Source organism: Nomascus leucogenys, chromosome 5 (genome assembly GCF_006542625.1).
Source record: "Nomascus leucogenys isolate Asia chromosome 5, Asia_NLE_v1, whole genome shotgun sequence".
Taxonomy (NCBI): domain Eukaryota; kingdom Metazoa; phylum Chordata; class Mammalia; order Primates; family Hylobatidae; genus Nomascus; species Nomascus leucogenys.
This window is the reverse complement of record NC_044385.1, coordinates 132,290,608-132,362,696: the sequence shown is the minus strand read 5'-3', so window position 1 is coordinate 132,362,696 and position 72,089 is coordinate 132,290,608.

The following is a 72,089-nucleotide window of genomic DNA, read 5'->3' as shown; positions in this document are numbered from 1 at the left end:
AATGGTCTGTACAGGGAACAGTCTTGAAAAATAGAGATGGTGTCTCCCTCGGAGCAAAAAACAGGCATGCTTACTGTTCTGTGTAATAAAGATAATGCTCCCCTCCGGTGCACCTCCAATTCTGAAGGTTTTATAAAAGATTTGGGTTCCCTCAGCTCAGAATTTCTGTGCTGTTAACAGAGCTCACTGGCCGGGCAGGCATCACCTGGCCATATTTACACTCCCTTTGGAGTATTGAGGCATATACATACAAATGCTGATCCTCTGGATACAGCCGTTAGTGTGAATACTAGACTGTCCTTCCTGGCCCCACAAATCTTGTCTGTTTTGCCAGCATTCCTGAGACTGTCGCAGACTACTGTGCTAGTTTAAATGTAGAGAAAATGAGCAGAGGCTTCCTGATTCCTGATACTGTTTCCAATGAGCATTGTGCTGGGTTGTTGAAATGGCCCTGAAGGAGATGTGGGGGCAGGAGGGAGAGAAGGAAGAAAAAGGTCTTTTATCTCCAGCATGTGTCCTTCCCACTGCAGCCCTTCCTCTAAAGCAACATTAAGTAATGTGAGAAATGGGACAAGGATGGAGGGGCAAGAGCGAGGGCCCAACAGAGCGTGATGTGGAGGTAGCTAGAAAAGACAAATGTCAGAGCAAAGGAGGTCCAAAGTGGCTTTGGAGGGGATGGAAGGACAGTCAGCCAACCTGACCCTGATAGGACCTCATGGCTGGACCAGTCTTTCTTTTTTCACATGGTTTCTAATTTGTAAGGGATGCTCACAGGCTGTTTATCAATTGTCTTCAGCTATATATAATGTGTAGAGCTTGAATAGTGAAAACTTTCGGATGTGGAGGAACATAGGGTAGGAGAGTATTTGCGAAATGGCTTACCTGGAGCATTTTTTCCAAAAGTATTCATTGGCCTTGGGCTTCGTGGCATCATGATTATAACAAAAGCAGAATTTTAAATACATTTTTTTTTCTTAAAACTGGTAATGATTTACGTACCCCCTATGAGAACAAGCCTTTGCCCAAGGCATATGTTCAGACAACAACGAATTCCTGGGAGTCTAGTCTTGCAGATTTTCTCAAGTTCAGAAGCGTTACTTACATTTTTCCAAATATTACAATATATTCAGTGTCCCCCTTGGCTCTGGAAGCGAAGGAGAAGGATTTTCTTTTTGTTTATATCCAAGAAGGAAACTCTAGACTTTTCCTTTCTTCTTCCCTGTGTATAAATATATTTCTTAATTCTAATATTTGTGTAAAGAAAGTGAAGGAAGCTGATTCGGAAATAGACATAATCCAGGCATTTAAAATATTCAGAATGTTTTCCCCCTCATTTTAAACAGGAAAATGTCACAGTTTTTATTAGATGCCTAAATTAAGAGTAAAATACTTGGAAAAGTAGTAGCAAGACCACTTACGGATAGCTAAAATGTGCATAGTTTTGGGGCAAATTGTCTGCTTTTTATTCTCTATTAAATTCATGTTAAGTGATTGGTTTCACTTATACTTATTTTCTGCTTTGTTCTTGAATTCTCTCAAGTTGTAAGTTTTTGCCTCCATGCTTGTCTTCGAGTGTGATGATAAATAGAAGTTCTATGGTTTTGCATTAGAGTGGCAGTTCCTGAAGAATGCTGTCACCTCTGTCAGCATGGAATTTTTGTTTCCAATTATAATGATTCTCTAAATAATTTGAAAGAACAATAATTAGATCTAGGTTTATTTTTTACTTGCTGTGTGTGGTCTTCTTATCCCGTAGCCTTCTAATTTAATCAAGTTAAGTTATTTCTAAGCTCCTAATTTGTACTTTTTCTGCGCTGAAATGCTGACACTTTATTGACCTGATTCTGTAACTTTTGCCATCACAGGCTTATCTACCTTGGACTTTGTGTCTTTTTGTCCTGTCGTTTTCTCTGCACAGCTGGTCTTGTCTCCAGACCACCCATCTGGATTTAAAGTTTTAGTTTCTTTTCATAACACAGACTAGGGAACTTGAATGGACATTTAATTGATAAGTCACATGATATTGTTTGCCTCATTAATTGATCAGTTCAAATATACTTAAATGAACTCTAGAATGACCTCCCATTCACTCCAAGGATCATTCAATATTTGATTATTTTACACCTGTCAGCAGGAGTTGGTCTGGCAAAAATTTCTCAGTCCATCAGCTGGTCAGTTCCTATTTGTGAAAAAGCTTATCTCACGGCCGTGTGCATGGGAGCCGTGGTGGAACCACAGATGAAACTGCACATATATGTAAGTGTGGGTGGGGTTATTGGTGATCCTGCACAGGTGGAAGTGTATCAGTTCAGGTTTTCAAATGGTTCTACTCTTGACTCATTTGCTGTTAGATATGGAAAGAAGTAATGCATTATTTCTTTGTGTCTGTCAAATAGAGACTCTAATATCCATTTTCCACAATGAGTGGCTATTAAAAAATACAAATAAATAATATACACAGAAGTTTCCAAATAGAATGTGAATTTCTGTATTTATGAAACAGCATTTTTAACAACCTTATTCAGATTACAATCCACACAATACACCATTTGCCATTTAAAGTGTATGATTCAATGGTTTTTAGTTCGTTTGTAGATATATGCAATCATCACCACAACCCAATTGTAGGCCATTTTTATCACTCTAAAAATAAACTTCAAACTTATTTGCAGTTATGCCAATCCCCTTTGAGCACGTGGCCATCACTGATCTAATTTCTGTCTCTATGGATTTACCTATTCTGGACATTGCATATGAATTGAATCATACAATATGTGGCCATTGTGACTGGCTTCTTTTCACTTAGGATTATGTTTTCAAGGTTCATCCATGTTGTAGCAGGTAACAGTACTTTATTTATTTATTTATTTATTTATTTATTTTTTGAGACAGAGTTTTGCTCTGTGGCCCGGGCTGGAGTGCAGTGGCATGATCTTGGCCCACTGCAACCTCTGCCTCCCAGGTTCAAGCGATTCTTATGCCTCAGCCTCCTGAGTAGCCGGAACTACAGGCACGTGCCGCCACACCCAGCTAAGTTTTGTATTTTTAATAGACACGGGGTTTTGCCATGTTGGCCAGGCTGGTCTCAAACTCCTGACCTCAGGTAATTTACCCACCACGGCCTCCCAAAGTGCTGGGATTACAGGCATGGGCCACTGCACCCGGCATCTTTTTATTTTTGAATGATCACTCATTTTACTTATCTAATCATCAGTTGATAGATATTTGAGTTGTAGCAATATTTTGATTACACTGTTTTGAAATAGCATATTTACATGGTAAAAATTAAAATGAAACAAGAAATCACACACTGAAAATTCTCACTCCCATTTCTCTCCCCACTCACTCTGCATCAATAATTGTTTCATTACTTTTTGCTTGCCCTTTATGCAAAATCAAGAAATACAAATAAACATTCTTATTTTCCTTTCTTTTTTATGCGAAATATAGCACCCTATATACACTCCTGTATGAAACTTTTCGTTTAACATGTCTTAGCATGCCCTCCAAATCAGTACCACGTATTCTTTACTTTGTGTTTTCAAACAGCATTATTTAGGTGTACTTGATACAAAATAAACTGTATGTATTTGCTATATATACAGATTGATGTTTAGGCATATGTGTACCACCATGAAGCCTTCACCACAATCAAGATAATGAATATATCCACCACCCGCAAAACTTTCTTCCTGACCTTTGATAATTCCTATTTCTCCTTCCTGTCCTCAGGCAACCACTGATCTCCTTTCTGTCACTATACGTTGGTTTGCATTCTCTATAATTTTATATAAATGCAATCATGCAACATGTACTTTGTTTTGATCTGGCTTCTTTCACTAAGTGTAATTATTTTTGAAAACATTCGTGTTGTAGCATGTGTCAATATATATATTTTTATTGTTATGCGGTATAGCGTTGTGTGGGTATACCAAATTTGTTTATTCATTCACCTGTGATGGCCATTTGGACAGTTTTCCGTTTCTGGCGATTACAAATAAAGCTGCTGTGAACATTAGCGTACACTTTGCATGTGGACAAATTCATTTCTTTTTAGTAAATACTTAGGAGTTAAAAGGCTAGATTGTATGGTTGGTGCACATTTACCTATCTAAGAAATCACTAAACTGTTTTCCACAGTAGTTGTATCATTTTACACTTCTACTGCAGTGCACAAGAGTTGTGGGTCCTCCACAATTTTATTCACACGTTTATTGTCAGTCACTCATTTTAGGCATTCTAATACACATGTAAGGCCTTTTCATTATGGTGTTAATTTGCATTTCCATAATGACTTACGATGTTAAGCATCTTTTCTTTTTTTTTTTTTTTTGAGACGGAGCCTCACTCTGTCGCCCGGGCTGGAGTGCAGTGGCGCGATCTCGGTTCAGTGCAAGCTCCGCCTCCGAGGTTCACGCCATTCTCCTGCCTCAGCCTCCGGAGTAGCTGGGACTACAGGCACCCGCCACCACGCCCGGCTAATTTTTTTGTATTTTGAGTAGAGACGGGGTTTCACCGTGTTAGCCAGGATGGTCTCGATCTCTTGACCTCGTGATCTGCCCTCCTCGGCATCCCAAAGTGCTGGGATTCCAGGCGTGAGCCACGCACCCGGCCAAGCATCTTTTCATGCACTTAACTGATACGCATGTGTCTTTTTCAATGTAGTGTCTTTTAAAATCAGTCTATTCATATTTATTTACTCAGTGATTTTATTATTAAATTTTGAAAATTTTTTTATGTTCTTTTTTCAGAGGCATCATTTACAAATTTTTTTTCAGCCTGTAGCTTGTCTTTTCATGCTCTGAACAGTGTCTTTTGAAGACCATAAGTAATTTAAATGCTACCCAATTTATCAATTTATTCTAACTAATTGAGAGTTTTGTGTCATATTGGAGAAATCTTCTCCTAGTCCAAGATCACAGAGATTCTCACTGTTATTTTTTCTGTGTTTTATAGCTTTAGGTTGTATATGTTGGTCTCTGATCCATTGAGTTAAGCGAGGACTTACTGTGTATATATAAACAAGCTCATCAGAAAAAAAAAAAAAAGATGAGCTGTAAAGTTGATAAGGCTTGAGAAAGAATTTTTCTCCAAATATACTACTTACATAATCGAATTCAAATCTCTATTTATCGTATCACCCATACCCCCATATTTGAAATGCCTTTCTCTTTCCTCATAGTTCTACCCAGTGAACTCAAACCCTATTAAGGGCAGTGGCTGCCCATAGGAGATAATAAGAGGTGGCTATTGGAGCTGCAGGTTCAGATGTTCATAAAAACAGTGGAGTGGGTTACAGTCACTTCTTCCTCGGGGTCCAAGTGGCTGCTCTTTACATAGATTGTTTAGGTTTTTTATGGTTTTGTTGATCATGACCCATCTCATCTGTATCCCAGGATATCTACTGGAAGATTCCCTCTACCTCAGTGATAAAAATGACATCGTTGTGAATGGAAAGTAAGAGAGTTGATTAGGAGCAGATTTAAAATTATTCCTTATCCATATCTATGCAGGCTGGAATGAAAACATCCAGAAACAGAGATAGTTAAGATTTCAGATCAATATAGCTAACTTTTACACTTCACAGGGAAAGGAATTACATTTTTCTTTATTTCAACTGCTTTTTCAAATTATAATTTCAACATGAAGTAAGGATTTAAATTAAATTTAAATAATGTGCACAATAATTACTTTTCTGCATAACACAACCTTGGGAAATATCTTAAAGACAAATTACTAGGAAATCAGCACAGCTTTCTTTTTTATGACAATAAAGATTAGAATTCTCCAAGTACTTCAGCAAGAATAAGAATCTGGCTCAATGATGACATAAAAATAACAGCAACATTATAGGAAATTGCTTGGAGGTGATTATAAAATGCCTGTAGCTCATAGGAACATCTCATGATTTATTTGTCACTGCTCGGAGGCTAAAAGAACTAACCTAAGCCATTTAAAATTGTATTTATAAAACTGAGATGGATGAGTGTTTAGGAGAGTCATTGTGTGTAAACATATAGGAATAATCGATCTAATTACCCATGATCCAATCACTATATTGGAAAAATACTTTTCTTGATAAGATCAAGTTTATTTTTCATGTCACCCCTAATGATTCTAACAGAAATTATATCTCTCAATTTCTCATCATTATTATCTTAGCCTCAAAATATATTTGTATTTTTAGTCTGACTTTAACAGTCTTCTCATTTAGAAGATGCCAGTCAAATACCATCATCGATAGCAACCACTGAAAATGATAATGATTTAGATTCTAATTCTATGCACAGTGACCACAATGGAGAGACTGAGGATTATCATCCAGCACCACATACCACATACCAACAGAATAACGTGTGTCACAGACATGTGTGTCACAGACATGTGAGTAGAACTGAAACGAAGCAGCCAGTTTGTTGGTCACTGAGAGGTAAGTCATAATATCGGGCAGAGTTGTGAAGACAAAGAAATAGAAGACAAGTCCATGATCTCCTAGAGCTTCTCTTTTGGTTTAAGAGGCAAGAAAAAGTTACTTGAACACATATGATGAATGCAAATCATGTAAACGAATCCTAAAACATGGTGGGAGCAGTCCCACCAGGAAGTGCAGGAGTGGAGAGGCCCTGACGTCACAGGGGAGCCATGGTGGGGGCTTCATGAAGGAGCAATCCCAGAGGCATGAAGGCCAGAGAGAGGCCTGAGAAGAGCATCACAGCTGTTGGAAGAGAAAGGGCTGGCTGGACAGAGCTCAGCTCGTGCTTGAGGAGGGAGCAAGGAGTCAAGTGTGCTGATGTCCTGATTTGGAAAATACTGAGATGGTGAGAAACAAAGCTGGCCGGCTGGTGGGGCCACAGCATGGAGGTCCTCAAATACTCGGATGCAGGGTTTGAACTGACGTTCTTATCTGTGCTGAATTATGACAGGTCAAAGTGTACATTACCAAATTCTTAATGCTTCAGCAATCTTTACCAGCCACTTTTTTCTTCTACTTATAAAGCCAAAGAGGGACAAGAAAGGGCTAGAGGAATGTCTCTAGAATCAAAGTCAAGATCTCCAGATTCTGGTACTACCTGTGTTGCTACTTAATTATATGAACTTGTGCAAATCTTGTTATTCGTCGGTAGTTTAACTTTACATTTGTAACATGAGATGGTAAAACCGATACATAACTCACTATTTCTTTAAAAAAAATGGAAACAATAAATTCACAAAACCCAAAAGTTAGCATTTAGGGATATGAAGACTACTATTTTCATCACTGTGGTTCTGTAAGTTCTCCAGAAAAATTCACGTTAGGACTTGTAGATGCAGGGCTACCTTCAGCCATCCACCCATTCAACTCTGCCCCAGGTGCCCAAACTGCACGCTTCGTGGAGCTTATATTCTAATGGGGAAGTATAATTGGTTGCTAGGGCTGCCATAGCACAGCAGACTGGGTGGTTTAAATAACAGAATTTTATTTTTTACAATTCTGGAGGCCAGGAGTTTGAGGTCAAGGTGTCCGCAGGGTTGCTTCATGTGAGGCCTCTCTCTTGGACTTGTAGATGGCTGTCTTCCCCTTGTGTCTTCACATGGTCCTCCCTCTATGAGTGTGTGTCCGCGTGCCTATGTGTGTGCTAATCTCTTCACAGAAGGACACCAGTCATATTGGAAGGGGGCCTACACATATGACCTTAATTTTACCTTACCTTATTTTACCTTAATTCTCTCTCTAAAGGGCCTATCTCCAAAAACAGTCACAGTCTGAGGTACTGGGTGTGAGAGCATATGAATTTTTCAGGGACACAAATTTGGCCCATAACAGAGAGATAAATAATAAACAAGTAAATAAATAAAGAATAAATGGAATAACATGATGCAGACTCGTGTGAGTGGAATTGCTATAGAGCGAAGAATGCAGACACCACCAGGCTTTGAAAGACAGAGTGGACTGTCCCTGCAGGAGAGCAGCAGTGGAGGAGTCTGGAGATGAGACAAGCTCTGTGTGTTTGAGACTGAGCATGCACCAGTTGGAAGGCTTGGTTTGGGTCCCTGCAGGTTAGGGGCACAGTGCAAAGGTGTCTGAACCACTTCTATCAAAAGGGCTCCTGGCTAGAGCTGCTGAGGGTGCCCGTGCCGCCAGGAGAGTGTGCCTCTTGGAAGTGGCTGTCCTCAGACAGCCTGGGGGTGCCTCCCAACCCTCACCAAGAGGAGCTCAGCACGGCCTGGCTGAAAGAAGGAAGGGCATGGCTGCAGGCAAGTGAAAACATAGTGGTGCGAGTTAAGGGGACTTCAGGACAGAGATTCCTGGAAATAGGGGTTAGCCTCGGACAAACCCCTCAAAAACACCAGAGAGTGACTTATCATTTGTTGCTGCCTCTGGAAACTGCTTGATTTCACCAGGGACTGCTAAATAACGACTTTTCCCTTTTTTCCTTTTCTTCCCCAACCCCACCTCCACCTTGGAGGGCAGGGAGGCACAGGGTGGGCGGGCAGAGAGGCAGGGAGCACAGCCTGAGGCAGGCAGGGGTTCTGGGAGTTCTGACTATTGCGGGGGACTGAGGTTTTTACTGACGGGAATGAGAGAGTTACTGTGTGGGGGAGAGTAGAGCAATTATCGGAGTGTCAGGACGCAGATGAGACCTACCTGCCAGCCTGCTTTAGACTCGAGGAGGGAGGAAGCGGGGGCAGAGTGGGTTTTTTTTGGGGGGGGGCAGACAGGGGCATAAGCATCGTTTTCCACATGTATTTTGGGGAGGCCTGGTCTTTTGAAATACTTGTTTTACCTTCCAAGAAAATACTGGTTATCTAAATCACAGCTCCGCAAACTCTGTCAAGGGCTAGAGAGGAAATAGTTTAGGCTTTATTGGCCAAGGGCAGCATCAGGGATGTTATGCAGGTGCTTACAGAACAAGCAAGGAAACATATCTGCATACAGTTTTCATTGATGAAATTCAGAATATAATAATAGAGCACACATTTTTGTAATGCAGGTCTTATGGAAGAATGGGATTCTTTTCTTAAGGGGAATATCCTTTTCTTCACTGGAGTTAAAGTTAGTGTTCCCATCACAAATCAACTATAAATGTTCATCTGTATCAGCCATTCTTAGCTTGAGGGCAGAACAGAAAGATGGGCCACTGGTTCCTTTGGGCCCACAGGCTATAGTTTGCCTAGTTTGATGAGCTTGGCCTAAAAAAATATGTTTTATTTAGCTTTATTAATCCATTTGCAAAAATGAAATGAACAGAAAGAGATGGAACTGCTGGTAGAAAGTGAATTATATTTGCTGAAGCCCTCTGGGGTAATGGATAATCCCTATGCTCTCAGAGAAAGAGCAAAGGAGACTTGGTTTTCTCTCTTCAGTATGATTCCATGAGAAGCAATGAACAATTAGACGTATCTCATGATTCCAAAGTAAGTTTCTATTTTGTCTTCATCAATCATTTAATAATTGATCTGCATTTTTCTATGTATCCTTTCATAATTACTAATGCCCAAGAAAGTGCAAATATTAGTCAACCTCTTCCCAGTTTGTGGCAGGACGTGGAGTTGTCTAAATTCCACAGTTCTGAACGTGACAAATATTATCGACTTCTAGGTTACAAATCGTGTGCGTGTGTGTGTGTGTGTGTGTGTGTGTGTGTGTGTGTTGGGGTGGAATGAAGGGCACAGAAAAAAGAAGAAAGAAGAGGGGCAGAATGACAGATTATGTATAGTAAAATGGGATGGGGCGTGCTGGGACAGGGGATGGCTGGAGAAGTTTAGACACAGGATTCGCCGCTTTTGTAAATTATGGCTAAAATATTTCACAGATCCAATAGGATTCCTTGACATTTCTGTACCTCACATACAGCAGCTTTATAAATATATACAAAAGTGAGGATCTTAATGTGGGAGGAATGTAAGTGCATTTCTCATGAGCAACTGCACCTTGAATTGGCAAGAGTTGTGGATTGTTAATAATTCAAATCACCCAGCTCTTTAATACAGTCACCATTGCACCTCTTCATTATTGATACTATTGACTGCAGGTACCTTGCAATTTTTGTTGTATTCACATCACCCATTATTCTTTCTTCTCTAAGTTTTTAGAAAATCAGTTGTGTCAGTGTACAGTTCTCTTTGTTAAGAATAAAAGCTACAAATGAATGAGCCTTCAAAAAAGGCAGTAGAAATGAACTCTCTCTAGGTTAGAAAACACTTGCTATTTTATTGAAATTTCCTGCACTATATTGTCAGGAACAGAAAAAAAAAATTATTGTTATGTCTACTCATTTTATTCCTGTTAGTGGTTAACACTGGTATATCTGAAGTCACCCTGTTATAATTCTTAAATCTTCAGCAAATATTTACTGGGCACTTACTGAGTTTGTAATCACACTATGAATTCTGAGTTTTCCATAGCTTTTGGAGAAGTAATTCTCCTTTCTACAATATTTCAGTCTTGATAGCAATTGTTATTATTTATTTTTAGATGATACATGAATAGGATATAAATTGTATTTTCGTAAACATACCAAGTATTGAAGTAATTGCATTTATTATTTTTCTTCAAAGGTGAGAACTTTTGCTATTTTTACCTATATTTCATTCAACTCAATGAATTAATCTTTTCCAACTGTACTGTTTATTTTAGTGTTGCGTAACACATTTAAACTTATTTATTTATTTTTTACCAATGCATGGTATTTTATTTTCTGGTTTGTCAGTTTTGATTTTTTACTTTAAACTTTAGGTATCATTAAGAAAAAAATCTATCATAGAATTTGAGCATTTTTAGAAATGCAAAAAGTCAAGTTCAACTTTCCAACTGATGGAGAAATTTTCTGCACTGGAATCTTAGCTAAACACATTGACAGGAAACCTATAAGAAAGCATATTCAATTTATGTGAATTTCCTTTTGTTACGAAGGCAGATAGGACAGAAAGGGAAATTGGTCGACGTAGAGATGCATCAGTTAACTCTTCAAGGTCTGGAATAAACTTAGAATTTGAAGGTGCACACTCTTCAGCTACACATTTGAATATTGCCTGCAATTGCACATCCTATGTCAATACTCACCTGTGTTTTTTAAACTGTGAAACCAGTAAAGCATGATGATGATTGGCATCCCTCTGCAGTTAAAAAGAAGCCTAATAGTGTTAAAAATTCAATTCATCCAACACAAAGTTCTGAAATTTTTATGCCTTAATGAATTACTTGAGCACTCTCCAAAATCCCATATCCATGTCACAACCAATATTAAGTCCAAATATAACCAGTCCTTTTCTTTTTAATAGTCTTCAATTTTTTTAAGAGCAGTTTTAAATTCACAACAAAGCTGAGCAGAAAGTACACAGAATTTCTGTATCTGACCCCGCTCTCAAACATGTACAGCCTCTCTCACTATCAACATCTTACACCAGAGCGGTATATTTGTTACAATCAATGAACGTACATTGGCACATCATTATCATCTAAAGTTCCCAGATGATTCTAATGTGCAGCAAAATTTAAAACCACTAATCCAGGAATTGGATATAAACACAGCTGATCGTGCACTGATTTGCATCTTGTAGCTGTAGTTGGTGTTTACAGCTCAAGTTTATGCTGGTGGATTGTGAGTCTGTGAGTGGTCAGTAGCCATGTCACACTTACTGTTAAGTATTGTGAATACCACACAGGATATGACTATGAAATCCGCCTTGCAAAGTACTCCCGGAACCATAGTCATATTACATGAACACCCTCACGTAACACGGGCCTTTGCCTGTTTTCGATGTGAATGGTCTCTGTGAGTGGGTTCAGACGTTCTACTTTGACCAGCAGTGTTTATATGCAGAATCGAAAGTCCAGGACAGATTTTGCAACCAAAGTCTAGATTTATAAATTACTTCTGAAATTTATTCCTCTTCTCCAAAGTTATTTTTTGGTTCAAAGTGGAGGTAGGAAAGGCAGGGTAATGAGGCAGCAGTGAGAACTCCATGACTGGAGCCACTCCCAATATGATGCAAGAACTGACAACTGGTAGACACTGCAGGAGGCAAAATTCAGCCATATGCAGGAGGATGCCTCCCGCAGCCCTCAGTGTGCCTTCTGTGGCCAGGTCTGCTCAGGGAGAGCCTGATGTGGTTTCACCACACTAGAGAAATTGAACCAGTGGAACTGTATTTTACTTTTTCCATAATTTCAGCCTCCCCAGGATGAGTCAAGATGTCCTAAACTTCTTGAAATGAAGTCCTAAACTTCCTGAAATGAATAATCTGGAAATATCAATAAAATATCTTAAGATAGTTTTACAGGGAAACGGACAAAGAAAAAAAAACACAATAGCACAGAACTGGCTGAATCATTTCTGAACTGATAACACAAAGAAAACTTTTCATTTCTTTTTAATTATATTCTTTACACATGTTGAAAGACAAGCTTACAAAACAGTATAATACTATTCACTCAGGAAAATTAGAGGCTTGCCATTAGGCCAGAATTAAACCTGATTTTTCTAATAATAAGAATATTTTAGCTCATTTGCCCTTGGATCTATCTATGTATCCATCTGAGTACTTAATTGATCCTGTTTTTCTGAACAGGGAAACAGACAAGATAATTTCTTATTTTATTTTATCTGACCACAATATATACTCTGTATGCTTTCTATGTACTCAATTATGTTTCTGCTAATGTTATTTCTTATATATGATATTTCTGGTAATTAATAGCATTAAAATATGAGTTAATAGTTTGCATTAAACTATATTTTTGTTTTTGTTGTTAAAGACAGCGTCTCGCTTTGTCATTCAGGCCAGAGTGCAGTGCACAATCATACCTCACTGCAGCCTTGAATTCCTGGGCTCAAACAATCCTCATGCTTTAGCCTCCAGAGTAGTTGGGACTACAGGCATTCATCACGTAATTTTTTTGTACTTTTTATAAAGACAGGGTCTTGAACTCCTGGGCTCAAGAGATCCTCCCTCCTCAGCCTCCTCAAATGCTGGAATTATAGGCACTCACCATGATGCCTGGCCACATTAAACTGTATTATGACTCCACCATCCTCCATGACCCCCTCTATCCATTTCTACCTCCATTCCTCCAGCCAGCCAGCATGTGAATCTTCTTTTCTTCCATTCATTCAAGAATTTACAGAACACCTCTGTACACAAGACACTGTTCAGTCATTGAGACCTTAGAGATGAAAGAGATGCAACCACTCTCTTCAAGATGCAAATGATCTAATGCTGAGGCCAACAAGGAAGACAACAATGGTGACCGTGTGTGATTAGTCACATGTGGTTACAGGTCACCCTGGCTTTATAAAGGATGGGGCTCTAACTGCAGGCAGCTGGGAGATGTGGACACATTTTAGTCAAACGAGGGATCTGATGGGTGTTTTATTTTGAGTGTTATTTGCTCTTAAGAGGGATTCTCTGCTGGCAATGTGAGGGAAAGATTGCAAGCAGATGGGGTGGACATAGATAGATCAGAACAGAAGCCACCGTTTCAAGTTTCAATTAAAGAAGAAAACGTAAGTCCTGAAATATCTCTATGGCAAAAGAAAGGAGGGGAAGATGCATACAGAAAAATTAGGGAGATGAGCTCAAAGAAATTATTGAATGAATAAAGAAAGTAAAAAAAAAGGAACGGATAGGCAATGGCTTTTGTAAATTGTGGTAGCATTAGTCTAAGGAGGTGATAACTACTGTCGTGAGAATATCTTGGGCCTTTCACTTTCTTACTTTTAACAATGGCTCTGATCTATTTCCACCACATCTGTTTACAGTTGATTGTTTGCTCCACGCCAGTGCTGTTCCACCTGAATCAGTTCTTTTGATCATCAGCATAACCCTAGTAGTAGGTCTTATTATTTCCATTTCAAAGGGGAGGAAACTGAGGCACGAAGAGTTTAAGTCAGTTCCCCTTTGTCTGGCTCTGTTCAAACCCAGCAGAACAAGGCAGAGTCCCCATGCTTCAGATTGTCTCAGCGCAGCCAGCACCAGAGGTGCCATCCACAGAGATGGTGACGTGAACATTGTCTCTGGAGCTGAGGAGTGAGGCAACTCTGTCCGGAGCCTGAACTCACCAACGCTGCCCCACACGGCCTCGGGGGAGGGAGCAAATTGCAGGGAGACACGTTTAGTTTTGAATGTTTTCAACCCGACCTATCTGCAATACATGTTGGTAGAAGCATTCTCATAAAGACCCTACAATATGGGGAAGATTTATAGACCAGGGAATCATTATTGTATGAATAAGAATGGAGATAAAGTATAGATGAAATTTCACAGGGAAATAATAGTAAGGAGAGACAGACCAGTTAGGTAGCAAATCCTGATGATGTTGTACAGCAGTAGTTTTTAAATATGGATGCACAGAAGAATCACCTGGGGACTTCAAAAATTCCTTATGTTCAGGCTCCACTCTTGGCTAATTAAATCAGAATGTCTGGGCATGAGACCCAGGTATGGGCATTTTAAAATCTCCCCAAGGTGATTCTAAGATGCAGTTAAATTTATGTGTCATTGATTTGGAACTGTTATTCTTATATTCTCATGTGCATCAGAATCACCTGGAGGGCTTATTAAAACACAGATTGCTGGGCCTACCTCTAAGTCAGATTCTTCAGATGTGTCAAAATGCCTAAGGACTGAAAAGCACGATTGTAATTCCAATATTATATGACTCTTCCTTATAGAGATGACTCAATTAAAAATTGAAAAGTGAATTTTAACAACTTTTCCTTAATTCTAAGAAATCTTCCATCATGATCTTTTGGGAATAAGTATTCTCCCCCCACACCACAGGGATGAGAAATACCAATATATTAATTCTTCTACTAGAATATAAATTCCATATGATCGAGGACTGCCTGTTTTAGTCACTGTTCTACCTTAGGTTTAGAACTGCTTCTGGTATATGGTATATGCTTAATCAGTATTTGTTAGGTAAATAAATATTGCAAAACTCTATATTCAGTTTTTAATTGATCCATTCTATACATCCGATGCTGTGTGGCAAGAACTGTGCTCCTGCTGTGAAAACAGGTAAATAAAACTGCTGTGCTTTCTGTTTTCATGAATGGAACTTACAAACTAGAGTTAAGAATGCAATGCAAACATATTAATAAATATGTGATAATTTTTATTTGGCATATTTTTGCTTCTGTTGGTAAACAATTATTTTATTTTCTTTTTAATCTTTAGTCACTGGTTTGATAAAATTGTTCCATAAAATGCTTTCTTTGTATGTAGTAGTTACTATGTGTTTTAGTAAATACAATTAAATTATATACATAGAGATGACTAATGTGAAGTGGCTGTTATAATGGGGCAGATAATCTATATAAAGATAGAAAACTTGGTGGTCTCACAGTACTCCTGAAAACATTAAGAATGTTATTAAAGTCAATAGATTGTTTAAAAGATGTATAAATTATTGTCAAAGTCTCAAGTTTATGTACTGATTTCACCAATATCTCTGGGACAATGCATTGATCAAGGTCTTATGTAGGTTTTATATTCCTAAAGGCTAGTTTTGAAAGCCTTGTAAGTCTGAATGACTATTTAAAAGTTAGAAAGACTGTAATCTGTTGACCCAGGAATTTAACAAATTCTGTTTCAGGAGTATAATCTCAGATCATAATAATGCATGATTGATGAGGACCTTAAAATTGTCCTTAATTATCTTTATAACACATCCACCAACTGATAATCTGGCTTTGGAGCAAACTCCTCTAATTTTACGAAACTCTCCTCCAGGAAACTTATTCCCCTTTTTTACACCAATGACTTCTTTATACTGGATTGTCATCTCACTCTCTGTTTTTCATCACTGTTCTCAATAATCATGGAGAAAAGATAAGAAATGCAATCTCTTGTTCATATTTATTATTTTCTGTTGTCTCTTCAATGCCTTTTTTTTTTTTTTTAGAAAAAGAACTTCCACAATCTTCTCTCCAACAATATAGTTTTCAGTTTCTTTTCATATTCATACTTCCTCATATAACAAATATTTGGGATTTCCTCCAATTCTGCTCCCTTTGAATCAGATACATACGTGTGTATTGATAGGTAGAATATAAATGCAGATATAGATCATTGTTTGTACATGCACATATTCACGTGCATTTCTGTTAATTTTGCTCACTCAGAATTAATGTCTAGTTTCAGATGTCTTAACAACTTTTCTCCTTTGTTTCCCAATTGCTAATGAATGCCCTCCTTTCCCATGCTTGCTTAGGGTAGCAGAGTTCCAGAACGGTTACTGTATTTCCACAATTACAAGATATGCCATTAGTGACATTTCTGTTTATCACTTTCTCTGTTCTTTCTTGATAAGACTCCAAAAGAGTTTATAGCCAAGAGTGATCACGGACTCTTAGGATGAGCATGGTATCTGTTAGACTTTTGAGTATTTATGAAAGGTTATGATATGTTCATTTTTCTAAAGATAAGATTCATAATTCCACCAGAATCTCCAAGTGTTCATGACCCAAAAAATATTAAGAATCATTGATATAGTTCTGGATGGTGACATCTTAAAATATTGCAAATCGTTTCCTCCTCTTCAACTATTTGTGATTGTCATTTTTATCAGCCACCCCAAGTCCATTTGGGAGTAACATGGGATATAAATGGACAAGTACCTTGGTGAATATTTCAATTAGTAGGCTGGGAGTTGTTTTTCTGGGCATTCGTCAAGTATTATTTAACAAGGGCTGCAGACAACGTGCTCTCTGCTACAGACAACTGTGGGCCAGTTAAAGGGCTTATGCCTGGCAATTCGTTTAGCCTCTTGAGCCTCAGATTTTTGTTGTTGTTGTTGTTGTTGTTTTTGTTTTTTGTTTTTTAGATGGAGTTTCGCTCTTGTCGCCTAAGCAGGAGTGTAATGGCACGATCTCGGCTCACTGCAACCTCCGCCTCAGCCTCCTGAGTAGCTGGGATTACAGGAGCCCGCCAACACGCCTGGCTAATTTTTGTATTTTTAGTAAAGACAGGGTTTCACCACATTGGCCAGGCTGGTCTCGAACTCTTGGCCTCAGGTGATCTGCCTGCCTCAGCCTTCCAAAGTGCTGGGATTACATGCGTGAGCCACCGCGCAGATTCCTAACATGTAAAATGGGAGTCATAATGTCATATTCATGTATTTGTCAGAAAATTAAGTTACGGAACATGCCTGAAAGACTCAATGAAGACTCCTCTTTGTTTCTTATTTGGCCTTAATAAAGCCTCGGTGCCACATACTTTTCCAAGTCCCTTACACATTGTAATGCCTAAATGCCCATAACAGCACTATGGGGAGTGCGAATGTCACCATCATGCCTAATTTATAAGAGGGAAAAGTGGGCCGGGCGCGGTGGCTCACGCCTGTAATCCCAGCACTTTCGGAGGCCGAGGCGGGTGGATCATGAGGTCAGGAGATCAAGACCTGGATAACACTGCGAAACCCCGTCTCTACTAAAAATACAAAAAATTAGCCGGGCATGGTGGCGGGCGCCTGTAGTCCCAGCTACTCGGAGAGGCTGAGGCAGGAGAATGGCGTGAACCCGGGAGGCGGAGCTTGCAGTGAGCCGAGATCGCGCCACTGCACTCCAGCCTGGGCGACAGAGCGAGACTCCGTCTCAAAAACAAAAACAAAAACAAACAAACAAAGTGAAGAACCAGCAAGCTAAGTGACTTGCTCAAGGTCCCCCCGCCGGTGTGGAGAGCTGGGATCTGAATCCCTTCGTTGAGCTCTTCGATTTTATTTGTCGTCTGTTTCTTTTCCTCACGATGCTCTAATATGTTACCTCCCAACAGCTTGAAAAAGGTGTTTGAAAGAGAACCCCGCCCTGCTCCTAGAATCTCTGCTCTCCAGGACTCTCTCCGGAATTGATAGGAGATTCATTATTCTAGAGCCAGTGGCCTCACAGCTGTTGGCAATTCAGCTTTCCTGTACCCTCCTGGAAGCGTCAGAAAGCAGCTGTGGGAAAGGCTGAGCTGCTGAGTGAGCAGAGAACACCTCACTGCATGCGACCTGGTGACCTGCTGTCCGCAGGACCAGGAAGGCTGGTGCACAGGGAGCAGGCAGGGCGGCGGGCCCCTGGGGATTTCTCTCCAGGGGAGAGTTTTGAAAGGAATAACTGATTCCAAAACATGGGAGGGAGTTAAGGCATCTTGGTGTTTATAAAAATCACTACCAGAAACACATGTGCTCTCTCCAAATGGGTATTCAGTTCAAAGCTGGTGATTAATGAATTTCTTAAAATCTGTGTATGTGTCACAGTCATGTAAACTCTATATGGAGTGAACAAAACAGTCATTAACTTGAAGATAAATTTTCTTTCTTAGTCAAACTTTCCAATGTTCCTTAAACATGTGTTTATGTAAAATTTATTTATAGTGAATTTGTACCCTCCCTTAGTAATCACTGAAGATGTGTGTGTATGTGTGTGTGTGTGTGTGTGTATAAATAGGAAATGTCTCCTGTTAATTCCAGCTAACACCTTTGTTATTTATACCAGGGTACATAAGTCTCTCTTTATGACAGAACATCTGTTGCTGGAAGAATGGTTTTGTTGGCAGAAAAGAGTGATATATTTTTGAAACAAGCAAAAGAAGAGATCAATCACAGAAGAGAAAAATAATCTTGTTCCATACGTTAAATATGCTGCAGGACGAAGTTAAACACTTGCCCACAAATGGACACAGTGATTGAAAGCTCTTCCTAGCTCATTCCTAGACGGCAGCTAAAGCTGAGAATTTAGTCTGTATGTTCACTCTTCTAGATGACCTTATAAGCTTTTAGAGGCCCTATGATTTATCCCATTTTTCATGAAGTCATCCCTATTCGTGAGCAGTTTGTGTTTATGACATTTTAGTATTTGCCCTTAACTATTATATTTCTTAAAACTTTCAGCATTTGCTGTGAAATTAAAATTTAATCAATCCTTATTAACTAAACATCTTAAAGTAATATCTTCCAAGTTACTTTAGCATATAAATTCAGTTTATTAATAGAATTTATTTTATTTTTATTATTATTTAATTTTTATTTTTAATTATGAAAACAAGTTTGTTATTAATGAATATTTTTTCTTAGCTGTATTTTTGTTAAAATGAAGCAAATTGATATAAAGATGGCTCAAGATGAAAATCTCATCTGATAAAAAATGTTAATTTCTTTTTTGGAATTAGGTATAATTAAGAAATTATAAATCTAAATGTGCACTGTAGAAAACTTGGAAAATATTAAAACACGCAGTGAGAGAAATAAAATTTGCTTTTAATCCACTTCTTGGGTCTCCCTCTGACATCAACAATTCAGAATGAGGGTGTTAGATTTCAGAGAAATAAGAAGGGCAGGAATTACTTGAGAGTGAATTTAATTATAAAAATATTTAATATGTGATATTTTAAAATAAATGATGATACTTAGATAATAGTTATTACCTTTTATTGGCCTAAGATTGACTGCTTCAGGTGATAAAGAAATTACACATTTCTAGGGAAAGGGAAAGCTGAACATGCCTTCTAAGTCCCCATCTGAAAGACTATTCGTGTTTCACATCTGTCACTCATGTCAGATTTTTCTTAAGACTTACAAATCCTATGAAGATTGTAAGAGTGCCTATAATTCTAAAAGGTGAGGCCAACTTACTTGGTCAGCGTGGCAGTGGAGAGTAGTTTCAGTAGTTCCAGCACAGCGTATTGGGAAGAACTACTTGTGTTAATTACCTATTCTTTTCCTCCAACAGTCCTGTTTTGAAAAGAAAACAGCAAGTTTATTAGTAATGCTAAACGAACTAGGGATATGCCAAGGAAGATAAAGGAAAAACAAACATGTTTGATTTGTTTTCAGATTCCTAATATTAGAGAAAAATTAGAATAGATTCTAAAATTTATGAAAGATAATTATACTTGATGATGTGTTGATATATTATAAACAAATGTGTCCTCCAGGCTAAAATTATAATAATGCTTTAAATCCCCATTTTATTTGAAGATGCTTTTTCATTCAGGAAAACAAAGTTCTGCATTGGGATGCAGCATGAACTAAGACACAGAGTGGCTCCCAGGGCAAAGGGAAACCCAGTTTCTGGCATCCAGTGCCTTCCTGCGCTCTGCTGTTGCTTTTTGGGCACCAGCGGCTTTTTATTGGTTCTCCCTGAAGCATGGATCTTTTTTCCTTACTCCTTTTTTAAAGGCTCCGCATGTGCTGTTGTCTCTCCGCAGGTGCTGTTGTCTCTACTTAAAAGTTGGTGTCCCACAAGATTCAGTTCTTAGGTTTTTGATCTTCCCTTTCTACATACTATCCATTTTAAGTCTTGTCCAGTCTGAGAACTGCATAGATATCAACAAATTGATGATTTCCCAATTTGCTCTGTGGCTTTTATCTCTTCCCTAAGCTTCACTGCTTTATCACTACCTGTAAGATGGATATCTTCTCACTGTTGTGCTGAGACCGCTGCAAATGTTTCATGTATTAGCAGGATTCATTTCTTTTTCTTCCCCCCAAACCTGTAGATGACACTATTTGAATTATCTGCCAATGACACTATTTGAATTGTCAAAAGCTCAAAGTCTTGGAGGATGAGGAGAACTATTCTCCATTTTGTGCTGGTAAATGTTTAACCACCATTTTTTTTTTCAACAAAAACAACAATCCTTGATATGTACCAGGTGCGGATGTCCATGGGGTAAATACTTCCAGCAGACTGATTTGACCTGCCAGTCAGAGTCACTGCCAGGAGCATAGGGAGGAGATGTGCACAGTTGGCCCTGGCGAGCTGGTACAAGATGGCTACGGCACACTACAGGTGATTCTGAAATTCATTCTGGTAGACCAAAAAGAACTGATGTGTGCATGTGATAAATGTTGGTTGAATTAAAGGATAAATAAATGGCTCTATAAGACAACTTAGAAATATTCAGTGTAACTTTTGCTTGTGTCCAGAGAACATGGCCATGTGCAGAACATAATCTCCGATATTTATTGGGTGGGAGTGAGGTGTGAGTTTTGACTTCGTCACTGTAGTTCAGCCAAAACCTCACGAACTTATATAGAAGGTAGAGAAATACAGACTGGGTAACCAAAGAGTTATGTAAATGAATAGCTCATCAAGTCAACACTTAAGCATGTTGATTGAGGAACACTATTCGGTCTGGCTGAAAAGCTCTGACGGTGTGCCATTGCCCCCATCTTTTGATCCTCTCAAAAATGCGTGGTATAATGACGAATTTTGTCATTACTCAACGCGTGGAGGAGTAGCTGCTACAGAGGATGACAAAGTCAGGATGAAAAAAAATTGACAAATTAAAATAATGAATCACAATAACAAAACCAAAATTTAACAGTAGCCTCTGGTTCTGCATCTAGGTTAGAAATCATTTTTAAAAATGAAAATGTAATCAAGCTTGACAATATTTGCTGAAAGACAGACGTGCAGGGTTTAGCTGATTGCAAATCCAATATAAAGCAATAGAGAATACGACTGCTTAATCAGCTAATGCATTTGTAGAGTGATTTTAATAGAAACACAGCGTAAAGCAAGGTGCGTCAGCTCCGATATCGCCAATCTGGCAGGTTTGGAGGGTGGGTCTGCAAGCTGGAGGGAGTCCAGAGGGAGTGACATCCTGCCATTCCCCTTACGTTGCATCCCAGGGGTTTGCTCGTTTACCTCAAGAGGTCCCACAACCTCGTATCATGTCCACATGTTTGTCCATCCTGTTCCATATACATATATTGGCTTCATTCTCTTCCAATTAAAGCTCTTTTATGTTTTACTACTCAATTGTTACTTTTTCTTGTGTCAAAATAAAAATATTCAACTCTTCCTTTCTACTTCCTCAAAGTTGCTTGTACCTTTATTCTGCACTTTTTTTTCCAATCTTTCCTTGTAGCTAACTACCTGTCTTTCCTGTCATGTGAACATTTATCACGTGCTGACTTGATGTCAGGCACCTCACTCTGTCGTGTCACATATGTGATCTCTGCAGTAGAAGTTAGTGCTTTGAGGACAGAGATCATGTCTTGGCATCTTCATTCATGCTTTAGTGATCAGTAGACTCTTGAGGATAGAAAATTGACTTGAATGAACATGAAATGAGTTGATAAAATCTGAACATAAAGAAAGTCATGATAGAATCACCACCAAGATTCAGGCTTCTCTCAGCTTTCTGGACTTTTTCAGTGTCAGCGAGGGCTGTCTCATACGCACTGCATTCTCGATCTTGGATTCCCACAAGTGTGCATTTATTCATTCACAAATGGGCCAGGCACTATGTTAGACTGTGAAGATGAACAACTTTTTATTCAAAATTTTGTACTCCAGAGATCCATCTTTGGATTGTCAGGCCTTGACATAGTGCTGATTGATTGTTGCCTATGAATTGTTTTTAGAGTTCAAAAATCTATGATAAATTCTGTACCGGCAGTGCAGTTTGTTCTTTACGGTTCCTAAGGATTCAAACAAGTACCAGATAATGAATCATAAGTATATTTTTTATGACTAATGGTGGAAAAGTTGGTAGAGAATCCTCAGTCCTGTCTGGAGTTTTCCCATGTCTATGTCTGCTTTTCTAGTTATGTCAAAAAAAATCATTGTTCTGGCAAAGCAAGCATCTTCTCAAGGATCTCTGAAGATTTAACACCAGGCAACCTGTAAATGATGGAAATTTATTTCTCACAGTTCTGGAGACTGGGAAGTCCAAGATCAAGACAGCAGCAGACTGGGTGCCTGGTGAGGGCCCCTTCCTGATTTATAGATGGCACCTTCTCTCTGTGTCCTCACATGATGGGGCAAGGCAGGTCTTTTGGGCCTCTTTTGTAAGGGCACTGCTCCCACTCATGAGGGATCACTCTCATGGCCTTATCATCTCCAGATGCCATCTCATTGGTGATTGGGTTTTAACATGGACATGTGGAGGGCTTCAAACATTGAGGCCAGAGCACCTACTCAGCAGTATTCCAGTACCAGCAAGCATATTATAATCAGCTGAATGCATGAATTTTACACATTTTCTCATTCTATTTGTATTAGTCCATTCACACACTGCTACAAAGATACTACTTGAGACTGGGTAATTTATAAGAGAAGGAGATTTAATTGACTCAGAGTTCTGCATGGCTGGGGAGGCCTCAGGAAACTTACAACCATGGCAGAAGGTGAAGGGGAAGCAAAGCACATCTTACATGGTGGCAGGTGAGAGAGAGAGTGCAGGGGAAACTGCCACTTTTAAACCATCAGATCTTGTGAGAACCCCCTCACTATCACGAGGACAGCATGGAGGAAACCACCCCCCATGAACCAATTACCTCCCACCAGGCCCCTCCTTTGAAAAGTGGGGATTACAATTCAAGATGAAACTTGGGTGGGGACACAGGGCCAAATCATATCATATTCTATTGGAGTGAATGTGCACAACAAAATAGGGAGAAAAAACTAAAATTTTGAATTTTTTTTGTTAATTGGGAGATCTTCATACAATAAATTTATAAAATGGTAATTTTAATACTGTATCATTCACATAGTAATGGTTTGTTTACTTGTGAACTGATGACTACTAATTTTGAGATTGGTGGATTAAATATTTTAACATACATTCGTGGTCAAGGGGAGCAGACAGTTCTCACTAAATATAAATACAGCACAGAAAGACTTGAATTACTAAAAATGCTACCTTCTTTTAGCCTGTGAAGTAAAATGTTCCTTATTTCTTAAGTCGTGATAGATAGACTGGTGTCCATCCACTTCACGACACAAAGTGTATGTGAACATTGGATGAGTATATCGTTCTTTTGACTCTGAAATGTCTTTACTCACATTATTTCTGTAATATTCGTTGTGTTCCTGATAGGAAAATGTCAGATGGCATTTCTGCCAATGTAGCATCTGAGAAGTTGAGTCAAAGCAGTTCCATGACTTCTAAGGTCGTAATCCGAATCAGTGGGAGAGCAGTGACTATCCTCAAGTTGGTGTTAACCATTCTTCACAGGAAGCTATCCTATTACTTTGTAATGTATGTTCACTATAAAAATATGACTAAGAGGCCAGGTACGGTGGCTCATGCCTGTAATTCTGACACTTGGGGAGGCTGAAGCAGGTGGATCACAAGGTCGAGGAGTTCGAGACCAGCCTGGCCAACATAGTGAAACCTCGTCCCTACTAAAAATACAAAAAATTAGCCAGGTGTGGTGGTGTGCACCTGTAATCCCAGCTATCCTGGAGGCTGAGGCAGGAGAATCGCTTGAACCCGGGAGGCAGAGGTGGAGTGAGCCGAGATCGCGCCATCGCACTCCAGCCTGGGCGACAGTGCGAGACTCTGTCTCAATAATAATAATAGTAATAATAATAATAATAATATGACAAGGGTACTTTTCCTCTCTTGCACTGTCTCCATTTCTCTTGTCGATGGCAGCTGTAACTCTTAATGCTTATCTCAGAAAAAATTTAGCTCACAGTATCTATAGAATTTGCCATTGCCGGGTAATTCCAAACCTCCATCACTTATGCATGTACTTTGACTAATAATATTAGTCAAAAGGGGGGAAAATTATGCTGGAAAAGAATGAGGAAGATTGAGAGACGGCATCATTCTTAGTGCACAAAAAGGCAAGCTGAAATGAGGAAGGAGAAGAATGGAACTTTGATTGTTAATAGAAGCTTAAAGAGTCAGATCATTGTTAAATGGAATTTTAGTTGCACGTGCAATGTCTTCTTTAAGATTCATTCAAAAGAAATGTGTATGTGTGTGTGGATGTGTGTCTCTGTGTGCACACGCACACAAGATGTTTGTGTACATTGGTTTACATTCCCACCTCTGTGGCTTTTCTTGCTGTTTGGAGTATCTTAATAAATCAAGCTGCTCTGCCACTTTATTATATAAACCAGACCATGAATGCTAACACACTCAACATGAGATTGTTTATTTTTTATATTTAGGTGAAACATAAAAAATAATTAACCTGAAGTTAATTTGAAGGGCATAATTATAATTTTAGACAACAAATGGGTGTTTATAAATGCCATAAGCACTGTTGCACAAAAAGGAGATAAAACATTTGAGAAACAGCTTCTCTTTAACTGGAATACAGAATTTATGAGTTGCCACTAAGAGCCAGTCTTCTACCACTTAAAATGGTGAATAGATTCTAGCAAACTAAAAGTTTAAATTTTGAGAGAATAGTGAAAAAAATCAGTCCTGGTAAAAACACCCATATGCACACACACATACCGTATGATTTCAGTTTTTAAACAGTGAGTTGTATGGAAGTACTGGTGGTCATCTAGTTTTGTAAATACCTGTGAAATGAATCCAACGTCTTCAATATTATTAATTACTAAATCCTCATTTCAAAAAGCAAGTAATATTCTCGACTTTTGATTATGGTTACTTAAATATATTTGTCCATGCTTGGTTTTTAGTATAGGTTTTTATTTTATATTGTGGGTGCGTGTGGGTGTAGTGTCACTATATTTGTCATTTAAATGTAAAGTTACCCAGCCATCTATCTTGTTTACATTTTCCACTGTCACGCTGAAGGGATATACATTACTCAGTTTTGAACTCTTTAAGTATAACTCTTTAAGCATAAACAATGACTCTTGGTCTTTGAGTTTGTTAGTAATTGAATGTGGGTTGCTTTGTTGTAATGGTAACTCTAATAGTGTAATTTTTCATAAGTGAAGTCCTTGTAGCAAGTATAAATAGGTTGCAGTATATTACAATTATGAGGTTCCTTAATAAAGTGCTAATTGTAACTTGGCTTTAAATGTTACATTTTGTATGCAAATTGGCCTGAGGGGAATTATTATTTGGTGAACCACACTAACATTAGTTTGTAATTTGTATCCAGTGTCTGTAGTTTATAGAAAAATACTGCTTTCTCATGAAAGAGAAATAAATTTTGAGTTAGAAGCTTTGGATATTGTTATTATACTTTAAAGGAAAACAGACGCTAGTCAGATTGAGAACCAGACTGTTTAACACAGGTAGAAGACAATGGGAACCTGTAACACATTAAGCGATTAAAATCTTTTTTCATTCCTAATTAAGCGTTTGATATCCTCATAGAAAAGGCTGTTTCTATTATGTTATCTGTATTTGCAAAACATAGTTTTTCTGATGCTGGCTTATATTAGTATATTAAATCTTTTATTTTCTTTCTTATATAGAATTATTGTGAAAGAATACGAACAGGTAAAATGGCCTTCTCACTGGCTTAGGTGCGAGCAGAGCTGAAATCTGTTTGAACAGCAGTGGTTTTCTGTAGAGCTGCCTTATGTGTGGTTGTCCGGGTGATTGACTTGAAGGGTGTGTATGAGCTCTGAGGCTGGACATGTGACAGCGAATACTCACCATGACTTGATTCAGTAACACTAAGATTAGTGCGGTAGTGTGTGAACAGGAGTGAAGAAAAAGTAGTAGTGACTCGCATCTGTCTCCATGTTTTACCCATGTTAAGTTTCTGAATTTAAGTTAAAGAATCACTTTATTCCTTGATGACGACTACATGTCATGACTGGAAAAATGCAAGAAACAAAATAAAACAAAACTCTGGTAAGTGCCTGACGGACCTGAGCACGAGGTTTTCTGCTCCCCACCTGGGAGTCCAGTGAGTGAGACTGAACTGGGTCAAGGCTGTTGGGCATCAAAATGAAAACCCAGTGCTTGTCTTGGCTGAACTTAGAGCGTGACCAGTGACAAGATGTCCACTTTGCTGAAATTTAATTCCTGCTGGACATTTCGAAGTGTTCATGAAGCACTAGGTTGTTAACAGATCCAGATATTAAGTAAATCACAAAAAAACCTCAAAAATACTAGCCAGCGAGCGATTCACCCATTTCATGTGGTTTCATTAGCTTGCTTATATTTTATTTTTATATAGAACATAGTATTCATTCACTATTGTTTGAGTCATTGATTCATTGAATTTCAAAACTATATTTTGATATTATCATTATTTCTAAACAATTACTTTCAGATAATTGTAAAACAAAATAAAACAAAATCTTTCTACGTATGCTTATATTTTACTCTGCTAACATATTTCTGTGCAGTGTGGAACCACACAGCCGGGAATACATGGCCCCTCTTATGGATGTCAAAGCTCATTTTGGGAAGTGCAGGGTGTGGGACGCTCTTAGCCAGCAGTCATGAGTCCAGGGAGTTCAGGAGGGTAATTGATTTGAAGAATAAATCAGCAAGTTCACACTGGGGCTGGAAAACAAAGCCTCCCTCAGCATTTTAATAGATAGGCAATCATTAATTTTACCCCAAATTACAAGCATGCTTATAATGTTTCAACAGCTGTTGATTAATTGTTGAACAACAATAATGGGAGGATGAGAAAATCTTGTTGATAGAAAGTGCATGAGGGTCAGCAGATTTATGTGAGCACAGCTGTCCCTTCTAACCTCCAGTGAAACTGTCAGGCCAGAACGCTGCCTTAAACTTGCTCTTATGACTTATAGAATGCACTATTTATTTTATTTTATTTGAATACATTGGGCTGACTTGTTAGAGCTGTTGCAAGTTTTCATGTGAATGAACTTTGCAATTTTAATATTTCAAGAGAGCTCAAAGTATAGAGAATTATGGTAAATTATGTTCCCTAATAAAAACATCTGAGCTGATGGAGATTGGTCTATGTGTTGCTGCTTTTGGACAACATATTTAAAGAGGGTGCTTGAGTGTGCTACTTTTTAGGCAGACATTCTCTAGACCTTTACCCTCTTTGAGACTTAGTTTAACTATCTCTAAAATGTAAATGTAAATAATTCTTTTTTTTTTTTTTTTTTTTTTTTGAGATGGAGTCTCGCTCTGTCCCCCCGGCTGGAGTGCAGTGGCGCAATCTCAGCTCACTGCAAGCTCCGCCTCCTGGGTTCAAGCCATTCTCTTGCCTCAGCCTCCCGAGTAGCTAGGACTACAGGCACCTGCCACCACGCCTGGCTAATTTTTTGTATTTTTAGTAGAGACGGGGTTTCACTGTGTTGGCCAGAATGTTCTTGATCTCCTGACCTCGTGATCCACCGGCCTCTGCCTCCCAAAGTGCTGGGATTACAGGCGTGAGCCACCGCACCTGGCCAATGTAAATAATTCTTAGTTTCTCACAATATTGTAATACTTGAAGAAGAAAACACATATGATATCTAAATATAGAGATTGGTCCATTAAAGATATGAAATAAATCTTTCTCTTCCCTTCCCTTTCTCTGCCATTCCAAATGAATGTAAGAGTAAACAGACTTATTTCCATTGAAAAACAAATAAGTTAAACCTCTATGTTTTACTTATCAGTTGTATTTTTTGAAAATTTTTATGCCATTCTGATTTTAAAGCAAATTGAACTAATTTGTAAGTGTATAGCAGATTCTAGAAGTATCTGTTTCATTAGTTTTTACAAGAATGTGTGTATTTATTTGTTTAGGGAATAGAAATTATTTTTATGTAATAAGATTAGACCTGCATCCAATGTTTCTGGATTATTATAAAATAAATATAAAAAAAATGCATGGGAAGAAATTTTTTTAAAAAAAATATTGTATCTTTATTAACAAGAGCACCAGAGATTACCTTTCAAGATTATTTCATGTGGATAACACCCATGGCTTAGAAGAACATGTGGCACATTTGAACCTCAATGTTCTGGGATAATGGATGCTTCTTTATCATATTCACAGCTACAGTCATCTAGGTAAAGAGAAACTGCCTATACCTACCATCAGTAAAGAGTGCATTCTGAAGTAATCAGTTGTTCAGAAATTTTTACCAGTAAATAAAACAGTTATGCTGTAAATGGAAAGATACAAATGTAGGTGCTCAATTTATTCAGAACGTGGGAGCAGTGAAGGGAACCAATTTTCAAATCTCCTGTCTTAGAAGACATGGCTTGTCAGCATCTACTAAGGCAGACCAGCTGTTTTTGAAGCACAGACTTTGTCTTTAAGCAAATGTTGTCTAACTTATCTACCCAGAGAGAGAGAGATGACTAAATGCTGCATGGTTTCAGTGAAAAGACATGTCTACTTGCGGGAGCATTTTCCCCTTTAGGGTCTGACCAGAGCCTTGTAGAGTAGTTTGGACACTGCCCTTACTCACCATTTTTTAAAATTCTTTTTTTTTTTTTAAATTTAAACATGAGATATTCTGTATAATATGCTTCAACAGTGATTTGGTTATGCTACTCTTATAGCACCGAACACATTTTCCTTGAATGAAAGCCCCATGTAGACTCCGAAGTGCAACCCCAAAGCAGCTAGCATGAATTGACGATATCAGTATTAAGTGCCTGCTTCATTTCCTTTTTTTTTTTTTTTTTTTTTTTTTTTTTGAGTTGGAGTCTCACTCTGTCGCCCAGGCTGGAGTGCAGTGGTGCCATCTCAGCTCACTGCAAGCTCCACCTCCCAGGTTCACGCCATTCTCCTGCCTCAGCCTCCCGAGTAGCTGGGACGACAGGCGCCCGCCACCATACCTGGCTAATTTTTTGCATTTTTAGTAGAGACAGGGTTTCATGGTGTTAGCCAGGATGGTCTCAATCTCCTGACCTCGTGATCCACCTGCCTCAGCCTCCCAAAGTGCTGGGATTACAGGCATGAGCCACCGCGCCCAGCCTTCCTGCTTCATTTTTAAATGGGCTTTACATTCCTAAGGGCAAGAGTTGGGATTTTTGCCCTGGACACAATAGAGACTCAGACACTCAGAGAAGAAACTGGGTGGAGACCCTCCTCCGCTCTGCAAGAATTAGGCACCAGGGAAGCCGCCCTTGTTAGGAGGGAGACCACAGGAGAGGAGACCCTTACACACTGTCGGCACTGGGGATTTTCATCCTGCCGTTTCTCTTCTTTTATCCTCTTTTCAAAGCAGTAGGAAGCTACCTGCTGTCCCAATCCTGCTTACATGGGACTTCATCCTCCCTTTACTGCCAGTTTTTCAGAATGAGTTTGGAAGTTGATGTTTTCAGGCACTAACTTGACCAGATCTACTCAACAACAAAAAAATTCTACTCCCACAATCAGTTCTTATCTGGTCTCCTAGGGGCAGGGAGAGTCTATTATTTGTACCTGTCTCCTGAGCGTGGGATCTTGTTTGCCTGGATTGGTTGCTTAGATTATCTTTGTGCTCAACCAAATGCCGACTCTCAGGGAGGCAACTGGAAAGGCCGCAGGTTTTCTGTGGTGGGGAAATCAGGGGTACCTTCCAACTTCAAGTGGCTAAGGGGGAGGAGTCAAATGGTCACATGTAATCTCACAGACAAATGTACAATCAGAAATCATTATAAATGGCAAGAAAGAAGATGATATCAAAAAAAGAGAAAAGTGGGTAAGCTAACTTACAACGGAGGATCAGGGAAGGCTTCTCTGAGAAACGACGTTGAAGTGGAGACCTACATCTTTGTTTGGAGTTGGCTAGAGAAGTGGGAGGGAGGGAATAACACTCCAGGCAGAGGTGGCAATGTGTGTGAAGAGTCTGGACCAAGAGACAGGCTGACCTCTGCAATAACAGAAAATAGTCCTGAGGCCGAGTCTAATAAACTAGGAAGAGGATGAGCATACAATGAGTTTGTAAGATCAAATCCTGCAGGTCCTGACTCTATTCAAGACCCCTTATAATTTAGTAATCTTTTCAAAAAGGAAGCCATAGGTAGGACCGACACGTTCCAAAACACCTGTTTTAAAGATTACTCTATTAGTAATTTAGTAACTACTGAGTTGCTGAAGAAGTTAGTAATTTCTAAATTACTGAGAAATAGATTAGAGACAGTCAAGAGGAGAGGCTGGTATTCCAGGGCAGAGATTTTAGTACTCACTCACAACAGAGGGATCAGAGAGGGGGTGGAAGGAAATGGGCAGATCTGAGACACACTTTTCAGTTGAAATGGCCAGTTATGTGTGTTACGCTGGGTGCAAGATGGAGGAAGAAAGAAGGAACCCAGTGACTCAGGTTCCCAGTGTGAATGATCAAATGTAAAGAGGTTTGCTAAAAAGGGAAAGAAGCAGCCAAGAAGAGGTGGCAAGGGCTGTGGATCCAGAGATTTGTTTCAATTATGAAGTAGGAGATATCAGATAAGCTCAGAGAATAATCCTGAAATACAGATAGAAGTATGAAAATTTGAGGCACATAGATGACACGGTCATGGCGCAGAGATAGCTGTCGTCTTTTTTTTTTTTTTGAGTGTCCAACATTCAAATCTCTGACTGATATGGTTTGACTCTGTGCCCCCACCCAAATCTCACCTTGAATTGTAATAATCCCACGTGTTGTGGGAGGAACCCAGTGGGAGGTAATTGAATTACGGGGGCAGGTCTTATCTGGTGCCATTCTTGTGATAGTGGATAAGTTTCATGTGATCTGATGGTTTTATAAAGAGCAGTTCTCCTGCAGAAGCTCTCTTATCTGCCACCATGTAGACGTACCTTTGCTTTTCCTTTGCCTTCCACCATGATTGTGAGGCCTCCCCAGTCATGTGGAACTGTGAGTCCAATAAATCTCTTTTCTTTATGAATTACCCAGTTTTTGGTATGTCTTTATTAGCAGTATGAGAATGCAATAATACACTGACCATGTTCCAGTAATTCTCCACTTTATGAGTCATTGTGTGGGTAAAAAATACCTCCCCCAGAGGAATTGATCCTAGTACATCCCCAGCCTTCCTTACTGCCACAGCTCTGGACTCTGTGAATCAGATTCACCAACTCTACACATTTACTCAGGAGCTGGAGGTCCAAGAGGGGAGAGTTGGGGAGCTCTTGCTCTGGGTGGGGATCAGAGGTTGTATTAGTTCATTCACACACTGCTGTAAAGAACTGTCTGAGACTGGTTGATTTATAAACAAGAGAAGTTTAATTGAATCACAGTTCTGCATGGCTCTGGAGGCCTCAGGAAACTTACAATGTGGTGGAAGGTGAAGGGGAAGCAAGGCAGGTCTTTCATGGTGGCAGGGGAGAGAGACAGTGTGGGGAAACTGCCACTTTTAAAACCATCAGATCTCATGAGAACTCCCTCATTATCACGAGAACAGCATGGGGGAAACTGCCTCCATGATCCAATCACCTCCCACCAGGTCCCACCCTCGACATGTGGGGATTAAAATTTGAGATGAGATTTGGGTGGGGACACAGAGCAAAACCATATCAGCCATCATTGTAGCTACAGGGTTACTTTGTGGGTACAGAAGGTGCAGTGGTGCTGGTGATGGTTGCAGTAAAATTTGAGTCCTGAGGCAGCAGGGACAATGCAGAAAGAGCGTGATATTCCACCAACCCAGCTGTATGGCTGGCTTGGGGTATTGCTCCTGGAAGCTTAGCTTCAAGTCTGGTTCCCCAGCCATCTTGATAATTTGGTGAGCTTCCCCAAAACTTTTTGCTTTTTGGAATTATATTGTTATTTTATTTTAAGTTCTGGGGCACATGTACAGGATGTCCAGGTTTGTTAAATAGGTAAACCTGTGCCACGGTGTTTGTTGCACCTATCCACCCTTCACCGAAGTATTAAGCCCAGCAGGCATTAGCTATCTTTCCTGATGCTCTCCCCATCCCACCCTCCCCCCACAGGCCCCAGTGTGTGTTGTTCCCCTCCCTGTGTTCATGTGTTCTCATTCTTCAGCTCCCACTTATAAGTGAGAACATTCAGTGTTTGGTTTTCTGTTACTGAGTTAGTTTACTGAAGATAATGGCTTCAAGCTCCCTTCACGTCCCTGCAAAGGACATGATCTCATTCATTTTTACAGCTGCATAGTATTCCATGGTGTATACGTGCCACATTTTCTTTATCCATTCGATCACTGATGGGCATTTGGGTTAATTCCATGTCTTTGGTATCGCGAATAGTGCTGCGATGAACATATGTGTGCATGTATCTTTATAATAGAATGATTTATATTCCTTCCCCAAATTGTTTTTAAAAAAATTTTTTTAGCTCAATCAATCAAAGTCTGCTTCTGCTCTTTGCTACTAAGAACTTTGTCTATCATAGATGGGGCTGGGTGTGGTGACTCACACCTGTATTCCTAGCAATTTGGGACACTGACATGGGAGGAACACTTGAGCTTCGGAATTTGAGACCAGCCTAGGCAACATGGGCGGAAGGGTCCGAGCGCAGTTCTGGGCGCTTGCTGACGCAGGTGCGGTCTGCAGGCTGCCAGGCCTGCTCTGAAATCAGGGCTGGGGAAGGGTGGACCAGTGGAACAGTAGGAGCTGTAGAGGGGCAGGTGTCCTTAGAGAAAGGGAGAAGGTAGCAGAGTCTGGGAGGGGTAGGGGAAGCAAGCAGGGGGTGAAGTTTTCCACAAGAGTTTGAGGGCATAGGAGAGTTTGCTGATTATAAAGCAAGTGTCAGAGATGACACAGTGAAAGAGAGGGTGATGTGGGGCAGTGCACGGTGCTGGAGCCCTGTCCTTAGGAAACTGTCCTGAGTGAGATGGGAGAGTCCCCAGCAGCTGGGTGGCCCTTGCCAGGCTTCTCCACTGGAGGGGGCCCCTGATTCCTGAGTCCCTCCACTGACTGAGGCCCGGGGGACAGTGATTCCTCTTTGCAGGCCCCTCTCGCTGCAGCATGAAGCCTGCGGAATGGAGCCAACACTGCCAGCACGGCCAGCACATTCATTTTTGCCTTCCCAATGGACTGTTGCTCTGTCCCTGCTGGGAGAGCCTGGGAAGGGGTTCACCTTGCAGCTCTAGCTTGTCTCTTCCTGCCCTTGCCTTCCTTGGGTGTTCTGGTTTATTCCAGAGAGCAAGACTGTCCCAACGAGGGACGGTGAGCGCCTGGCTGCTCTTCCCGTTATGGTTGCTGCTGCACCACGAGGGACCCTCTTCCGTGTGCACATCTCTCCACCATCCTCGAACTCAGACTTCCTCCATTTCGGAGGGAAACTCAGCCTGAAAAACCTAATACGTGAACATTTTTTTCCCCGTCTGTGAATTGTATTCTAGCTGCAGACAACTCACTGACTTGTGGAACACCCAGGCCCATGTGAGGAAGTGTAATTTTTGTTTCAAAACAAAAGTAGCTACAACTTTCTTTATTTTAAAATAGTACAACATTCATAGCAATATGTAAACAATATGGAATATTTGTTTAGTTTAGTTTATACCTGTATGACAGTCAGGCTTTTACCTTATTTTTGCTTTTTGTTTTGTTTTGTTTTGAGACAGAGTCTTGCTCTGTTGCCCAGTATGGAGTGCAGTGGTGCAATCTCGGCTCACTGCAACCTCCGCCTGCCGGGTTCAAGTGAAGCGATTTTCCTGTCTCACCTTCCCAAGTAGCCGAGATTACAGGCATGCATCACCACGCCTGGCTAATAGATTTTTCTTTCTTCTTTTTTAGTAGAGATGGGGTTTCACCATGTTGGCCAGGCTGGTCGCAAACTCCTGACCTCAAATGATCCATCCGCATTAGCCTGCCAAAGTGCTGGGATTACAGGCACGAGCCACCACCCTTGGCCCTGGGATATTATTTTAAAAGTTAATTAAGTATCATTTGAACTACCACCCTAATTGGGTGTGGATTCCACCATGTCTTTGACAGTCATTATTCTAAATGTTTGTCTAGCTGTAAATAATTTTACAGAAACAGCAGCATTAAATTCTTGATTATTTTGTAATTTTATTTTCTATTAACAATTGATACTTTATATTTAAATAAACATATATTACACAGTGAATTTTAACACGTGTAAATATATTTTTTTGACCAATTACCCAATAGTAGAACTCTATTGTCTTCATTTTTTAGCATTTAATGTAACTCTCTGATGCATACCCTTGTGTATATACCCTCAAGAAGTTTCCTAATTTTTAAGTTAGAGATTGTGCATCTTAAACATTTGTCTATATGTGACTTTCAGGGAGGTTGAGCAATTTATACTTCAACTTACATAGATGTTGCTTTCCTCACACATTAATAATACTGGTCAATATTTTACCTATTTTTTACTAAGTAAATAAATCATATTCCATTTTTACTGTCTTGACCCACTGAATATTGGGGCTGAACTTTTTAAAAATATATTTCTTAGCCATTTGCATTCTCTTTCTATAGCAGAATATCTTTTCAAAGATATTTTGTGACCCCTTTTCCCTTATGGGATATTTTTTCTTGCTGGTTTATAAGAGCTCTTTGTGTATTAAAAAATTTAAACTATCTGTTTTCTGGGTTATTTGTCAATGAAGCTTGAATTTTTTTCTGTGGTACAAAATTTTATTTTATTTTTTTTGATAGAGCCTGCCTCTGTCACCTAGGCTGGAGTGCAGTGGTGCAATCTTGTCTCACTGCAACCTCCACCTCCCAGGTTCAAGTGATTCTCATGCCTCAGCTTCCCAAGGAGCTGAGACCACAGTCACATTCCTGATGTCTGGCTAATTTTTGTTAGCCAGGCTCGTCTCGAACTCCTGACCTCAAGTAATCCACCTGCCTTAGCCTCCCGAAGTGCTGGGATTACAGGCATGAGTCACTGGGAACGGCCTAAAAATATGTTTTCTATTCTATGAATACTTTAGTGGTGGCTTGGTGTGTTTCGTCTTGAGTATTAGTATTTGTGCACAGCCAGCATTTCAGTTGAGGTACTGTCCTTCTGCACTCCCTGTGCACTTCTCAGATTGTAACTGACCTGTTGCACAATTAAATGCCTTGTGGTGAAGTTCTCTAACTGGAACTCATTCTGTACCGTGGCACCCCAAGTGTGACAATGGCTGGCAGAAAGAACAAATATAAGTAGATGTTGGAAGTTTGAAATAATTATCATGGAAAGGCTCTCCTCTAACCTGAGGTGATTGGGGTAAGAATTTCTCGATTTTTACAAGGATGGTTTACTCACAAAGCTTTAGTGATGACATTTAGCTGGGCACTGCTAGATGTATATAGAATTTTATCAGAGAACTAGAAAATGTTTAGTTTATTGCCATATCTTCAAAGTGCCATAACATTGTCCAAGGACATAGAGTAGCTGTGTTGGTACACATACTTGGTATTGCCATCCCTGGCCACTTCACTCCTGGATTATTCTATGGGTGTGTGGGAGAGAACTCAGTCAGACACCACCATAAACCTTGGCACTACCTGCATGCTAAGTGTGGTTTATAAGAAAGTTAGGCGAGTCGTAGCTGCAGGAGATCCTTGGTGACATGATTTACGGCCAATTGATAGGAACTTATTATTACTAAGAAGCATTTTGTGAGCCAGCCATTGTGCTAGGCACTTTACATGAATTATCTCATTTAATCACGATTTCTCAGATAAGGATACTGAGGCTGGAGAAGTGGGGTTTCTAGCTTCAAATCATCTAGCTAAGCAAGTGGCAGAATGAAGATCCCAAAACATTTTTTTCTGATACTCAATTCTACATTCTTCAGCACTTGTCAAAGAGCCCCGAAACAGGGATATCTTTGAAACCATAACTGTCTTTGAAAAACCTGAGAGAAATGGTCGAAAGAGCGAAATGTACTGCGTTATCTGTATTCCCTTGGGATTTATAGCAGCTGCAGTACGAAATAAAAGCTCATCTCAGCATCAGAATATACACTAGAAACTTGACACTGTTTTCTGAATGTTAAAATTTTTGGCTACAGGAAAATAGGAAATACTTTTCTAAAGCATAGCACTTTAGAAAATGTGACATGCTATGAGAAAATTGGCAAAATAAGTCACCCAGATTACCCAACATGAGGTAAGAATTGCTAATGTTGACATACAAAGCTGGTGGACGTGGAGTTGATGATATCTGCAGAACTGAACTGCTGTGTGGTGACTTGGGGATTGCATACAAATTTATACTTTCTGAGCAAATTCCTTTTTGTGAAAATAATATGTTTCCCTTGCCCCAGGTGGAAAGAGAAAATGGATGTCCTGAAAGTGTACTGGGCAACAGAGAAAGACAGGCCTCACTTGCAATGCTTCTTAGTTAATCCACTTGTTGAGTTGACTGTGTGGTGCTTTGAGGGTTTGGAAACTTTTGGAGGAGTTGCTGTTTACTTGGTTTAGCCAGATCAGTGACAACTATATGGGGGTAATGTCACTGGTTCTTTATTTTACCAAAGCACATTTTAAGAATTTATTTCTATGCCCATGATTGTAGAATACAATTGTTTGTTTAATGTTCAATGCTGTCTGACGTATGTTTACTCAATATGGTATATAGAAAGTAGTAAAGTTAGCCATTTATAAAATTACTCTTCCCTATCTTTTCTGTTCTTCATATTTCTTAGCTTTGCAATAACATATAGACATCTGTATATACTTCCAATCCAGAATCATTACTCATTATAGAAGATGGATAACTATGTTTCAGTAGGAATCATGTGAGATTTCCGGGACTTGTGGTAATCATTATTTTCTTAGAAGTATATCTGGTGATCAAACATTCAGTGTATATTGAACTTGTTTTTTTTTAATGGTAAAATTTCAAACATAGACAAATATTAATGTTCAGATTTAGCTCTTTAAAAAAAAATTTCCACATAAACACTGATGGCTTTTTATCATGCTTGAGTATGTGTGTCTGTGCATTTCTGTTATAAAAACATTAGACAAGACAAGAAGCTACAGAACAAACAAAAAATGAGCTATAGAGTTTTGCATTATAAAAATGTAAATATATTAAAATAAGTTAAACTATCTTTTAGCAATTATGTTGATGCCAAATTGAATACTTCAGAAAATGTCCAATTAGAGGGTTTGCATTTGTCAGTTTTGATGAGAGGATTTCACCTCAGTTTAGATAAAGCTTGTGCTTATATAGAGCCAACTACTGGCCAAAAGGGGAGAAATGGACTCAGTCCTTGAATGGGGTTTTAAAAAAAATACAAATGTGTCCAAAATCCTCTGCATTAACTGGCATCACTATAGAAGCAAGCTGCTGGGCAGCAAAAAGACTTTCTGGTGCACTTGTCCCAGAGATAACCCCTCAGGTCTGAATCTCATTTGCTAGGGTCTGAGAAGCAACTCCACTGCCCATTTTGTGATAATAAAAGGCTTGTAAACCCATGGCTGTCAATTAATTCCTTTAACCCTGACTTCTCTCCTTAATTCCATTTTAAGTCCATGTTCATGCTATGGGTTTGATCTGGATTTGATTAGGAAGATGAATGGTCGGAAAGAAATGTCTTTTTATACTTTCTTTTATCCAGGATTTAAATTTCTTTAAAGGAAAAATAAAATGTATTTACCTCCCTGACTTAATCTTCTTCTGAATGTTAATTACTATTTTCCTTTTTAAATAACAGCACATATGGTCCCTACTATGATTCCAATCTTTTAAAACTTGGTTTGTTGAGCCTGGAATTTTTTCCTAAACTTTAAAAGCTTACAATAAAAAGAAAATTCTGATGACACAGAAAAAAACCCTGCTTTTTCTGATGTAATTCAAAATGGGTTAAAAAATGTAGTTGAGTGAATTTTTTTTTGATTCTGGTCACTTCCATGACCTGCTTTCCTTCCTAGTCATGACTTGCAAACTGGGGCAAGAGGTGAGGCAGCGCCCATCAGTTCTCATCCTTTCTTTTGCTCATGGTTCAGTTTCCAAAGTTAGACAACCCGCAGGTGAGAGGCTCCTGTGTGAGTAGCTTTGGGAGATTCTAACCTAAACAACAACTGGGAATTCGATTAGGGGAGAGTCTAAGAGCCTCCTATCCCCCGGGGAGAGGCAAAACACTGTATTTATTGATTCTTTGATCTGTCTGAGTTTGAAGTTAGAACGGAACAACAAGTACATTTATAAATCAATTCAGTGTGTTTTCTGTAGGAAGCACGAGGCATTTCATGTCTAGCACATGGGACATATTCATCCGGGAATTTTTTATTTGTCTTTTTAAAAATTTCCTATCCAAATATTTCAAATAAAAATTTCCAAGACTTTAAAAAGTCTTTTGAATGATCGATGTCAATGCTTCTTTCCAAGAAACCCTCTCTTATTTAATATTTAATCCCTATTTCAGTTTTTTTCTCCCCATCTGGCAGTTGTCACTTAGGCAGATGGCTACCAGCTGGGAGGGCAGCCTGTGCGTCCCCCGCCCGATCCATGGGGTTCAGCAAGCCCCAGGTGAAAGGGCACCACGGCACACCACTGGCCTTCCGGCAAGCTCAGATACTAACTTGTCACCCCCCGAAGGCTTCTAGAGGGACCTCTTTTATGAATTTGAGATCTTATTATGTTGCATTTTTCTGATGTCATGATACCCCGACGGGGTTTGATATAAGGCAATGTAGCTATTATCCCTACACAATCCAATGCTCCCAATTAAGAGGACACACAGGAAAGCAAAGAGTTACATTAATGAATAGATGGATGCAGAGGAGGTTGGGGGAAGAGATAGAGAGTCTTTAAAGACTCACTTTAAAGTCTTTATGTCTTTAAAGTCTAGACATAGTTCGATGTTTAAGGAATAGGCTTATTCTTCTCTCATATATATGTGCACGTTTTAATGACCATTTGATCTAATTTTTTAAAGTAAGATTTTATAGCCATTTGACTTAGTCTTACTGATCTATGAGTGTCTTGTTTGTAGTATATGCACTATGCTAGCAGGCTTCTGAAAGAAACTGCCTTTTTCAAGGACTGTTTTGTGACTGTAAGATCTTACTGACCAGTTCACATGTAAAAAGTACTCTTCATTAGTTTCATAGTTGCAGCTGCTTTTTGAGAAGCCTGTTGTTGTATTCGTCTTAGTCCCTGAGCCTCTGGGTCAGCCAGAGGAGAAGTGGTGTATCAGGAAAATTATGTTCTTTTTACAAACACCTGCCACTGTTTTTTTTTTTTTTAATTTCTTCTTTTTATTTCAAATGAATGTTCATGGGTGAGGAGCAGAAGAGAGAATACAATTAAAAGGCAGAAGTAATCAATATTTGTATATTTTCAGGTTTCTTTGCATATACCTGTACACACCTGCAACAGGCAGAAGCACACACGCACACACACACACACACACACACAGATGTGCTTGCATTTATCCAAAGCCAGATCAAACTATCCATATTTACATAGTTTTAATTTATTCTTATATGGTAAGTGTGTTATTATGCTTTAAAAACTCTATAATATTTAGTAGTTGCATACTTTCAAGTTTATGGGGAGTGCATGTTTATTTAAATATTCTTTCAGTGTTAGACATTTGTTTCTGATTTTTAAAAATTATAAATAACATTTCAAAATCAAACCCATTTACCTAAAATGTTTTGAGCATATGTTAAAAAATTTCATTCCTTAAAGTATAGTTTCTGGGTCTACAAATATGTACAACTTTCAGGCCATACAATTTTATCCTGTTGAATTTCTTAAGAAGGGCAAATCTGGCAACAATGAATGAGAGTACCTGAGAGGAGCCTATTTCTGGTTGCTCTGTGTGATTCTGGCCTGTTTGTCCTTTTGTTTACCTCCAGACCTGGGCCCTGCCACAGCTTTGAAATAGTGTTTCAGCGCATCCGTGGGATTTTTTTTCTTTTTTTTTGGCACTCCTAGACTGCAGCATTTTGAGGTCAGCTCATCACATGTGAGCTCTATGGGAACCTTATTGCTCTCTGTTGTCTGTTCACAGGCCAGAATTTGATAAGAATAGTTGCACAGATGGTGGAATGCTCATCGTAAAACAAATCCAGTTTTTCACTATTTTTGGTCATGGCTGATGAGGCTGATTTAAGGTGTAGCTGGCCTTTGTGAACCACAGTTTCCTTGCCAATGCATCCAGGATGAATATTTCACAGTGACATGTGTCTCTCTCCTTCCTCACCCATGGCACGGTGTCATTTTAGACTTATTCGAGTTAGTCTTTGAGTAAGGCTTGCCACACAAATTATATATTCCATTACTAAGGAATGTTTAGTCTTTTTTTCAATTTTACTTCTCAACACCTAGCACAGTGTCTGATGCTCAATTATCCCTGGGCTAATGAATGAATCAATGTCTGCCTTGTAAGAATTGGATGAAATGAGCATGTTCGAAAGCCACTTTAAAGAATAAAAATAGCGTAAAGTACACGTATCTGACCTTGTCTAAGGCAGTGGTCCCTATACATTTAGTTTTTGTGCATCTGGTGAACCCCAAGAGCTTGGTAACAATGTAGGTGCTTGATCCACTCCCAGAGATTCTGATTCTGATGCAGGTGAGCTTTGCCAGCAGGTGTAAAAGTCTTCTGTTTTAAGATGTCTCCTAGTCTAAAATCTACATCTTTCCTCCATTGCTGTGTGTTGCATTTGGTGTGGCAGTTTCCATATACTCCTCTGAAATTTTCTGAGATGAGATCAGAACATGCAAGAAGAGAATAATTAAACCTGCTTACAAATGGAGAAACTTAGGCTGGAGAAGGTAAACCGCTACCAAAGGTTGTGTGGACATCATGGTCCGAAACAGGACATGTGTCCAATTCTGACATATTCCAAAGCCCATGCTATTCTGACTACAATAGGCTCTTTTGTCCTTTGCATTGTTTAGCTGTAACTAATTAATTAACAAATATCAGGAAGCCTGAAAATGTTAGCCATTCAATTACTGGGTTAAAGAGTAAAATATAGCTTCTTGAAAAGTGAGTAAATGAGTAAATTCATGAAGTCATTGCATAAATATTCACGGAGTGTCTGCTGCTAACAGGCTTAAGGGGCAATCTCTATAAGTTTAAAGTCACATAGGCACAAGTTTTTATTTTCCAGTTTCTCAAAACAAAACAAAACAAATTGGCTCTTTCTTGTCTCCATGTTCCACATTTGTTTCTTCTTGTTTTATTTTAAAATGTTCTTTATGCCTCAATGTTTTTCATTATAAAATTCACTTGTTATTCATTCAAAAAACCATTATTGATCATCAACTCTTTTCCATGTAGTGCTGGGGATTCAAATATAAATGAAAAATGAATCCTTTTTTTTTTTCATTAACTTCAAACTCTTCAGTCACCGAATATACCTTATTGGCCAAGACAAGGTTTCCATTAACCAGAACAAGAAATCTAACAGCATAAGAAGATGTGGAGGGCCAGTGGAAGGCAAGGAAGGTTCTGGTTAGTTTCCAAACCATTGAGATTGAAGTTCTCATGAGATTCCAGATGGATATTTCCAGCAGCCATTGGCTATGAAGAATTTGAGACTAGGATATAGATCTCAATTGGCAATAAAGATTTAGGGGTGATCTGTACATAGGGGTGTAAATGAGATTCCTCTGTGGAGCCTATCTATGTAACCTAAGGCAAAAAGAGAACTAAGGACAGAGGATTAAGGAATCATTTACCTGGAAAGACTGAGCAGAGGAAAAGAGACATAGGACTGCAGAGAAGTCATGTGAAGGGAAAGGGAAGAAACCTCTATAGAGTGACATCCCAGAAATCCTAAAATGAAGGGTTCCAAGAAAACAGATTCTGAGAGGTGAATGGAAGTGGGGATGGAGGAAGGGTGAGCTCATCTCTTCTCTCAGGAAACTTGACTGTGAAAACACTTAGTGAGATGGGTTGGTGCCTAGATGGTGACCTTCTGCAGGCTTGGAATAGGGCAGGATGATATGTGAGCTCAGTCCAGAGTCAATAAATATATTGCTCATCCTGAAAAATGACTGTTTGTTATTTGTATTGTTGTTCTTTCTGAAGCAAAGTCACCAGAAAGCAATAAATTTGGATCTCTCTTTCCAGAACTTCTGATGGTGTTCTTAGCTACAAAACTTGGTGAGGTTTTCCAGATGTCCAAAAGCGCACTGCCTAACCTGTTTGTGTCTTGTGGTACATTTACCTATATACTTGTTTTACTGCGAGAATGAATTGTTCAAACTAGACATTATTTGATAAATACACAAAATCCAGAGACAGTAGATATGGTATTTTAGCATGAAGGTAAATGTGATAGGGTGATCTGTTTACCTGCTTTTTAGATGTAATTGGCACAGAAACCATAAAGTTATCTTACATTTCTTATATATGCTAGGGAGCAAGTACCCAGTGCCATACTGTCAGTGAAAATTGCATTGCAAATATTCGTGCACGTTTAGAGAGTCTAAGACGATTTTTTGCCATTATTTTGCCAGTGATCAAAAGCTGTGTGACTTTCACGCTAGTAATGGCTCACTGCAGGTTGAAATGAACATTATGTTGGGTAGGTCTTTGTTAATTGTCTCTATGCTTTTGTATTTCAAATCTGGATGCATAAATGAAGTGTTGGGCATTATTTGATATTAAAAATAAAATTCATTCACATATTTTGCTGAAGAAAGAAGTAATAAATAAATGACATTCTCATACTCACAGAGCATCGTTTGAAAGGGTAAGATGATCTAAATATTTTTGAGTTTGTCGTGGTGGAAAAAGAAATGACTAACCAATATGGTGACTCTCTTAGTTTCTGGGATAGCAAAACTATGTAGGAAATGTTACTGTATCATTCAGTACAGAACCATTCCTCCTTTGATAACTGTGGTTTGATTAGCTACTTTAGGTTAAGTGAATGTGTAGATGTCATCAAGACATCAAAGTTGAGTCCCACATGGGCATAGTCTATAGGCATTCTATCTTGGAGACTTGGATGTCTAGTTCTCCTCTCCATCGATGGTTAATAAGCTTCTTTTGAAATTTTAACATGAAGACATTTTTCTTAACTTATGCTTTCACAATGCTTAGCACTATTGCTTTGGTTCATTTGGACTATACTTCAGAAACTGCTAACCTATTTTTTCTTTTTTACCAATTTTGCTTAGATTTTAATTTTCATAACAGCATTATAGTTTTACCAGTAAGCATTTGATATGCAGATTTATTTATTATTGCCATCTGTTTCTGTGAAAGCTATTTAAGTGCTAAGCAGTTGCCTGAATGAAGTTCAGGTCTGCACGGGGGGTAATTTTGGAAATCAGAATCCTTCAAAGACAAATATTCATTTACTCTATCAAAGATCATACCCAAATTGGCTTATTTAGCATTTTATTGTCATCCCACCGTAAGTGTGCCATCTGTATGTACGAGTTTTGAGGAGGTTCTCTCTTTTCAAGATTGATTGTTAATAAGCATTTTCTTCTGTCACTAAATTATCTTTTCAATATATTTAGAGTGTTACTAGATTGAGATTATAGCTCAGCGAAATGTATTTAGAAATGCTAGTGAAAGTCTCTATTACCTTCTCTGGATTATTTTAGTCCTCTCTAGCTGCATGTACAAAACTTCACCAAATTAGATATAACTAAACATTTTAATGGGCTAAATTCCAAGCGTGGAAGTTGGGTAGGGAATGGTGTCTTCTCGCCTCGCTCAGCGTTTGCCACCTGGACAGAGAGATTGGGAAGTCACCGAGCTTTCCACCCCACCACATTGTGCCTTACTCTGCTATTCCCAGCCTTCGTTTTCAGCTTCCTTGGGGCTAGAATACTCTTGGAAGGGTATGACAAAATTCACTCATTCTACCCAAATCCTTTCCAGTTCAGTTTTAACCACGACTCAACTTCCCATGACACTTCTGATGTGCTTTGGTGATAGAGTGAAGGTCTCTTATTGAGTGCTTTCTCTTTTAACTTCTCTTAGAGTTAATTGTTTATGAGTTTGCACTACCTATTGTATTTTAAGCTATTTGAACACAAACTCTTAGTCATCTCTATACCTTCTATGTCATTATTATTCAAAATTATTATTATTACTATTATTTGAGATGGAGTCTCCCTCTGTCGCCCAGGCTAGAGGGCAATGACTTGATCTCGGCTCACTGCAACCTCCGCTTCCTGAGTTCAAGTGATTCTCCTGCCTCAGCCTCCTGAGTAGCTGGGATTACAGGCACATGCCACCACACCCGGCTAAGTTTTGTACTTTTAGTACAGACGGGGTTTCAATATGTTAGTCAGCTTGGTCTCGAACTCCTGAGCACATGATCCACCTGCCTTGGCCTCCCAAAGTGCTGGGATTACAGGCATGAGCCATAGTGTCCAGCCTCAAAATTTTTTTATCCAATTAAAATATTAAAATAAGGAGCTGTTGCTTATGTACCACGAAGTTTTATGAAGTAAAAAAGTTAATAATTAGATGTTAAAGAGAACTTAATGTCTTCTACTTTTCTCCTTTTTTTAAACATTTTAATATTTATTCTTTAAAGACCTAAGAAAAAATATTCCTTATCCCACTAATTTACATATTTTTGTAGGTTTTAAAATGCTATTTACTAGTTGTATATATTTTGTGGGTACATGTGATATTCTGATATAGATATACAGTGTGTAATGATCAAAGTAGGGTGATTGGGTTGTCTGTTGCCTCAAACATTTATCTTTTCTTTGTATTGTGAACATTACATGTATTCTCCTCCAGCTACTTTGAAACACACAATAAAATAATGTTAACTATAATTTCTCTACCATCAAATCCTAGAACTTACTGCTTCCCTCTAACTGTATTTTTGTTCCCATTAACCAACTTTTCTTCATCTTCCCCACCCCATTTTCCTTCCCAGCCTCTTGTAACCACCATTCAACTCTGTAGTTCCGTGAGGTCCACTTTTGTAGCTTCTACATATAAGTGAAAACATGCAGTTATCTGTCTTTTTGGGTCTGGCTTATTTTACTGGAATGACCTCCAGTTCCATCTATGTTGCTGCAAATGACAGGATTTTATTGGGTTTTGTGTGTCTGTGTGTGTGTGAGAGAGAGAGAGACTGGATAGTATTTTATTGTGTATATATACTGTGTTTTCTTTGGCCATTCATCTATTGATGGACACATTAATTCCATATCTTGGCTATTGTGGGTTGTGATGTAATAAACATAGGAGTGCAGATATCTCTTTAATATACTGATTTCCTTTCTTTCAGGTATCCTCAGCAGTGGGATTACTGGATCATATGGTAGTTGTATTTTTAATTTTTTGAGGAAACTTCATACTCTTTTCCATAATAACTATACTACTTTACATCCACAAACAATGTATGTTAAGAGTTTCCCTTTATCCACATTTTCCCCAGCATTTTTTTTTTTTTTTTGGTCTTTTGATGATAGCCATTCTAACTGGGGTGAGATGATATCTCATTGTGGTTTTGATTTGCAATTCTCTGATGATTAGTGATGTTGAGCTTTTTTTTCCATAAATCTGTATGTTTTCTTTTGAGAAATGTCTATTCAAGTCTTTTGCACATTTAAAAATCAGATTATTGGTTATTTTGTGCATTAGTCTGTTCTCACACTGCTAATAAAGACACACCCAAGCCTGGTAATTTACAGAGAAAAGAGGTTCAATGGACTCACGTTCTACATTGCTGGGGAGGCCTCACAATCATGGTGGAAGGCAAAGGAGAAGCAAAGGCACGTCTTACACGGTGGCAGGCAAGAGAGGTTGTGCAGGGGAACTCCCATTTATAAAACCATCAGATCTCATGCGACTTATTCACCACCGAAACAATGGTATGGGGGAAACCACCACTATGATTCAATTATCTCCACCTGGTCCCACCTTGACCTGTGGGGATTATTACAATTCAAGGTGAGATTTGGTTGGGGACACAGAGCCAAATCACATCATTTCGCTATTGAGTTGTTTGAGTTCCTTATATATTCTGATTATTAATCCCTGTTGGATGGATTATCTCATTCTGTAGGTTATCTCTTGACTTTGTTGATTGCTTTCTTTGTTGTGAAGAAGCTTATTCGCTAGATGTAACACCTTTTGTCCATGTTTACTTTGGCTGGCTGTGCTTTTGAGGCATTACTTAAAACATCTTTACCCAGACCAATGCTCTATGGTGCTTCTCCAATATTTTTTTCTGTTAATTTTACAGTTTCAGATCTTACATTTAAGTCTTTAATTCATTTTGGGTTGATTTTTGTATCCACTTCCTTTTTTATTTAATAATATATCATGGAGTTCTTTCCAGGTCAGAATATGTAGATCTAACTAATTATTTTTAAAGTAAAAACTCTTAATATATTCCTTTCATGATTAATATCTTTTTTGAGATTTGTTAAAATTATTACTGTTGTTATTTTGCAACTATAAGCAATATTGCCATAAATATCCTTATGCATATATGCTTATTCACATATCTTTCATCTCTTCAGGCTAGATTTCAAACACGGAACAGTCAGGTCAAAGTTTATATGTTTTATTAATTTTAGAAGATATTTCCAGAATATTTTCCAAAGAAGATGTAGTAATTCACCTATTTACTGGAAATATGTGAGAGGGCCATTTCTTTTCATCCTTGCCAGAACTGGATGTTATTTCTTATCTATACTTTGATCCTACTGTACTTAAAACAGACTCGTATATAAATCTTTGTTGACTAAGTAAATCACTTTGGTATTTTGAAGGCACATTTTTCCTTACATCTTTTATTTAATATTAGTTTTCCTTTATTTATATAGATATTCATAGTCTTTATTCATAATGTAAATTCATAACTATGAACTTGAATCAAAATTTAATTCATACGATGTTACTATTTGTTTGTAGGTTTGAATATGAACATTTTTGAAATTTTTCTAACCCCTTGCCTCATGTACATCTCTGTTACTACTGCTTTTATTATGATAATTACTAATAACAGCATTTTGTAAGGACAGTGTTTTTGCTATTTTTAGTTCACATGGATTGCCACAAAACACAAATACAGAAGGGTGAGATCAGTAATTTGCTTATTGTTTTTCTGGATTCTGAAGGGTAGGTCTTTGCTGACTTTTTTATATGATGCAGTTTGTGTGCTTCTATACTGTCCCTGTACTACATGATATGTTATTCTTTTGCAAGGACTTTTGCTGAAAACACTGCAAAATCCCTTTCACCATTAATTTGAATAATCTAATCATTTACAGTTTATTTCTATAAGCCAAAAATATTAATCAAAGTGCTTAAAAGTATAATACTAATATATGTCTGGTGTTTATATACATCGTAAAACATATACAACATTCTTAAAAAAAATTTTTTTTTACAATAACCCTGTGATACTGGTGCGATGGTGTCTTTAGTTTTACTGACACAGAGACTGAAGTTCCTGAAGAGGGTCTGAATGGTTTCTTTAAGAAATTACAACCAGTAAATTTGAGAACTAAGATTTATAGCAGGATCTCTTGATTCTAAATCAAATGGCCTTTGGCATTGGTTTTCAGAATCCTACATACACACAGCTCCTTTAAATATTCCAATGTAAACAGCACTTAACTAAACAGGCATTTTTAACATTTATTGGCTATGTTCTGTGTTTACTGTAGTTTTAGTTAAATTTGTCTTTGATATAATGGAAAATGCATTAATTCTAAATATATTCAGTTTTTCTCGGAAGGAAGATTAAAAACCTTTTAAACCATGATGCTCAGAGGAGAATAATAGAGGAAATCCTTAATTATTAAACTGTTAGGAATTACTATACTAAGTTTGACCAAATTTTAATTTTGCAAATTAATATCAATTTTTGATCAACCATAGACAACATTGCTGACTTTAAGAAAATCATCTCTCTTGTTCTATGTGTGTGCACACACACATGCATCCACACACGTTATAGTTCTAGTCCTATTCCCTGCTTGTTTTCTTGACTGTGTTTGTACACAATAATACAGTCTATATTTTTAGTGAAGTGTGCGTCTAGAATCAGGTATCACTACAATTATACATGTTTAGAGTGAAAGAGGCATACCATAAGTGTATTCTGGTGTTTACTAGATTCCTTCAGACTAAGCGTATATTAGGATACATTTTTAAATAGGTTATCAATTTTCTTTATCAGGTGATTGGTGAACTTCCTGATTCTGCTGGGGAACATGTCTTGACTACCGGAGGGATTGTGGATTCTTGGAGTTTCCCCGTAAAAACTCACTCGGTGTGCTGTTTTGTTGAACTCATTTGATGAGATGTCTTAGAAAGTGATGTTCTTTAAGAAAAAAAGGGAAACATCTGTCATTTAACTATTTACCTCTTACATTATATCTACTTTAATAATACTTCCTCATGTCTGATTTTACAGGTCCTTGAATTACACTTGTTTTTACTATCTGAACAAAAACAAGAACAACAAATTTTGAGTGTTTTTTCTTTTTTTTTGCACTGCTTTAATTTATTTTATCTAGTGTGTAGTTTGGCTTTAGTTTTGACTAAGTGTTCCCTACATTTTTGCTGTTGATAGTAACACCAATTTATTAAAGGGTAAGATACCATATGTTCATTTCAGAAGTATCAGTTCCATTTTGTTCATTTTAAATTTTAGTATTTGCAAGGCAGTTTGTTATTTACTGTTAACTTGCAACAATTTGTATCCTTGCCATTTTTCATTTTTACTTATTTTTCTATTTCAAAGTGTTTTATTTTCTATGCTTTTGATTTTGCTAAATATATATACATATATGCTCATTGCAAAGATAAAGCAGGCAGCAGAAATTTTTGTATTTAAGCATAACTGAAGAAATTTGGCATGAATTGTGGAGTCCTAACACACCAATGGATTGAGAATTGCTATCCAACAGTTTAATTAAGGAGAATGAAAATGTAATATAATGGAAAGAATTATAAACCAAGGTACACCTGGATAGGTACTAAATAGAAGATGTAAAATACGTGTCAATATGGAAATCAAATCAAAGCTATGAAACAATCATTTTTGAAAATTGGTCTACATGATACAAAATATCTGAATAAGTCATTTTTAAAAAACATGGACTGCCAGTTGTTATGTAGAATTGAAATCCCTCATAAAACTGGTTTTTCAAGCACACTCACTTATGATGATAGCAGTATCATTTTGGGGATAATCCTAAAAGTTGGATGCTAAAAGGGCATGTTGATTAATGGCCATTCACTAGTGTGACTGCTTATCTTTATAGATTTGTTTGACTTTTAACATTTTAGACTCAGGAGCGAGTTTTTTCCAGGCAATACTTTCAAATGGAATTTGCTACAGAAAAAATAAGTTTAATTGACCCCACTCACATTTAAATTTAGAGGTACAAGTATAAGTATGGTGCCATTGAAGTTTAAATGATGTGTAGTAATGAGATTGCCAACATTGTCTCCTGTTACTGTGATTTTATCCACTATACTTAGAGTGGTCATTTATACCCTTAGAATTGCTCATCAGAAATGTCACTAATAATGTTCCCAGAATAATACAATCCATAGAAAATGTTTATGCTAAAATAATCTTTGAAAAAATAATTTCCTTTAAAATGTGAATGTAACTTTAAAAAAATCTCTGTATTTCTTCATTTTACATTTTCTTACTCCAATTTCTCAATTAAACTTAAGCTTCTCAAGGGGAGGCAAAGACCTGGGTTCTGCTCTGCTTCTTAAATGCTCTTTGGAGCAGAAAAAATTGGTGCATATAAGTGGAGGCCAAACCAATGTGTTTATGGTGATCTGTAAAGCCAATCCCATAAAGATTTAAGAAAACACTAACTAAATGTTCATTATCTCTGAAAATTAGTTTGGTAGACAGAGAAATCTCTGAGGAATTTGGATTTATCCTACTGGTAGGTAAATAAAAATATTTGAAGTCTAACCATTGTTTCCACGATTTACTACCATTTTATTAGTGTCAACATCCTTGTCATTTATAAAACTATAATATTATTGATAAAAACTAAAGTTGGAAATTACAGAATGGACATAATTAAATGGTTAAACTTAATGATATCTGTGGAAATTATTGGTCTAATTTTCTAGGATCTATGATGACATGATGATCTATGATGATCCCTAAGCTACTCAACTAGGGTAAATGAGAATATTTCTTTTGCAAAAATTATACAATCGAAGCATATTTTGTTTCTTGTAATTAACAAATATCAAGTTGGTATTGCATCTCTAAGAAATGTACTTGAAGAAAATAAAACATATGGCTTCATATGAAGTTCTAGGATCTGATTCTGCCTTGAGTCCCTAGCCAAGAGGGCTGGGCTGAAGAGGGAGGGAGTCCATTGCTGATATTATTTGTGATTATTTATTCTGGAAAGCTTATTAGTGACATTCCTGATGAGCAATTCTACAGGTATAAATGACCACTCTACGTATGTTATTTATTATTTGGTATATACCCTTGTATTGTGATCTGAGGGTATATCACAATACGAGGGTATATACCAAAGAGTTTAAGTGTAAGAGGCATTTACAATTTTAAAAAAACAAAACAATAATAATTTACAAAGTAGGAAAGTCAACGTTACAGGCTGAACTCTGAATACTTATGTGTTCTGAGAGCATTGGTGGAAATTTTGAAGCTGAATCTTCCTAAACTCTTAATTTTCTTGGAAATACACAAGTGTCAGACAGATATGAGGAATGCAGCTTTATATGGCAAGTATAGATGCAGTTTTTTTTTTTTTTTTTTTTTTTTTGAGATGGAGTCTCGCTGTCGCCCAGGCTGGGGTGCAGTGGCACGATCTCGGCTCACTGCAGCCTCTGCCCACGGGGTGCATGCCATTCTCCTGCCTCAGCCTCCCGAGTAGCTGGGACTATAGGCGCCTGCCACCTCGCCCAGCTAATTTTTTTTTATTTTTATTTTTAGTAGAGACGGGGTTTCACCGTGTTAGCCAGGATGGTCTCGATCTCCTGACCTCGTGATCCGCCTGCCTCGGCCTCCCAAAGTGCTGGGATTACAGGCGTGAGTCACCGTGCCCGGCCTAGATGCAGTTTTAAACTGATAAATATAGATGGCTGAGAAGGAGAAGCTACAACCATTTCAGGTCAGATCACTCAGTGATTAGAAACAAACTTAAAAGACATTCTGAATTAGTCATTATAATTTACAGTCAGTGATTTTATCACAGCAAACCCCAGTAAATGTTCCTTTTTCACATGGCATTTAATATTTCTAGAAGGACACTTGCTTGACTGCTTTTTTTGAGAATTGTTTTCCCCTTTTTTCCAGTGATGTCATTTGGTCCACATTTAACACTGACTTTCATAATAAAAGTACTTAGTTTGAGAATTTATTTTTTGAAAGCATGTTTGTGAATACTCTTTTTTCCTCCTTCCCACTCATTTCCTGGACCTTGCCACGGTTATTTTTAATTGTCATACTTTGTAAAAAAAAAATACTAACATAGTTCTCACATTAAAGCCTTTTGCTTGGAGCATTTGAAACAGCATTGATTAGCCGAGCCAGGATAAATTCATAGAGCAAGAAGCCACACAGAGCATAAAGGGGAAAGTATATGAACTCCAGTTAATCAGCTGCACACAGTGACTGGGACAGCTTGAACACTGAAAGGATTGAGAGGCTCTTACAAAACAGCATTCGATCAGTGACCCAACATTACTGAACTGTTACCATAAGTTGCAAAAATAAATATCAGATTGTGTGCTGTGGAATGATAGCAAAATAATTCCAAGGATTATAAGGAGAGATCAGATTATAATAAAGACTCACTTTCTTATTAAATATTTTTAGATAGGAGTAATTACTTTGCTAATGAAAGAAGCAGCTGTGCATATCTTATTTTAGGCATATGGTGAATGGATATTTGTTAATATATGCATGTATACAAATGTGTGTGTATATGCACACTCATATATTCCCTATATTCATTTGGAAAAGTTAAGCGATGGAAAATAAAGGTAGTAGGCAGAGTATGAAACAGGGAAAGTAAGGAGTCACAAGCTGAGAAGAGCAGTTACAAAAAGGCAGAAATGTTGATCCCTATCCAGGTGAGGTATAGACACACACACACACAAACACACACACACACAAAATGGACTAATTTGTTATCTTCCCAAAGGCAAACAATTATATGAGTTTTGTTGTTGTTGTTGTTTTTGTTGTTGTTTGTCCCTCTCTCATATCTGATCTGACACTTGGTAACTTACTTGGAACGGAGTATGCAGATGCCAATGGATAACTTTTCATAAAGAAGACTGATGCCATTTCATTATCATGTGGCAGTTGAATCTTACTGAAACAACCTCAATTCATCTTTCGCCAATTCAATTCAACCAATATTGTGCAATATATCAGTTTCTATGCAAGATAACTCAGGGTATGCAAAAATGAAAACTTTAAGGAGCTTGGAATCTAGTCAGGAAGATAGAATCTGTTTATAATTCACTATAATACATCACAGAATATGTTAAGTGTTATAATAGAGGTACAAATGCAAATACAGATGGTCTCAGGAAGCAGGGAAATGCTAATTTCTATTTGGGAGAGTAGATTATAAAAGCCATCACTCAAAAAATGGCATGTGCAGTAGATCTGACCTGTGGAGAGGTAGAAAGGGCAATTGGGGCAGCGGCAGCATGGTTACAGGTATGGAGGCAGAGGCTTTGGAGGGAAGGATGGGGACTCTAGGAATGTCGACTATAGTACGCATGGAAAATTTGGGGCCAGGTGTGATGGCTCATGCCTGTAATCCCAGCACTTTTGGAGGCCGAGAAAGGTGGATCACTTGAGTTCAGGAGTTTAAGACCAGCCTGGCCAACATGGTGAAACCCCGTCTCTACTAAAACTACAAAACAACTAGCTGAACATAGTGGTGTGTGTCTGTAATCCCAGCTACTTGGGAGGCTGAGGCAGGAGAATTGCTTGAACCTGGGAGGTGGAGGTTGAAGTGAGCTGAGATTGTGTCACTGCACTGCAGCCTGGGAGACAGAGTGGGACTCTGTCAAAAAAAAAAAAAAGAAAGAAGGAAATAAAGAAAAAAAGAAAGAAAGAGAAAGAAAGAAAGAAAGAAAGAAAGAAAGAAAGAGAAAGAAAGAAAGAAAGAAAGAAAGAAAGAAAGGAAAAGAAAGGAAGGAGATAAGGAAAGAAAAAGAAGAAAGAAAGAAAGAAAAGAAAGAAAGAAAGAAAGAAAGAAAGAAAGAAAGAAAGAAAGAAAAAAAGAAAAAGTCTGATGTAGGAGATGAACTTGGAAGTGGAGGTCGGTCCTTGGAGACCCTTGCTCAGAATTTTTACTCTGTTCTTAAATGCAGGGGAGAATCCACAAGGATTTTGAGCAAGAGAATGACAATGAAAGTCAAAGCTTTCCCATAAGAAAATTAATCTCATTTTATATCAGAGATGAAGAGGAGGTGGATAGGATCAGCCTCAGAGCCACCCAATCATTAGTTGTTTTTATAACAAGCAATTACTGAGCACTGATTTGTTCTGAAGGCTAAATAGTAACAGCAATGTTGGGAATTGTATTAGTTTCTCAGGATGTCATGAAAAAGTAGGAGAAACTGGGTGGCTTAAAATAACAAAAATGGATTCTCTCCTAGTCTTGATGGCCAGAAGGCTGATATCAAGGTGTTGGCAGGACCACACTCCCCCTAAAACCTCTAGGGAAAGATCGTTCCTTGCATCTGCCAGCTCTGTGGCTCCAAGCAGTCCTTGATTTGCAGCAGCATAACTTCGATCTCTACCTCTGTTTTCATGATTATCTTTCCCCTGGGTCTCTTCTGCTCTTCGTATAAGAGCTATCAAGTGGGCTTCATCCCTGGGATGCAAGGCTGGTCCAACATACGCAAATCAATAAACGTAATCCAGCATATAAACAAAACCAAAGACAAAAACCACATGATTATCTCAATAGAGGCAGAAAAGGCCTTTGACAAAATTCAACAGCCCTTCATGCTAAAAGCCCTCAATAAATTAGGTATTGATGGGACGTATCTCAAAATATTAAGAGCTATTTATGACAAACCCACAGCCAATATCATACTGAATGGGCAAAATCTGGAAGCATTCCCTTTGAAAACTGGCATAAGACAGGGATACCCTCTCTCACCACTACTATTCAACATAGTGTTGGAAGTTCTGGCCAGGGCAATCAGGCAGGAGAAAGAAATAAAGGGTATTCAATTAGGAAAAGAGGAAGTCAAATTGTTCCTGTTTGCAGATGACATGATTGTATATCTAGAAAACCCCATAGTCTCAGCCCAAAATCTCCTTAACCTGATAAGCAACTTCAGCAAAGTCTCAGGATACAAAATCAATGTGCAAAAATCACAAGCATTCTTATACACCAATAACAGACAGAGAGCCAAATCATGAGTGAACTCCCATTCACAATTGCTTCAAAGAGAATAACATACCTAGGAATCCAACTTACAAGAGATGTGAAGGACCTCTTTAAGGAGAACGACAAACCACTGCTTAACGAAATAAAAGAGGACACAAACAAATGGAAGAACATTCCATACTCATGGATAGGAAGAATCAATACCATGAAAATGGCCATACTGCCCAAGGTAATTTATACATTCAATGCCATCTCCATCAAGCTACCAATGACTTTTTTTGCAGAATTGGAAAAAGCTACTTTAAAGTTCATATGGAACCAAAAAAGAGCCCGCGTTGCCAAGTCAATCCTAAGCCAAAAGAACAAAGCTGGAGGCATCACGCTACCTGACTTCAAACTATACTACAAGACTACAGTAACCAAAACAACACGGTACTGGTACCAAAACAGAGATATAAACCAATGGAACAGAACAGAGCCCTCAGAAATAATACCACATATCTACAACCATCTGATCTTTGACAAACCTGACAAAAACAAGCAATGGGGAAAGGATTCCCTATTTAATAAATGGTGCTGGGAAAACTGGCTAGCTGTACGTAAAAAGCTGAAACTGGATCCCTTCCTTACACCTTATACAAAAATTAATTCAAGATGAGTTAAAGACTTAAATGTTAGACCTAAAACCATAAAAACACTAGAAGGAAACCTAGGCAATACCATTCAGGACATAGGCATAGGCAAGGACTTCATGTCTAAAACACAAAAGCAATGGCAACAAAAGCCAAAATTGACAAATGGGATCTAATTAAACTAAAGAGCTTCTGCACAGCAAAAGAAACTACCATTAGAGTGAACAGGCAACCTACAGAATGGGAAAAAATTTTTGCGACCTACTCATCTGACAAAGGGCTAATATCCAAAATCTACAAAGAACTCAAATAAATTTACAAGAAAAAGACAAACAACCCCATCAACAAGTGGGCAAAGAGACACTTCTCAAAAGAAGACATTTACGCAGCTGACAGACACATGAAAAAATGCTCATCATCACTGGCCATCAGAGAAATGCAAATCAAAACCACAATGAGATACCATCTCTCACCAGTTAGAATGATGATCATTAAAAAGTCAGGAGACAACAGGTGCTGGAGAGGATGTGGAGAAATAGGAACACTTTTACACTGTTGGTGGAACTGTAAACTAGTTCAGCCATTGTGGAAGTCAGTGTGGAGATTCCTCAGGGATCTAAAACTAGAAATACCATTTGACCCAGCCATCCCATTACTGGGTATATACCCAAAGGACTATAAATCATGCTGCTATAAAGACACATGCACACATATGTTTATTGCGGCACTATTCACAATAGCAAAGACTTGGAACCAACCCAAATGTCCAACCACGATAGACTGGATTAAGAAAATGTGGCACATATACACCATGGAATACTATGCAGCCACGAAAAAGGATGAGTTCATGTCCTTTATAGGGACATGGATGAAGCTGGAAATCATCATTCTCAGTAAACTATCTCAAGGACAAAAAACCAAACACCGCATGTTCTCACTCATAGGTGGGAATTGAACAATGAGAACACTTGGACACAGGAAGGGGAACATCACACACTGAGGCCTATTGTGGGGTGAGGGGAGGGGGGAGGGATAGTATTAGGAGATATATCTAATGTAAATGACGAGTTAATGGGTGCAGAACACCAACATGGTACATGTATACATATGCAACAAACCTTCACGTTGTGCACATGTACCCTAGAACTTAAAGTTGAAAAAAAAAAAAAAGAACTTCTGTGATACTGGATTAGGGCCCATCCTAATGACCTAATCTCAGCCTGATGACATCTGCAATGACCTTATTTGCAAATAAGGTCACTTTCACAAGCACAAGAGGTTAGGACTTCAATATTTCACTTTGGGGAACATGGTTCAACCCATAACAGAAATGGAAGGCAGAGCCCAAGGTGGCAAAGGTAGTGCCAAGGCAGATGTGATCCCCACAGCCTAGAAGTTGGGGAGAGAGGAGGCCTAAAATGCTTCCAGACTGGGTCTACCATAGAGGAAGGTAAGAAGGTAAGATACCTTAAGATTCGGGCATGGGGAAGGGGCAGAGAAGGAAAATTGCATGATCTCATACTAGGTGGCTTCAGTACCAGTGAAGTTTTGATTGGATTTGCGAGCTGATCTAAGCCAACTCCAACATTCAACAATGGTAAGGGAACCCTTAGGAATTGACTTGTAGGTAAGGGCTACATATATTCTTCATTACAACCTGACTGTCTCTATCTCATTATGTATTTATATCTTTATTATAGCACAGGTAGTTATGATTAAAGTAACTATCAGACTGAAATCCTCCCAAAGGGCAAACATTATTAGCAAGCAGGAAGGAAAAAAGATATGTCTAGGAGAGATTTTTAAGTGCAGAAATATCTCCACTCCGTCTTTTAAGTGCTGAGAAGCATTTTGCATGAAAGGTTAATTCTCAGATTGATGCAATGGTAATTTGACTTTAGGATTGGCCGAGTCAGCTCAGGAGAGTTCTCCCTTTGTAGCTGGAGTTGAGGGGTAGGGTGAGGGAAGTGGGAGGTACAGATGATGAGAAGGTTTTGGGGGCACAAAAAAGGCTAAAGGTAACTGTAGGCATGCTGCCTAAAGCTATCATGCTGCTAGAATCGCTGGAATCCAATATTTTCTATCTCATCATGTAAGGACAGGAGGCTCTATAAAATGTTTCACAAATACTGTGCATTTCACCAATGCAAATTTATTTCTGGCATAGTTTATATAAATAAACCTGTGTAATTTAGATAAAGGTATTTAAAGCATTTGCTGTAGCTACTATATAGATTATGGATTACCGGTTAATATATTTCAAGGACTAACAAAGCAACACAAATAGATAAATCAAAATTAATGTATACACACAAGGACTCAACACTGTTTATCCTGAAAGATTTTAAAGAAATTACCAAATAGACAATATACAGGAGAATGTCCTTTTGAAAGCAATCTCACACAGAGCGGTATGTGGCTCTTCAATGAAAAAGAAAGAAGACTGGAAGAATGGTAAGTCACGAGACAGCTGGTGTAAGGAAATAGGGCTGAAGCCAGAAGCTGGAGGGAAGGCAACTATAGATCTGAAGTCTCAGGAAGAGAAGCCCAACAAGGAGCCTGTGCTAGGTGGATGGAGGCTGGAGATAGAAAAGCTGGGAGTCAGGACGTGTGAGTTTCAGGGGTGAGGGGTTGGGAACACCAAGCATCACAGAGAAGTGAGAAGCATGAGGACTAGGAGGCGGTCCTTGGAATTGATGAGGAGGAAAACTCTACAGACTTTCAAAAGATTGTGCTGTAAGGATGAGAATGAGAGTCCCACGGTGTAAAGAACTTTGGTGGGTAGATGGCAGTGAAGGCAGGGCTGTGGGGAGGCAGGTGATGTTGGTGATGGAGGAGTTTTTACTTGTTACACCTGCCCTTTTTAATGAGCGCAATTTTGTTGTGTGTGAGAGTTAATGGGACTGATATGGTGCAGTGGGCTTAGAATAAAATAAGAGACCGGTATTAAAGCAAAGTCTGATGCTGAGGCTGAGGCCACACAAACACGATTTTAAGGACAAGAGTGTTTGGGGATTATGAATGACCATGGATAACTCAATGATTATTATACTCATTGATATTATACTCAATGATATTATATGTTATATATTATACTCAATGATATTATACTAATTGATATTATACTCAATGATATTATCCTCTGAGTGAGTGACCATTGACTATAATAAACGACCTTGACTATAATAAAAACAGACCGTGTAATAGATGATGTTGACTATAACAAAAACTAATATATGTAGATATATAATTTTCCCTTTCACTTGTATGAACCACAATTTAAAAAAATCTTACATATTTCTCAATAAATACTAATTGAATTAAATTTCCTCTTGAGGGATATTGAGTTCCTGTTTGCATTGGCAATCTAGTTCTTACAGTTTTTGATGGAATAGTAAATTGATTTAACATGATAAGTTTTAACATATATGAGATCTGCAATTAGTCTTCAGGAAACATATTCTTTGCTTTTTTGGAGGAAGGGCTACTGTGGATTATCTTGGAATACTAAATCTCAGTACTTAATCATACCTATAAATGTAGTCAAAAATATTTCTTGGGCAGCTAAAATATATGAAACAATGGGCTGAATGCTATCGATGGGCAAAAGAATGTGTACAACGTTTTAATCTGGATGTGAACCTTGTATTTTCTTTACAAGGACTGTGGAAATTCCTGTTATTTCCTGGCTTTTGGAGAATACCTCAAGCAAAGATACATATAATGTGTATACAATATTTTCATAGCATTGTGTGCACTTACAGCTATGTTTTGCATACTCTGCATTTATTCACAATTTTAACATGTCATTTCCCATGTAATCTTAGTGCATGTTTTTGCTCCATCCTATAGATTTATTTGTGAAACATATTGTTGCTTATAGAAGTAAATTGACTTTTAATTGTAAAGGTTTTCTCTTTTATTGTTTGCTAATATCTATTTGTACCTACTTTTCTTACTCATTATGATTTTGATTCAGGCTGAACATTTTATTACAGAAGAGTTAAAGACCTATCATTTCCATTCGTCTCTGAATTATCATCCTCAAAGTGTCAATGCTATTAAGAAACAAAAAACAACCTTAAGCTTATTAATAAAAGCAATTAATATCTGCATAGATACAATTTACTGACCACTTCCCCAAAACATTTTCTCCTTTGATGTTAAAATATCTATATGAAAACAAAAGTATGCGAAATAAATACAACAAGAAGTTTTGTTGATTTTATTTTGGCAATGAGAAAACACAGCCCTAGAAAGCTCGTTGTTGGGATGAATAGTCCACCCAAACTTCTGCTAGTCATCCTATGTACTTGGCAAGTCAACACGTTGCTTCCTGCCAAGACATACACCATCCATTTTGTGGAATATTCTTCTTTTTGTCTTAAAGATAAGGCATTTTTCTTTGATACATGATCAATATTACTATTGCTCTAATTGAAACCATTATTTCGATAGTTCATCCAGAGTACAGTTGTTCACATCTTGATTTGGGTGATTTTCAGGGTTAATTATTATGTTAGCTTCCTATGATTACCATAACAAAGCTCTCCAAACTAGGTGGCTTAACAAAACAGAAGTTTATTGTCCCAGAGTTCTGGAGGCTAGAAGCCTAAAGTCACGGTATCAGCAGGGCTACGCACTCTGAAGATTTTAGGGGAAAATCCTTTCTTGCTTCTATCCAGCTTCTAGTGGTGGTCGGCAATAGGTGTATCCTTGTCTTGTAGGTGCATCACTTCAGTAACACGGTGTTCTCCGTGCCTGTCTTCACATCACCTTCCCTCTTCATATCTCTCCCTGTTCAAATCTCTCTTCCTAATAGGACAGTCATTTTCTTAGGGCCCACCCTAATCTAGTATGAGCTCATTTTAATTAGACGACATCTTCAAAACTCTATTCCCAAATAAGGTCACATTTTGTGGTTCTGAGTAGACAATCATTTTTGAGTGACACTATTAATCTAGTACATTTCTTAACATTGAAATCACTTTGGAATATCATAATTCAGCTTTCTTCAAGACAGAAAGCTCAATTATGGAGTTTAATAATGAGCAGCAGCAAATCAACTTTACGGGATACTGTGAAAAAAATTATTAGTAATGCACTTACAGTGCTCTGAGGACCGTGCCCTTCCTCTACCATGCCGCCCCCTTTATTCAGCACATCTGTGGGGCATTTGGAAATTGTGTTTGTTTTGTGTATGATCCTAAATCATCTGCTCATCTTTCACCTCTTCTTGTCCCATGTTCCTCTAGCCACTCTGGATTCCTCCATGGGTCATCTCTTACTTTACTTCCAGTTGTACCTGGTTTTTGCCCAAAACAACTGTATAGTCCAGCCCAGGAACACTCTGCTTTCTCTTCCTGGGGTCGGTGGAGGATGAATGTGAGTCGGATCACACTTTCCGTCAGTCACCATTTCTTAGACTCACTTATTTGCCTGCAGTGTTCAGACTCTGGACTGAGCGTTCCACTATGAGATCCTCTACTCCCTTTTGGGAAAACTGCATTCTTCTCACAGGACTTATCTTGCCTAAGAAACCAAGGATCCAAAGACCCATTCCCTAACAGTTCACTTCCCAACACTGGTGGAACTCATACCATGAGCAGGAGGGTGAGCTAGGCTGGGGTTTCTCCAGGTCAGTCCAAAGGGAGCTGAGTGCTCCACTCTCTTACCTTCTTTAGGGGCTGATTTGGAGAAGCAGGATTATTTTTTATTGTCAAGCAGAAAAATTTTGATTGGTTCACACACACACACACACACGGACACACAAACACACACATCTAAAGACTAAAAATAGTTTTCAGAGGCAATTTAGCCTAGAAGCATATCAGGAGAAAATTATTTTTTAAAGACAAAATTATCAAACCTGATGCCATGCTTTTAAAATGTTTCCTCTGGTTTCCATAATGTTCTTTTGGACTGATGTAAAAGTAATGGATCTGTTACTATGCTTGTCACTTCATGATGTCAATAGGTAGACCTTACAGAAACTTTGAAATTATGATGGTTTACTTTGTCCAGATTGTATGCCTTGGCAGGTGATTTTCATGCCACTGTTTCTCTAAAATTAAAAATAAAAATAAAAAAAGAAAAGCAACAGAAAGCTTCACAGCCAACTTAGCAGGCAGTGGTCTATGGGTTGAGGGTGTCAGTGGTGAGTTTTCTTCAACTTGCCTACGCATTTGTCTTGGACTAAGGTATTTGCTGACCACAGCCTGAGCTGGCTGCCTTTCTATGGTAAGTGAATTCATTGCATTCTGCTGAAAGCTGGCTCTAGTGCATGGCCAATTGATGGCATGTCAGTGGCATTATTTTTATGAATGCAGGAATAATATCATGTAATTGGAGAACATCAAAACAAATGACCATCTATGGTGGGCTCCACTCACTGAGTTAGGAAATTAATGATGCCTTATTGAAGGAACATTGCATGAAGCTCTGTGGCATATGCCTTGGTGGTGCTACATAATTTCATAGTCCACAAACCATAATGATTCAATTTTCTCGGAGGTGCATTCATCTATGTCTAGTATTGATTCTTATTTATTGTTAACTAATTTGGGGGTTATGTCATTGTTTACATGAGCCAGAAAATGACCAAAAGAGGGAAAATAATACAAAATGAAGGATTTAAAGAATCTTCTAAAGAGATTAACAATGAAATTTACTCTTTGAATGTCTAGGTGCAGATTTGGTTTTTAAAGCAGAATTTCTGTCTGCATCTTTAATCAATGGATTTATTCACTCATAGACATATGACACATATTTGTAAACATTCACCCTTCACCAGGCACTGTACTATGCTCTGAGCTGGGTACAAAGGTGAATTTTTAAAAATCTTGCCATTAAGGACTTTCTGGTCTAATTGAACTGGTGACTCATGCAACATCTCCCATCTTCCATGCCTTATAGTAAGTGTCAATGTCAGAATGTTGACATTAAATAAAACTCTATCATTCAGTTGAGAGTTGTGAAGAACCATAATTAAGATGGGAAAAATGCCACAGGCATTTAGAAAAAAGAGAGAAATATAACTCTTGGAAGACTGGCCTCCACTGGGCAGTCCTACTTTCTTACTTTCACTTCATTCTTAAAATGCCTGCTGCATTTGTTTGTTTGTCCTAACCATAGTATGACAATGTTGATTCTCCTGTCCCCTCCCCGCCTCCCCTCCCCCTCCCTCCCCTTCCTTCCCCTTTCTCTTTTTCTCCTTTCTCTTCCCCGTTCTTCCTTTCCCTCTGCCTCCTCTCCTCTCCTCTCTTTCCTCCTCTCCTAGTTTTTTTCTCTCTCTTTCCTCCATCTCTCTCTCTCTCTCTAATTCTATCTCTCATGAACTCTCTATCTTTGTTTATCACAATCTCTATCCCTATCACTATTTATCCTTTTCCTCTCAAAATGTTTGCATCTCTTTATTTAAATGTAAGACAACCTCTCTGTGTACCGTCTACCTCTCTGGCCACACTTTTTAGTCTCCTATTTAAGGTCTACTTTCTTTGACAATCGTGGCTCCCAGAGTTCTAGCAAAGGTTCCCAGGCATTTGAATACCACTCAATCTTAAAAGGCTAAAAACTGTGTAATTTCATTTATAAGATATTCGGGAAAAGGCAAGACTGTAGGGATAGGTTATGAATCAGAGACTGCCAATGGCTGAGGCTGGGGATAGGAACTAACTACAAATGGATATGAGAGAACTTTTTGGGGTGATGGAAATGTTCCATGTTATTTGTGATGGTTACACTACTATATATTTGTCAAAATTTGGCTGTATGTGCATTTTACCTCAATAAGCCTGACATTAACAAAAGAAGAAAAAGGAAACAGGAAACCTGTGGAGAGGAGGGTATTCACATAATTCTTTCCACTCCTTGCTTTTTTTTTTTTTTTTTTTGCATGGGAAGACTTGGAAAATCTTCCCTTTTCCCATCACCCTCTTTATGTTTTACATTTAGTACTCTTGACTAAAAATAGAACATTGTTTTGAGATTGTAGACCAAGGAATCATAATTAGCCAAGGATATTCTATGTATATGGGGTTCTCATTGGTAATCCCAAAAGGAGATGGCTAAAGCAAAAAGCACCTCTCAAATACTTCTACCTCAGTTATTTACATAACAGGGATGACAGCAGAATCTACAAAATCTCATTCTATACTGTCTGGCATTTTAGAGGAACTAAAGCAATAAAAATTTAACTGGCTTTTTTAAGCCCTGAAACTTTAGTAAATTTCCATGCCAGGTTAACTCATAGCTAAAGGGTTAGAGACATATTTTTTATGACTAGCAGTACTGAGGGAGAAGGGCTCCAGCTTACAATGGGAATTCAGTGTTTATAAACAAAGCCCGATGTTTTGATCCATTTCAGAAAACCATTAAAAAAGAAAGACAGCACTTCTCTATTTTTTTTGGATGTGATTTGAGTGTATGCTTGGAGAAAGTGGGATTTTCAAAATAGAAATGTATATATTCCCAATTCCATATTATACATCTTGTATTTTAAATGAGCCATGGAAATCTCCTTTCTCACTTCTGACAGACAGCACAAAACTGTTGAATGAACTTTGGGTTAGCATTCCAGAGACACATGTTTCCATCCAGCTCTGCCATGAAACCGGCTCTGTGACACTGGGGAGTGGATGAGGAGGGCATCTCTGCCTCAGTTTATTTTTTCCATCTAGTTGGTCTGTAAATGAATGGGAAGTTGGATTACATGATCGCTGGGGGTATCTTCTTACATTCAAATACATTTTTCACAGCAGTTCAATACCCCGTCGTATTGTGGATTTTCATCACCACAGCCTTCCTCCTTGAATTCTCATACTTTTGAGTGTTCATACTTTCCCACCAAGACAGCCTGTGTTTATCCCTAATGCATTCCTGGGCAATATGGTGTCCTGACCTTCTATGGCTCTTGCAACCTGGGTAGCTGCCATTTATAGCAATCGATAGAAGGTGAATATACTGTCAAGCACAAAGACTTTCCAAAGCTTATGTCCAGCTTTCTCAAGTTATTCTTCAGCATCTTGACCAATGGCATACTGACTTTCATAATTAATTGAGATTTCAGAATTTAGAATACACGTTTTAAAAGGAAAAATGCTTTTTAGTTTAAAAACATTTACATTAAGTTGTATACATTATATGTATTTTCTGAATCAGGATATCATTTGTCTGTGTAAGCTTTAGCTATCAGGATGCATTTTAGGTAAGAACAATTGGTTTATTGATGAGTCTATGGTAAATGTGAAAGAACTGGTAAGGAAATTAGGAAACTCAAATATATTGCTCTGAAATAATTCATAAAATATTTGTAATGATGGAAACATCAAGATTGAGGAAACATGAGGTTATTTATCTCGCATTCAATTTCTGGTCAGACCAAACTATTTTTATTTAAGAGTGTATCAGATACTTGCACTATCAGAGAGTGTTGTGGGTATTACCAGGCATTGCTGGGCAACGAGAATGCCTTGTGCTGTGGGATTCTGGTCTGGAAAAGCATAAGAACAGAGATGACTTCCCAAAGATTTTTGATGCTCTACTGTAATTCTCCTAAATTATTTGAGATATTTTCATTTCTTTCCCAACTGTAAGATCCTCAGTGAAAAAGATTCTACACTCTTGCCAGTTGAAGAGCCAATTTCTCTTATCAGGAAGTTCCTGATAAATTGGTTATCTCCTGCTTCTACTTACTTCAGCTTCTTCTTGCTCAGCTTTGAGTATACAGAACCGAAGGGAAAGTTTATTGTTCTTTCAGTAGTAATCCCTCACAAAATAAAGCAATCCTGGGGAAATGCACACTTCAGCATCAACCTGGGTAATCTGAGCTTAGAGGCAGAGCAATTAAAAAAAAGAAAAGAAAGTGAGAACAAATATAAGATAGTTTTAGAATTAGTGACTGCATTATTATTTAACACATTATTATTTAAGGGATCTAAGTTGTAGGAGTTTGTCTAATGAGTATGGGTTGAGGGTATATACCTTACTAGGGTGCTGGCAAGACACGTGGGAAAGATAAAATAGTGGAACCATGATAAATAGAAAGTTGGCTGGGTACTATTTTGGAAGAAATAAAGTGTTGGGAAGAAAAAAAGTCATTTGTAAATTCAAGAACCATAAATGCAAGGAGATGGTTGAAGTATCTTAAAAAGAAGAAATCCATGGCAGGAATGAAAAAGGCCAGGGGTTGGGCAGGAGTTACCACACATGAACTTGCTGAACAAGATTCTTTCATGTCAAGTTGTATTACATTTTTATCATCTTGAAGGAATTTGGATCTGATGGTGAGGAATGTCACATTCTCTTTCCTAAAACCATAAAATGGAAACAACACAATGCAAAGGCTCTGGATTAATTATTTTGTGCGTCATTAACTTCTCCACAATTAGAAGTCCGCCCCTTCCACATCTCTCAAGCCAATTATGCATTACACAGTAGGTGATGGCTGCCCAACGGTGGAAAAACTGGCACAACTACAAGGGCTTTCTTATCTTTTCTTTTTACTGTAGCCAACTATTCATTTACAAGGTAGGTCTAGGTCTCTGGGGCAACTCTCTTGGGATAACTTATGTTGTATGAATAATCCTTTTCACATATTTCCATTTATCTTTTCATTCACTCGGTAAGTGTTTACTTGATGTCTAATAGGTTTTAGGGTCTCCTCTAGTCAGAGATAAATCTTAAGTGCTTTTGTCTTATATTTTCAGACTATCAGTCCTTTTAAATATTTATTTAAAAAGTCATGGTAGGAAGCACCTTGAATCCCATGACATAAAACACATTTATTCATAGGTTAATACACTACTAATTCACTCATTTAGTAAATATTTATGGAAAACCTCTGGAAGCCAGGAACTGGCCTTGGTGGTGAAAACCCAGCGAAGAGCAGAGCAGAGATGTTTCCTGTACTCATGGTAGTTCTTATTCTTGTATACATGATAGAGGTTTAAGTTAGAGACGGGATTGACAGTGTTGCTTTGGAATGTGTGTGTGAGCAGGAGAGAAGGAGAGGATGCCATTGAGAGGTTATGGTGGAGATTTTCTTGAGTCTGTAAACTTTGAATTTGTTGACGCTTCTTAACAAACCTGTGCCCAGGTAAAAATTCACAACACTCCGCGAAGGAGCTTAGACTCTAGAATGGGACATTTGTTTAAAAAATAGTCCAGATTTAGTCTGTTGATTGATTCATGCTTCTCAGTCTCGTTATGGAAAGACACTTTTCATAATCATGTCATGGTCCAGTCTTTGTGCCTCTCTCCAAGTTGTCATCGTCTTCCACCATTTCAAGATATTTAAAATTAGACATTTAATATTGTAATCTGCAGTAAGTATAGTAACATTTGATGTCTTCTGTCTCAGAGTTGGAAGGGACCCTGAGTGTGTGATTGTCCAGAGCTTATCATTCAAAATCTTAATAAACTGTGTGTTAGATTCAATAAGTGGTAAGAACATGGGTTTGATGATCAGATGTGTTTTCAAATATTCTCTATTAATGGCACATTCATGGAGAAGCCTCGATATGTATATTGGTAAGTGGGAATAATTAGATCTGCTTTTCAAGGTTCTCATGAGAGATAAATGAGAAAAACGATGCAAAGCAACCAATCCAGGCTATTCACCTTTCACCATCAAGCTATGATGACTTTACAAACAAAACATAACAAAAAGGTTATTTGCTTTCTTAAGAAGCAAAATGCTTACCTTGACACAGAATCAGCCCAAATTTCTTTTTATTTCTGTTTGATTTTTTTTGCAAGCATAAGGTTAAATGTTTGCTCTTAAATTTAATGGAAAGTATAGCAAACAAACAAACAAAAACAAAAACAAAAAAATCCCAGCTTGTATGAATGCAAGTTCTCCAAGAGTAGATGGGGCCATAATCTGGTAACTTCCCTAAGCAAATACTAATAGCTGGGCAACTCCAAAGCTCAAAGTGAATAGAATGACTAATTTGTGACATCCTCGTAATGAATATTACTTTTATTTTATTGTTGAGTGTGTGAGATTAACTTCTAACCTGGGAGAGTTTGTCCTTGTAAACTGATGCAGAGCACGTATTTGTGTCTGGCACAGAACATAAAGATACATACATCACTTTCATTTTGTCTTAAGGCAGGATGCAAAGGGCCACACAGAGAGGATTAAGATTCAGGATGAAAAAAAAATCCTTCAACATCTTGGCCGCTCCTTCTCTCGCCAGTTAGATCCATTTCTCTTTAAACATTTGGAAGAGGATAGAAGTTGTCATCACTCATCTATTTTTGGGAAGTAGCCTCATGTTAACATCCAGGTGGGTTGGGTTGGAGAAAACAAAGAAATCTTCCTTCAGAAATGAACCTAGAATATTATCCTGCCTGGGTCCACACAGACCTCTTAAAGCTACATTTGCAAAACGAACACTTTACTGGACCAGAAATTCTGACATCCTGTACACTTCACAATACCACATTCAGCATCTGGTTCTCAGCTGACCACACTGTAAATCAGAGAGAAGATGCAGCCCACTTAAGAAACCAGTGAAGAAGGTTTTCTGTTTTTTATTTGTTTGTTTGCTTTTGTTTTAATGGGCAAAGGAGAATGCCAAAGAGAAATTGCCCCATCCTACCATGATGCTTAGTGGGTCAAAATTCCAAATTGGATGTTTTTTCTTGCCTTGCTTAAAGCAACTAAATAAATGAGTATGTTCCAGTTACAAACAATGTTTTATTAACCTTTTGGAGTCTTCATGTTCTATTCCTGGCACCAGAATTTTGTACTTAACATACCATTAAATAACTCTCTACTTAAAAAAAAGTATATGAGCTGCTTATAAGTTACTATATAGTTGTGCATGACCAAGAAAATACCAGAATTACGCAAGCACAGCAGGAAATTAACAATGCAGAAGATAACCATGCTTGGTTATAGATAATGCATTCAGTGCTTTAAATAGCAGTTTGCCATCCATGTGTCACTTCACACCAGATGGTTGGAAGAGCACAGGACATGTTTTTTTATATTAAAAGGGTACATATAAAAATATGTTAATAGCAATGCAGTGAAAAAAGAAAAAAGTTCTATAATTTAGGATAAGCGAGTCTTTGTCAAATTACCTTCATCTATATCAAAGCTTTTTTAAAATGTATTCAGTAAGTAAAAATATTCCGTTTAATGAAATATCAAATAAAATTGTGAGATTAAGCTTTTTTAGAGTTTTTAGTAGGGACCTGCTTTTGAGCCCAGTGCTCAGCTCAAACAGGTTAATTGAGCCTTCTGGGACAATTCTCAGCATTGGTTATATTATTATTTCATTTTGAATTCCAAATCTCAGGAGAAAAGTTACTGTCACTCCAGCAAGAGAGTACAAGATGTACGTGAAGGTGGAACTTGCTGTGTACTGCTCTCCACATGTTGACGTCCTGCCCGCTGCAGACTTATAGGAATATTAATTATGTTCCTTAACCTTCAATGTGTTAAAATAGCATCTGAGTGAAAATATAAGTTTCTGCAAAGCACAAGCATTACTAGTTGGGTTCTGTACTTTTAAATGGTGGCTAGCGCAGAACAGACTGGGATGATACATAATGGCCTAGAAAAGTGGTTCTCACCTGGGGTGGTTTTGCCCCTTATCTCCAGGGGACTTTTGGTAATACCTAGAGGCATTTTTATTTGTCACAAGTGGAGGGACTGCTGACTGGCAAGAATGCTGCTAAACCTCCTACAATGGTGTGGGACAGCCTCCCTCAACAAAGAATCAGCAGGTAGGGCCCTGTGATGATTAATTGTATGTGTCAATTTGGCTAGGCTATAGAACCCAGTTACTTAATCAAAGAGGAATATAGGGGTTGCTATGAAGATATTTTGTAGATGTGGTTGATACCTACCATTAGCTGACTTTAAGTAAAGCAGATGACCCTCCATGATGTGGTGCGCGTCACCTAATCAGCTGAAAGCCTTAAAAGCAAAACCTGAGGTCCCAGGATGGGAAATTAGTCAGATGTATAGAACACAGAATAAGATTTCGTCATTTGTGACAACATGGATGGAACTGGAGAACATTATGTTAAGTGGAAATAAGCCAGGCACAGAAAGACAAACTTCACAGGTTCTTACACATTTGTGGGAACTAAAAATTAAAACAATTGAACTCATGGAGTTAGGGAACACATTGATAGTTATAAGAGGCTGGGGTGGGTAGGGGAGAGTTGGGGGAAGCGGGGATGGCTAGTGGGTATAAGCATATAGTTAGATGGAATGAATAAGATCTAGTATTTGATAATACAATGGGATGACTATAGTCAACAATAATTTGCAGCACATTTAAAAAATAGCTAAGAGTATACCTGTAGTCTCAGTAACTTGGGAGGCTGAGGCATGAGAATCACTTCAGCCCAGGAGGCAGAGGTGGCAGTGAGCCAAGGTCACACCACTGCACTCCAGGCTGAGTGGCAGAGTGAAAAAAAATAAAAACAAACAAACAAACAAAAACCAAATAAAAAAACAAAGAGTATAATTGGATTCTTCCAAACACAAAGAAGTATACCCCATTTGCCCTGATGTGATTATTACACATTGTATACCTGCATCAAAACATCTTATGTGCCCCATGAATATAAAGACTATGTACCCACAAAAATTAAAAATTAAAAAATATATATCTATAATTATATAGATATATATTTCTCTTTCTCTGGAGAACCCTGTTATGGACTATGGCCCCTCAAAATTATTTATATATTGAAGCCTAAACCCTCAATGTGATGGTATTTGGAGACGGGGGTTTTTGGGAAGTGATTAGGTCATGAGGATGGAACTCTCACAAATGGGGTTAGTGCCCTTATGAAAAGAGACAGGAGAGCTCACGCTCTGTCTCTGCCCTTTGCTATGTGATTATGCAGCAAGAAAATGGTCATTTTCAAACCAGGAAGCAGACCCTCTCTAGACACCAGATCTGCTGGCACCTTGATCTTGGACTCTGCAGCCTCCAGGAATAGGAGAAATAAACGTCTGCTATTAAAGGCACTCAGTCTATGGTAATTTGCTATAGCAGCCTGAATGGCCTAAGGCAGATCTTGACTGATGAAGTCCCAAATGTCAATAGAGCCAAGGTCAGAAATGCTGGTCTAGGGACAAAAACATACCTTCAGGCAGTTGGAAGACTGTGTGGTTTTGATCTGCCTTTGTATTCCTGCAGCTGGCCACATACTCCACATAGAGCCTTCTCTAGACCACACAGGTGCTGTCTTCTAAACTGTTGCAGCAGTTTTCTATGTAGGGCCTAATGACCTAAGAATCCCTAAGATCTAGGTGTCCATGGCTGAAGCCCTTCACTCAGTGAGACTTGGTGAGGTGCAAATATCCTTCCTCACCTTCCTGTTCTTTGGGAAGGATACATTAGAAGCAGCAGCCCAAATCAAATCTCCCCCTTTTCTTTTTCTCCCTTTTATATGATGACTGCATTTCTCTGATCCCTGTGGCACTTTTCTAAATTGCCCTCTAAACAACATATTAATGTTATTTCCAGATGTTGCCTTATATATAATTCCAGACTTAAGGTGATACAGCCTTTCATCAAGAAAGACTAGTCTTCACCATCCTCCACAGGTTTTTAAAAAAATAATAACCCATATTACACACACACACACGTACATACACATACACACATATGTATGCACACCACACACACACATACTCTACACACACTCACATATTCACACATACATACACGCACATGTATGCACACACACATATACATATATACGTACACACATGCACACACATAAACACATACACACATATATGTACTAACACCACACACACACACAGGCATACCTTGCACATGAGATATGCAAATGTAGGGACGCTGTCTTTAAGTTTTGAACTTGAAGTTGATGATCTAGGATGTTACATGAAAAGCTTAGAAACTCCTGGGATAATTTTTCAGCCTTTGGGATTGGGTTTGAGCAGTTGTTCAGCAGCGGAGCCGAGCCTGCCGGGCTTAGTATGCATAAATACGTCTTTGTCTGCGGACTCCTCTAAGTTCAACCATTGTCTGAGGGAAATCTGAGAGTGGGAAGGACAGGGCTAAGAGGATCAAACATGTGTGGTGTCGACTTCATGGTGATCTGTGTTCCCCTCCGTCTTTCTGCCTGAGGCCCTGTCTTGACAGCTGCCGGTCGCGGTGCGCACCAAACCCTCCGTGAATCAAAGCGGAACTTGTCAAAGGGGCCTTTTTGTGGGGTTAAAGGCGATTGGCCTTTTCTAGCTTGGTGGCCCTCATGGAAACAGAAATGAAGTTTCCCCCTCAAGCTACCTCCAGCTGCCAAAGTGAGCAGAAAGCATTGCTGTGGCCAGGGCAGGGTGCGGCCTGGGGCCGTGAGACCCGGATCCAGCTGGAGCCTGCCCCTCACTGGCCCTAGGCGTGCATCAGAGAAGGGAGCAAGAGTGGCAGCAGAAATGGGGCATGCAGCCGGCGTGGCCCGGGGCCAGTGAGCACGGGGGGCTCAGTCCTCCTGGGCCGCGGGCTCATCTCCCGCACAACACCGCGTTGTCCTCTCGGAACAGCTGTTTTCATTTCCCCCTCCTTCCTGGAGTGTCATCCAATTATCACTCCCACACACTTCTTGCAGCTGTACTTTATGGATGACAAACGTTTTTGCTTTATTGTTCAGGGAGAGCTCCAAACATGAAAAA